Here is a 69,247-nt window from a genome sequence, read left to right as displayed (position 1 = left end):
AAATGTGAAACACTTCTCCGAGGAAGCTCGTTTTCAAAAGTGAGGAGTCCTCACGGTTGTTTTTCCATAGGCAGTGCTGTAACCGCTGCAGATAAAAGCATGTAATGCAGGTGTTCTTGCACTACAGCGATTAACGAAAACATCTTTTTTGCCCTTTGACGTTGACGTGAATTGATAGTGCCACTGTTGTAGCTGGAATTGGCCCCTTGCTGTGGCGAATGATGAAGGAAATTAAATGATTTTTCACAACATATGGCCCAAGAAAATAAAAAAAAATCACATTGAGAAGAGCTCAAAAGCTCGAAAACCTTCTGTTAATTTTTTAAATGTCACGTACCTTTCACAAAAAAAAAGAAGCCTGATGGTTTTACTAGAAAAACAGGAATTGCAATGACATATCTTTTAATATCACTGAGCGGCACTAGGGTGTCAGACGTGCAGACTTGTGTTTTTAGGTTTTAAAAAATTAGGGGCAGTAAAGAGACACACTAAATCAGTTTAGACATATAAAGCATTCTTTCAATACTGTTTTCTATAATTTTATGGTAAGAGGTTCACTACTTATGAAAAACTGAAGCTCAGCGTTATATTTCTTGAATTTGTGCTGAAACCCCAGCACTCCTACATCAGTGCTGTCATGGATTTCAAGTTATTTTCTTGTATTTGCCCCATTGTGGTACAATATTATGTATGTTCTTGAAGCTTACCAAGTTCAGCCTTTGGCAATTTCAGAAACAATCTTTAGTGATAAAAAAAATAACTAGATCTTAGCAGATGACATTAATGTCTATGACGTTACGGTGAGCAAGGGCGCGATTGGAGATCTTTTTTCGAAACGCATTCCGTTCAGTTACTGTGACGTGACGAAGTGGCAGTACGCAAAATTTTTTTAGAACGGGAGGGAGAGAGCAGTCAATCAGCAGGTGGTGAACCATTCTACAGCCGCAGCCGCCATTTGGATCCAATCCAATCCACCAGACATGCCATGCGAAGCCGATCTCGTAGCTCCTAGCAGACGACGTGCTCGTAATCGAAACGATTGACAGGAGCATGTTGTCATTTTGATGTCGCCAAAAACGACGAACCGCCTGGACGTTTGTCGTCCGGGGAGCTCACTACTGCTTGCCGATTGGCTGCTCTCTCCCTCCGCTTGTCACAAATTTTGCATACTGCCACTTTGTGATGTTGCAGCAACTGAACAGAATGCAAAACGAACAAAGATCTCCGATCGCACCCCTAGTTTAGGAACTTGAAGGCAATGTCACCATTCTCGTTTTTGTGTCTTTGCTGGCTTGCCAAGCCTCGACCCCTTCACAATAAAGGTTGCTTCTATTGGTATTATTATTCAAACAGTTCATTATTTTTCTTTTTACTGTCTCTTAAAATCTTGCTTTGAATTTCTGTACATGCACATCATTTTACAAAGCACTGTGCTTTGGTGAAGACTGATTGCTGGACCGAAGCATCCCAGGAGAGATCACACCTGTGAAGCCACTTGCTTGAGGTGGATTCACGAGATGAACCAAGTCACCGATCCAGTTCGCAAGCTGATCTTGATGTGTCTCTGCAGCACCGAAATGTGCCATGAAGGTCTTTCTTTCTTTGCAGCGTCATCTTCAGATGACAACACTCTTCCACACATGGCTATAGAGCATTGATGAGCTGTGTCGTGCTTTGTCTTGCAAGTTGAATCAACACAACAATATAGTCCATCGTGTTAGTCTGCATTTAACCCCATAATGGCTGACATGTCGAACCAATAGCAATGCCTTAATGATACCCGAGTATTAAAGCCTTAAAAAAAATGGAGTTCGTGCTGTTTCCCTTATGGGCAGTCCTTAGTTCGAGAAGTATAAGTGCTTCCTGGAGGCTGTGGCGCCATCTGTTGCATCCACCAGTGACTATGAAACTAGCTTAAGTGCTCAATTCATCAAAAACCCAAGCAACAGCTCCAAAATATACCACTAGATGAGGCAGGTTCTACAAAAGCCAAAAGAAATTATCTTGGCTGGGAACGAACCAAGCTCATCAAAAGACAGCTTGAGGGCTCCTATCTAAATAAATAGGAATGGAGAAGTCATTCTTCTTGGCAACCACTGCACCAAATTTGATAGGGTTTGTTGCATTGAAAAGAAGAAGGTAAAGTTTAGCGACTGCTGGAAGCAAATGTTTGAATTCAGCCGCTGATTTTTTAAAGATTGTTGAAAGTCTCAAAATTTCTAGGGATGAGCGAATATTCGAATACGACTTGAATATTGCACACTAACTATTTGTATTCGTATTTTAAAATTAACTATTTGATATTGTGACGGGGCGTCAAATAGACGAAAAAGGGATAGTATTTATCTACAGGGATTGTTGGCAGAGATGTCCAAGATGGCTGAACACGCGCAGCGTTTTTCGGCGATCGTCGTCTTCTTCCTTAATGCAAGGAGGCGGCCCGTAACATCTAACCGCCCCGGCGGGCTGAGCGCCGTCTCGGCGCAGACTAATTACACGAGGAGGTGACGGAAAAGTACGGCTTCAGTCGGGATACGTGCACGACGTCACGAGATGGTAGGGTAGATGGTGAAGAACTGTTCAGTGGGGCGATTTCATAATTCACGTCACTAAGTTGCCGTAAAACCTTGTAAGGTCCGGTGTAATGCGATAAAAGCTTTTCGGAGAGACCGACGCGACGAGAAGGAGTCCAGAGAAGCACAAGAGATCCCGGAGAAAAGCAGAGGTGCCGGTGGCTGCGGTCGTAGCGGTCCTTTTGGTATAATTGTGAGTCGGATAGTCGCTCATGAGCTATCTGACGTGCCAGATGGGCTCGCATGGCAGCATCGCGGGCATACTCCGTGGTATGTTGTAGAACAGCAGGTAGGAGCGTGTCAAAAGGCAATGCAGGGTGGTGGCCATACAGGAGGTAAAACGGCGAAAAAACCGGCGGTGTCGTGACGGGAGGAGTTGTACGCGAACGTGACGTATGGCAAAGCGCTGTCCCAGTCCCGATGATCGTCAGACACGTACATCGACAGCATATCGGTTAAGGTGCGGTTCAGCCTTTCGGTGAGCCCGTTGGTCTGCGGGTGGTACGCAGTAGTGAGCTTGTGCTCCACAGAACAGGAACGAAGGAGGTCATCGACAACTTTCGACAAGAAGTAGCGGCCTCGGTCTGTGAGCAGTTGCCGAGGGGCACCATGACGAAGGATGACGTCATGAAGGAGGAAATCGGCGACGTCAGTGGCGCAACTAGTCGGCAACGCTCGCGTGATGGCAAAACGCGTAGCGTAGTCGGTCGCAACTGCGATCCACTTGTTCCCTGAAGCAGACGAAGGAAATGGGCCGAGGAGGTCGAGACCGACGCGGTAGAATGGCTCCTGGGGTATGTGAATTGGATGCAGAAGGCCTGCAGGCAACCCTGAGGGCTGTTTACGTCGCTGACAAAGGTCACACGCAGCAACGTAGCGTCGAACAGATCGGTACAGACCAGGCCAGAAAAACCGGCGCCGCACTCGATCGTATGTGCGGGATACGCCAAGATGGCCAGCGGTCGAAGCATCGTGGAGTTCCTGGAGAACAGTAGCACGAAGATGCTTGGGGAGAACAAGCAGAAGCTCTGGGCCGTCGGGAGTGGTACTACGACAGTAAAGAATATTGTCGTGAAGCTCAAACAGACGAAGCGATGGGTCGGGCTGACGAGAATTGAGGCGGTCAATTATAGATCGTAACGTGTCGTCACTTTGCTGTTCAGCGCGTATGTTGGCCAGATCTGCAATAGCCATGACGAAGTCACTGGTATCACGTTCGGTGGTGTCGGGAGGATCGACAGGGTAGCGGGATAAACAGTCAGCATCTTGATGCATCCGGCCAGGTTTGTAGAGCACGTCAAAGGTGTATTCCTGTAGTCGTAACGCCCAGCGGCCAAGCCTTCCTGTAGGATCCTTTAGCGACGAGAGCCAGCAAAGGGCATGGTGGTCCGTGACAACGGAAAAAGTTCGGCCGTACAAATAAGGGCGAAATTTTGCCACAGCCCAGACCAAAGCCAGGCATTCGCGCTCAGTTATCGAATAATTCCGCTCCGACGACGAGAGAAGGCGGCTGGCGTAGGCAATGACACGGTCCTGGTCGTTCTGGCGTTGGGCGAGTACTGCGCCGAGACCATGGCGATATATATGGCGGCTTGCAGGGGCATGCGCACATAGTCGAGAGAGCAGAGACGTGCCGAAGGCGTGGTTGGGGCATCGGCTAGGTGAGGTAGTTCGAGCTGCAGGAGGCCAGTTGCACAGTCAATTAGGGCAGAATGAGTCGCGAGAAAGTCCAGACCAAGAATAACGTCGTACGGACAATGTTCAAGAACGACAAATAAAACAGTAGTTGGGTGACTGGTGATTGTGATGCGGGCGGTGTACATGCCAAGGATGGTAGGAGTTCCTCCATCGGCCACTCTTACAACGTGGGAAACAGCAGGTGTGACCACCTTCTTTAGGCGACGGCGAAGACCAGAGCTCATGACGAAAATATAAGCCCCGGTGTCGACAAGTGCAGAAATCGTCACGCCATCAACGTCAACGTCCAACACACAGCGTCGAGTCGGCAGAGTAACTAGAGGGTTTTCGGGCAGAGTCGTAGATGCAGCGTTACCTCCGGGCGCTGCATCGTTTAGTTTTCCGGAGTGAAGGAGCCACGGTTGCTCGGCGACGGGGCGCGGCGAGGTGGCGGGGAGCGGGAGGACGGACGACGGTACGGTTGCGAACGCGACTGGTGACCTCTAGGTGACAGCGAGCGGCTGGACCATGTCGTGGCAGCATCAGGATTGTAGGGGTGTGCTGCAGATAGTGGCTCAAAAGGGCTGCGATCAAGGCGGCGAGCATGGCCAAAGGATGGAGTACGTTGCGGGAACGACCAGCGGTTGTGACAGTAGCGAGCAACGTGCCCGACACGGCGGCAGTGAAAGCAGATAGGCCGATCGTCTTCAGTTCGCCAATCAGCAGGGTTTCGCGATCGTGGAGCGAACCGCGGATATCGAGGGAACGATGTCGGGGCCCCGGAAGCAGATGTAGGGCTGACAACGGCGCAAGCAGCGTGAACCCCGAGATTCGCGAGTTCGTTTCGCACGATGGCTTGGACTAGTGAAACCGCTGGTGTGCTAGAGTCGCCGGCGTTAGAGTTGGTAAAGAGGCTAGCGGGAGCCATTGCCTCGATTTCACGACGGATAATCCTCGTCAATTCGGCCGACGGCGGTGAAAGGTTAGATGGCGGCCGCTCTTCACACGAAGACGTTGCAGCGGTGTTGGGAAGCCGGGCGAATGGTCGTTCAAGACGGTGGCTCTTAGCCTGCTCGAAGCGCTGACACTCCTCGATCATGGCATCGACGGTAGCACAATTTCTGCACATGAGCAGATTGAATGCGTCGTCCACTATCCCTTTCAGGACGTGGCCAACCTTGTCAGACTCTGACATGTTACTGTCAGCTTTACGGCACAGCGCCAGCACATCCTGTATGTAAGACAAATACGATTCCGTGGACGTCTGGGCGCGAGTTGACAGCTGTTGCTTCGCAATGATTTTTCGACTGGAGGCGTTACCGAACAGGTCACGGAGCTTTTGTTTGAATGTATCCCAGCTTCCGAAGTCGGCCTCGTGATTGTCATACCACAACTTCGCCGTTCCACTAAGATAAAACACCACATTGGCCAGCATGACTGTCAGGTCCCAGTGGTTGGAATCGCTCACCCATTCGTATAGCGTGAGCCATTCCTCAACGTCGATACCATCGGTGCCGTTGAACATTCCAGGGTCTCGGGGTTGGACGACTACAATCGGTGTCCGCGGCGCAGAAGCAGATTCCGGTTGGTGTGCCATGGTGGTCGCACCGCAGCGCCGACCGCTTCGGAGCTCCGTCGTCTGGCGAGAATACCCAGCACCTCCCACCAATGTGTGACGGGGCGTCAAATAGACGAAAAAAGGATAGTATTTATCTACAGGGATTGTTGGCAGAGATGGCCAAGATGGCGGAACACGCGCAGCGTTTTTCGGCGATCGTCGTCTTCTTCCTTAATGCAAGGAGGCGGCCCGTAACAATATTTTCAAATATTGGAACTATCCAAATATTTTGCAACAAGTGACTGTCAAAGTCGGGCTACTGTTCTCCGTCTGCTTAACAAAGTATCGCAAGTTATCAGAAGTGAAACAATGACAAAAGCTTTTTGAATCAATATACAGAAAGAAATCGGTAATGCGAGCTTTGTTTTCGACATCACAGCAGAAGCCTACATGAAAACCTGAGGCTTTTGCTTGCAGTCTGTGATTTAGTGTTCCTTGCAGTCTAGTCATGTAGTTGTTTTATCTTCAACACTACAACCGAGGCCGTTTTCTTTGCAATGGGCCCTTTAGTATTTTTCTATGGCACACAAGTCCTTCAGTAGCTTTTTCTTCTCGTTTATTGCAACTTTTGATCTTTTTTCAAAACCATTTATCAGGCGTTTTTGGCAAGCAAGGCATACAGCAGCTATTCATTATCGGAAAGTTTGTTTGCAACCAGGCTCTAAAGACGTTGAGAGGCTATTCGTGCAGTTCTTTTAAAGATAATTAGTGATATTGCACTTAAAACTGATTCTAATTGTCCGTAATAGTTGGCTGTCTGTTTTTTGCTAGTCAGCATAAGTGTGGTACCTAATAATGCCAGAATAAATATTTCTGCTGCTTCTACAGTAGACCCTCATTGATACGATCCTATTACATACGATTTCCCCGCGCCAACGTTCGTGATCGAGAAGACAATAAATGACTCAATAGAGTTACGCTTATTTTTACGGGTTCATACCTTCCCAGAAAACACAATTTTTAGGCACCAACGATCCGTACATCGCCAAACTGCGATCGTATGGTACGTTTTCCGGCCACTAGATCCTGTGTGAACAAGAAAATGCGTGAGGCACATGCGATCGAGAATAGTACATACATAGTTTTCACATGACGTCACATCCGTCGTCTGAACTGACGGTCCGCCATTGCTGGGTACCTGCTTGTGTGCCGCTCTACGTTTGCCGTTTGCTTCCGATGCATACGCACCGCACGTTTATGGTCCTAGAAGCTGGGCGATGGCAAAATTTAGAAGCGCTGAATTTAGCCCTTCGTTCATGGACGGGTTTGTCCGGCGAACGTGGGCTCACCATAAAGCAAAGATCGAAATGTGTGACGGCATGGACTCGTGCAAACTGCACGTCAGTGCACATGCAGTTCCCAATTTTTTGTACTTATTTTCTTTTGTATGTAAAATTATTCGTGTACCACGCTGCTAAGCTCTTGCTTAAGATCGCAGTATTTATAAATAAATAAATAAATAAATAAATAAATAAATAAATAAATAAATAAATGCGACGTCAACCCCGGGGCGCTGGCAGCCACGACACCCGTGGATATGATTATAATTACCTGGCACATACTGCAACCTGCGTCAGTCTGCAAGAAATGAAGGCCTACAAATCACGGTGGCTTAACAATTATTCTGGGTGAGAAACATATTAGTGAAGCGCCTGCCGGCGGGTCTTGTCACCATCCTCAGTGAAATCAATGAAAGCAAGTGCCTGTGTGTGCGGCAGTAAAAACATTCTTGCCGCGTTGCTCCGAATCCACAGATGGCCCTGCTTGTCACACAAGTTCAACTATGCGTGCACAATGTTTCTGTTTGTTTGTGCGTGTGCGCGAAACAACACTGGTGGTGGCGGTGCTGTTTTTGTGTGCTGCTATATATCGAAATGCATATTTCGTTTCATGAAGCACGATCAGCCCCAAAAATGTAAGCATTTGGTGACATTTCTTACTTCAAGTGTGTTTGGGCATGCCTGCAGTGGCTGGACACGAGGCAGTTGATCTTAATTTTTTTGGCGAGCAGAAAATTTGCACATTGGTTGGCAGCCACGACACCCGTGGATATGATTATAATTACCTGGCACATACTGCAACCTGCGTCAGTCTGCAAGAAATGAAGGCCTACAAATCACGGTGGCTTAACAATTATTCTGGGTGAGAAACATATCAGTGAGGCGCCTGCCGGCGGGTCTTGTCACCATCCTCAGTGAAATCAATGAAAGCAAGTGCCTGTGTGTGCGGCAGTAAAAACATTCTTGCCGTGTTGCTCCGAATCCACAGATGGCCCTGCTTGTTACACAAGTTCAACTATGCGTGCACAATGTTTCTGTTTGTTTGTGCGTGTGCGTGAAACAACACTGGTGGTGGCGGTGCTGTTTTTGTGTGCTGCTATATATCGAAATGCATATTTCGTTTCATGAAGCACGAGCAGCCCCAAAAATGTAAGCATTTGGTGACATTTCTTACTTCAAGTGTGTTTGGGCATGCCTGCAGTGGCTGGACACGAGGCAGTTGATCTTAATTTTTTTGGCGAGCAGAAAATTTGCACATTGGTTGGCAGCCACGACACCCGTGGATATGATTATAATTACCTGGCACATACTGCAACCTGCGTCAGTCTGCAAGAAATGAAGGCCTACAAATCACGGTGGCTTAACAATTATTCTGGGTGAGAAACATATCAGTGAAGCGCCTGCCGGCGGGTCTTGTCACCATCCTCAGTGAAATCAATGAAAGCAAGTGCCTGTGTGTGCGGCAGTAAAAACATTCTTGCCGCGTTGCTCCGAATCCACAGATGGCCCTGCTTGTCACACAAGTTCAACTATGCGTGCATAATGTTTCTGTTTGTTTGTGCGTGTGCGTGAAACAACACTGGTGGTGGCGGTGCTGTTTTTGTGTGCTGCTATATATCGAAATGCATATTTCGTTTCATGAAGCACGAGCAGCCCCAAAAATGTAAGCATTTGGTAACATTCCTTACTTCAAGTGTGTTTGGGCATGCCTGCAGTGGCTGGACACGAGGCAGTTGATCTTAATTTTTTTGGCGAGCAGAAAATTTGCACATTGGTTTTGACTTGTTGTCAGGGCAGCGCAAGGGACGAAGAAAACGAGGCAACAAACACGATGCTCATGCCATGTAGGTCATTCGCTTTTTTTGTCCTTTTTCTTTTTTTTTGTGCTACCCCCAACACTGAATTCATTGCTCAAATCTGTGGAAATGATTCTGTTGGAATGATCCCGATTTATCCCGGTTTCCGGGCTAGCCGACAAGCATTCTCGCCAACCCGTCTCACATGAAAACGCCGGCGCGCACTCAGTTTCTTATTCCGGTACCAGCAAATCTTCACTGAGGTCGCCGCATTCACAGCTTTTGCCGTCAACCATATTGTGATAAGCATCTTCGTCTATCTGTTTCACAGCGCGAAGCGTATTGCACGCTTTTAATAGGCGATAACCTGAACGAGCCGCCAACTGCGATCGTATACGTCTTCCGGCCGCTATATCTCATGTAAACAAAAAAAAATGTCACAGTTTCGCCCTAAGGGCGAAGCAATGAATGCGATAGCAACACAGCAATGTCATACGAAGTAAGGTGAGCGGCTTTGGTAGCAACAACACGCAGAACTGTTGTCGACGCCATCGGCGTTTTGCCCGCGTTAGCTCAAAATGCGTGCGGCGTTGGTGACTGTTGCTGGAGCCTCTGATATAAATAGGCACTTGGTGCCGCAGCTAAACGTCACCTCCCTTCCCTCCCCCACGGCCTCTCGCGCGTCTGAAGAAGGCGCGTTTGCTCTACATATATGGTGATTGTAAAGGAGAAAAGAGACGCCTACTTCTGCAGCCCTTAAGCGAGCACGGCGCAGAACGCGCGTTTGTTCTCCGCCGCGCGTTCACTCCCCGTGAAAGACGTGCCCCTCGCGCCCTTTCACTCGCACATACAGCGTTCGGCGCGCGGCGACGATTTCATCTCCAAATGACGTCATACGGAACCTCACGGCGACGGCGACGCCGACGCCGACGGCAGAAATCTGCTTTTGAGTGTCCATATAATTGCTATCGCAATAAAAGGCACGAGGCACGCGATTGAGAACGGTAGCCGCCCACAGCATCAGCTTACATGCAATACTCGCCCGCCCATCTCGCGGTTCAACTATATGTGTCGATATTTACTATTCGTACCCGATTAGATTTCGAAAAAGTTTACAAAAAATTTGAGAAAACGAAACTATCAAGTTTACAGCTCTGTAACTCGACAATGAAAAACAATCTCGCAAATCTTAATGTTAACTGCATCTAATAGAATATCTAAAGCGGACAAAATTGATGTATTATACACCACCCTGAAATGCACCTCTGATATTTGAGTACGAGTTGTGCAAAACCTTTGCAAACATTGTAAAAAATTCATGTAACATAAATTAATACATCAAATTTGACAACTTTAGATGGTCTAAAGGACAAAATTTACAAAATGCATTGTCTTTTTTTGATGCAGAATTATGGATTTGTAAACTTCATGCTTCTGTTTTTGAAGCTTTACCAATCTTTGGCAATGTTTATAAAAACATACTGGGTAAAAATCAAAATTTTGAATCCTACAGTCACTCGAATTTAGCTATATTTAACATTTATCTGAACAGGCAGCATCAGAGTTTGCCCCGAGCTAAAGCTTGCTTACTTCATACAAGGAACACCCTTTTTAGTGTGCAAAACATTGAAGGAAAAGAAGACGATAGGACAGAGCGCATCACTGCACTAACGCTGATAGAGTTAAAGCATCAGTTAAAGCTTCCTCTTAAGCTGCCATGCTATAATATTCTGAATTCTGACCAAGAATGGCAAAATATATCTGCTACGGAATTCCTTGCAAAAATTGCAGACAATATCTTAAGCTACAGGTGTCAAACGATGGTTGACTGATGAAGGCCAGTGAAGTGAACGAGCAAAGCATCAATCCACAGAGACATTTAATCTCATACGTTTTTAATTAGTTACTGAACCTAACTTGCACAACAAATTCATGAACACAACCTTCTCACATTCACACTCTCGCATACCACTGACACACCCACTTGACACCAAGAGTCCACCATGCATTACCACATATATGTACAAAAGCACGCACGCACGCTGTCGCTAGAAAGCCTCTCGGCTGCACGGGTCTGTTCACGTCACAAGCAGTCCTAAAGTTGTCGCATGCCACCAGAGGGTTATTCCAGTGCCCTGTTGACCACAGCTTCTGATGTCTCTTTGGAAATCTGAAACATTTGTGAAAAAAAAATTAATTATGGCAGTACTCATCTCATGATGGCTGTCGACGGTAATGTGATTAGCATTCGAGCTATGTAGCAACACATCGTATATCTGAAGTCACGTTTATTTAATATCTGTAGTGGTCATTCTGAGACTTCCGTAGCTTTGGCAATACGCGACATACTCCGGTACCGTCCCACTTGATACATGCTTGCCAAGGTCGCCAATAAGCATGGTGGGATGACGACTGTACGACGCCGACACCGTGATGACGATGGAATCACGAAGAAGGAATGATGTCGATGGAACGACAAAGGCACAATGGCATGATGACAATGAAATGAGGATTCATAAATGTGTCAGTGGTGTAACGACGACAGTGTGATGACAACATGAGGACAATGGGATGACGACGATGGCACAACCACAACGGCATGATGATGACAATATGACAACGGGTGCATAATACCGACTGTCTGACGACAATCGCATGGTAATGGCGGCATAGTCATAATTGAACGATGACAGCTTGGTCACGATAGAATGGGAAAGAAGGATTGATGCTGGTGGAATGATGAAGACGGTATGATGACGATTGTGTGATGACGATGATGACATAACGAGTCGGATGATGAAGTTAGAATGACGATGGAGCGACCGCAACGGCATCACAACAACGCTATGATAACAAATGCATGACGACGATGACATGACAATGGTATGATAAAAATGGGATGACGACGGCATGACGAGAGTCGGCAGATGAAGCAGGAGTGATGACGATGGAATGACCATGATAACATCCCAATGGCAATGCGACAATGAATGCATGACGACTGTATGACAACGATGGCATGAACACGATGGCATGACAAATCTGAAATGATGATGATGCAACAACCACGATGGCATCACGACCATGAGCACATACCTAGTGGTTCAAGCTATTAGACAACTTGGGGCACAACAAGGCGTGACGTGACGATGACCGCATGATGAGAGTTGGATCGTGAAGTTGGAATGATGACGATGGAATAACCATGACGACATCACAACCAAGAGCACAAGCCTAGTGGCCGAAGCTATTAGACAACTTGGGCCAATTTACCGGCATAAGAGGCTAGTAGATAGATAGATAGGCTCAAAATGCCTAAAGTAGGCAAGGAATGGTAACTGTATTAAAAAAAGATTGACTTCAATGTAGCACAGTAGCACAGCAAAGTGCTGCATCAGCTACGGCACTGTGATTACAGCCGTGTCCGAGTTGCGACCAAGGTGTTGCCTTGGTGCCAGAGAGAAACAAACAAACCCAGCTGTAATGCAGAAACACAAAAATAATTCGGCAGAACCTATCTCACGATGACTGTCTACGGTAATGCGTTTAGCGTTGAATAAATACAGTCAAACCTTGAACTAACAAAGTTGTACTTGCAGCGAAAAAGTTCCTTATATCGAGAATTTTGTTATATCAAGGTTTCGTTAATTCAATAGAACTAAGATGGGGAAATAAAAATAGTTCGTTACATCGCGAATTTCATTAAATCGAGGTTCGTCATATTGAGGTTTGACTGTATAGTGACACAATGTATTGCCATCGTTGAAACGACTTATGTACAAGGTGTGTAGTGCAGTGGGACTCCTCTGTCTTGCTTTCATAAGAACACTTGGCGCCATCAGGCACCGCCGCTGCGAAGCCTGCGCATGTCCTCCAAAATGCATGGCATGCCAGTGCATTAAAATGCTGAGAATCACAACATGCCGCAACCCTTGGGATGGGGGTTTGATTTGGCTCAGCATTGGAGAAATTTAAAGGATATTTTTTTTGTTATTGTAGAGCGGTACATTCCTATTGGCACATACCTAGTTACCCAAGTTTGAGTCAAAGATCTTCGTCGAAGACCAGCACAGATTGAGCGGCACATACCCAATGCTCCAAGTCAGCACCAAAGAGCTACATTGAACAGTGGTACCTACTCAGTGCCGCATTTACAGTGACCTACGTTGGCGTCAAAGAGGTTCGTTGAAGAGCGGCACATATGTACACACTGCCACATACTCGGTGACCCATGTTGGTCCGACGGTTGGTTTCGAACCCTGTTCCCTCAGCACGGCAGTCCGATGTGCTACCCATTCGACCATGGATTACCCAGTCATTACCCATGGATTACCCTGGTAGGCAGGAAAACGGTTAGATGCAAACGTACATAGACAGATAGCCCCCGGAAGGTGCATGAAGTACCCTGAGAATGCTAATGCATTAAAAGCAAAACGCACTATTAAGACAAAAAATGAGCGCAGCTTGCACCAGTGGTGCAAAGCTGGAGCAAACAGCGGAGCTTGTGATCGACCTAGCTACAGCCAGGGTCGCCATCCCAACTACGCTGGATACTCAAACGCAGACTCTCACATTCTCTTTCTCGAAACTCGGGATCTTCGACTCGATGACGCCTCTTCTCGGCTGCAGTTTCGGCACGGTGTTCCGGATTGGCTCGCCACCGACGTGCAGATTCTCGCTTGGCCGCACGATGTGCTTCAAGACACGGCCTGGTGAAGCGTCTGGTTGACATGTCTAGGTAAAGCGAGGCACATGTGGTTGCTAGGCGACGCGAAGTGACGTCATGGCTAGACGGAGCAGGTGCGCGGTTGCAACAGCTCGGCGCGGCGATGCAGAGCGGCAGCGAAGTGAGGCGTAGCTGTGCCAAGTGGTTGATAGGCAACGCACGGTGACGTCATTGCCAGGCGCAGTTTCTGGTCTACGCAACACGGGCCAACTTCCGGCCTAAACAGCTCCATTCTTAAAAGACACATACAGGATGTCGACACACTAAATGATAAAAAAGAAACGAAGCACTGACTGCTCAGTACAATAAATCTTAAATTAAAAGTACTATATGATGACGTCACCATGACCAAACGTTCACCTATTTCAATTATACAGCTGTAACTTTATGACGGGAAAGGGTTGTGTGTGTGGACATAGGTTTTCGGGCACATGGAAGACATGTTAACGAACATGAAGATACTTTTTTTTAACGTGATTAGCATTCTTATGGTAATTCACTAATTTTCTGGGGCTGTCTGTCTATCTATGTATGTCCCTTCACGGCAGCACTGCTAGTTGGTGCAGCGTGTGCAGGAAGAAGTGCGAGAGAGGAGCCCGGCTACATACACATTTTGGCGTCAACAACAAGGTGTGTTGCTGCTTTGCTTCAATGCTAATCGAAATACCTAACATCGGCGTTGATTGCGAGATGGATTGTGCAGGATTTCTTTTTAGAGTAAAGATTACTTAGCCTTTTTTCACACATTAGAGACACTCTAACGGCTATCAACTGCGTAGGTGCACACTATCGTCAAAATGCCACACTCCCATAACTTGTGGAAAGCATGCCACAAGATACATAAGTCTTCGTATATGCATATTGTCACGGCTCACTGGAGACAAGAGTGGGAAGCGGTATTTAATCGAGACAATTAGAACAAGCACTCAGTTCAGGCTTCTTCTCTAGCACCTCGGTTGCACACTCGAGGTCGTTTTCTTCGTCGTCAATGTGGTTGGGCACGGATAGCGTCACGGCAATATTAAAACATAACTTGTCGCAGGTGGGAACTGAACCCACAACGTCTGCATATGCGTGCGTTGCGCTACCAATTGAGCTATGGTTATCAATCTGTCTGCTTCTTTCTGGGGTTTCACTGCTTCTTTCTGGGGTTTTACGTGCCAAAAGCAGTTCTGATTATGAGGCACGCCGTAGTGGAGGGCTCTGAATTAATTTTGACCACCTGGGGTTCTTAAACGTGCACTACAACGCAAGCATATGGGCGTTCTTGCATTTCGCCTCCATCAAAATAGGGCCGCTGCGGCCGGGATTCGATCCCGCGATCTCGTGCTCAGCAGCGCAACGCCTTAGCTGACTGAGCCACCGCGGCAGGTTCAATCTGTCTGCTATTTCGGTTATTTAGGAATGCTAAATCTAACCCTGTGAGTGTAATCCAGCACCCCTCAGACCGCCAGCTGGTGGTTGGAACATTATTTTCTTCCCGATGACGCCCCACAACACGTAAGCTAGCAGGTGGCTAAATCCCTCGCATGCTACCTAATGATGTGGATGCTGCCAGATTCCAGACCCTCGCTAAGACTGAAGGAGATAGAAGAAGGAAAACTGAGGTGCTCGAGAATTGCTAATCATGACTATAAAAAACAAACAGATGCTGAAGCCAAGGAAAGCAGAGGGAAAATTAGCAGTGGTTGAAATTTGAATGTAGAAAAAAAAGTTGTCGCAGTTTCACCTGAAAAGCGAAGCATCAATTGCGATGGCAAATTTGTAGAGAGCTATACGGAGTAATGATAGCAGCTTTATCAGCTGTATAAACTTGGACATGCAGCAGCACCGGCCACACGCAGAACTGTTGTCGACGTCGTCGGCGTTTTGCCCGCGTTCGCACAAAATGCGTGCGGCGTTGGTTACGGTTGCCAGAGCCTCTGATATAAATAGGCACTTGGTGCCGCAGCTAAACGTCGCCTCCCTTCCCTCCCCCTCCCCCCCATGGCCTTTCGCGCGTCGGAAGAAGGCGCGTTTGCTCTACATATAGGGTGATTGTAAAGGAGGAAAGAGACGCCTACTTCTGCAGCCCTTAAGGGAGCACGGCGCAGAACGCGCGTTTGTTCTCCGCCGTGGGTTCACTCCCCGTGAAAGCGCGCATCCCTCGCGCCCGTTCACTCGCACATACAGCGTTTGGCGGCGCGCGGCGACGATTTTATCTCCATTGACGTCATACGGAACCTCACGGCGACGGCAACGCCGACGCCGACGGCAGAAATCTGCTTTGGAGTGTCCATATAATTGATAAAAAATACAGAAATTGCCAATGAAAGTATGTTGTCACGGCTCACTGAAGACAAGAGCGGAGAGCGGTATTTAATCGAGACAATTAGAACAAGCGCTCAGTTCAGGCTTCTTCTTCCCTAGCACCTCGCTTGTACACTCGAGATCGTCGTCTTCGTCGTCAGCGTGGTTGGGCACAGATAGCATCGCGGCAATATAAAGACATTGCATCTCCAATGGTTGCTTTCGAACTCTGTTCAGCACAGAGCGTGGTGCTGTAACTGTTAAGGCATGGATGCACTCCTGAAAAAGCGGAATAAAACATCCTTGCATCCCTCAAACATCCTTGCATCCCTCATGCAAGACAGCACTTTGGGGTGCTTGGCACATCAGACACGTCGCATTCCAACAATTTACTTATCAAAAGTGAGCGTGTACTACTTCTAGCTGACGAAGGTGCAAGTTACGAAACATGCTCATCGCTGAAATTCGCTTTGCGTCTCATTTTACTCTGGCGTGTTTCGACAATGTCGAGCACGTTGTGTCTTGTGATTCAACTAGTTCTAATGCTGAATAAAACTTCGACCTGCTCTGTAAAATCTGCCATGGTGACTGAGGGGCCGTCACTGAAATCTGCAGCACATCTCTTGTCGTAATGCGACATTCTGCCCTGTTGGCTCATAAAAGCTTTGAGTATGTCGATTCACACAGTGAGTGGGATCTGAATTCTATGGAAGAGGACTGTGCTAGATGCATATAAACAAGGACATCGACAAAGTCTGCATGGCAGCTGTCAACACCTGCGAGTTCGTTGGCATGTAAGGCTGTATTTGCTGAAAGTTTTCGTGAAAGATGTTAAAGCTGCTGTTTCACAACAACCAATGCCTGTCATAGAGTCCGGGAGTCTCTGTTAACTACTTAGGATGGAGTTGACTGTCTGGTTCTGGAACAAGCGATCATTTTCGTGCACAGATATTGCGATGAATGCAGCATTGGGTGATGCAGCGCTGAGTTGGTAGTTGCAGTACAGCCATTTCTTATCGGGTCGTTGGCCCAAAATGAGGGATGCTCTGCTACATCGAGATGTGTTCCTGGTCCCACTCAACAGTGCAAGTGCTCTGGGCAAGGGGTTCAACTTCCACCACTGGAAATTGGTGGCGCATAACTCTGCCAACCACAGTCTTCCTACTCTTCCTTATCTTTTTTTTTTTCAACTGGCAAGAACTTACTTCTTTTTGTATTGTGCTCTCGTCACAAACACCCAGGATATGCTAAGCCTCAGGACCGCACTCACTATATCAATGGAGGGTCCTTAGTACAGTTAAACCTGGATATAACGAAATTGACAAATTCCCGTAAAACTTCGTTATAAAGAGGATTTCGTTATATGCAGGTTCGGCACGAAAATTTGAAAAAGAAACGCTTACCGTATTTACTCGATTCTAACTCGCCCTCAATTGTAACGCGCACCCGTTTTCTGTTTTCGTCGAAGCACTCATCCTTGTAATGTCACACCAGGTACCGGATGCGTGGACGCGTGTTGTTTCGCACAAGCGCGAGGCATCGGATACGAAAAGCGAGCGTCACGATGGCATCGTATAGTGTTACAGTAGAACCCCGCTGTTACGTTCCCGGGGGCTGCGTTTTCCCGGCTGTTACGTTGTTTTCGGCCGGTCCCGGCACAGCTTCCATAGAACCCAATGCATTGGTAACCCCGCTGTTGCATCGCAACTGTGGGACCATTCCCGCATCATACGTTGCGAACTGCCACCCCGCGTTGGCCGCAGCGGCCATTTTGACTTTTCATGTCGCTTGGCTTGGTGGCTTGACGATGGCATTGGCCGCCCAAAGTGCCAGGGGCGACAACTATGACGTATTTTCGGTTTCCGCCAGCAAAAGTATGGCCCTTGAGATCCGTATTTGCTATATAAAGATGTCTATGATGCGTTGTGGCCCTAAAATTGGTTTTGGCTCATAGATATCCTGTATGAAGTCCAAAGGCGATAACGCAGTCGCCGTATGTGCGAGTGAAAACGTGCGAGGGGAGCCGACGAAATCTCGCGCGCACAAGAAAAGCAGGGAGGAAGTGCGCCTTCTTCCGTTGCGCTCGAGGCACCAGCGAGGAAGCGAGGGGGGAGGGATAGCGGGGCGGCGTTGTACTGTACTCTGGCATCAACTGCTTACTGCGCGGCGGCGCGCGGCCGTATCGTGAAAGCGATCTGCATTGGGGCAGTGTCTAGCAGTGTAGGTGCGTCGGCGGCTCGTAGCTTTGTGCGTGCTGTGTGTTCTCAGCGCCCAGTTTGTTTTGAAGCGATAGACAACAGCACAAATGTCACTTCACTCGCTTCTCCAGTGGCGCTTCCATACGCCGCCATTGTTTGACAGCGCGTGTCCGCGCTCATCGAGTGTGATGTGTCACAGCGTGTACCAGCGTGTCGGCAACATCAACTGGAAAAGGAGAGAGTGCTGGCTTGGCGGGCTAGGCCAGCTGCAGCAAGCGGCAGGATCAGGTTTGAATGAAGGGAGGGGGAAAGGTCACGCCCGCGGCGGCAAGATCGCCGGGTCGAGGGATGCAGGCCCGCCTCGCACACGCACGCATGCACACGTGCGCTCGCTTCGCATTCCGTTGGGGCGGAGAAGGTGCTTCCGGTTGCTGCTCGCGCAAAAATGACAAAATTTGGGGCGACATCTCTAGGTTGTCGGAGGGGAAAATTCGTTATATCAAGGGGGTCTCCAGCTGCCACTTCGTTACGTAGAGGTCTCAAATACATGTGCTTCTATGGAGTAATGGCGGGGAATAAAAAAACTTCGTTATATCCAGGAATTCGTTATATGGAGGTTCGTTATAAGCAGGTTTAACTGTATTCCGTATAATGTCCAAGGGTGATAACGCAGTCGCCGCGCGCCGTATGCTGTATGTGCGAGTGAAAACGTGCGAGGGGAGCCGACGACCGCGTCTAAATCTCGCGTTCGCAAGAAAAGCAGGGAGGAAGCGTGCCTTACGTTGCGCTCGAGGCACCGGCGAGGGACCGAGGAGGGAGGGATAGCGGGGCGGCGTTGTGTACTGTACTCTGGCATCAACTGCGTACTGCGCGGCGGCGCGCAGTCGCGCGGGCCGTATCTTGAAAGCGATCTGAGTTGGGGCAGAGTCTAGCAGTGTAGGTGCGTCGGCGGCTCGTAGCTTTGTGCGTGCTGTGTGTTCTCTGCGCTCAGTTTGCGTTGAAGCGATAGACAACAGCACGAAGGTCACTTCACTCGCTTCTCCAGCGGCGCTTCGACACGCCGCCAGCGTTTGACAGCGTGTACCAGCGCGTCGGCAACATCAACTGGAAAAAGAGAGAGTGCCGGCTTGGCGGGCTAGGCCAGCTGCAGCAAGCGGCAGGATCAGGTTTGAATGAAGGGAGGGGGAAAGGTCACGCCCGCGGCGGCAAGATTGCTGGGTCGAGGGATGCAGGCCCGCCTCACACACGTGCGCTCGCTTCGCATTCTGTCGCGGCGAAGGTGCTTCCGGTTGCTTCTCGCGCAAAAATGACAAAATTTGGGGCGAAATCTCTAAGTTGTCTAAGGGGAAAATTCGTTATATCGAGGGGGTCTCCCGCTGCCATTTCGTTGTGTAGAGGTCTCAAATACATGTGCTTCTATGGAGTAACGGCGGGGAATAGAAAAACTTCGTTATATCCAGGAATTCGTTATATGGAGGTTCGTTATAAGGGTTTAACTGTAGTTGTCGGAAACAGTTCACTGGTTACTGATTCCTACTGTTTTATGTTGATGTACCCATTGCGAAGTTTCTGTAGGGGGAGCAGACCCCAAGTCAAGCCTCTACAAGGCTGCGCCCCTAAAATCCCTGAGATGTTGAATAAATTGATGGCTGGAGAAGTGTCGACTAAGAAGGCAGGAATGTACTGCTGAATGAGTGTTCGGTTTAATGAAGCCCCAGCAGACATGGACGATGTTTCTCCCAGTGGTGGACAGGGACGTCCACCACTGGGAGAAACGCTGCTGGCTGTGAGTCCGGCTGTGTGGCGAGATCGCGCCGCAGATGCCGTGCCACTTCGGGACTCCGACGGCTCCGACTCGAAAAAAGTGAGCAAGCGCGCTTGGCGGCCTTGGCAACGTGCTCTTCTTAACAAATACGGGGGTGCTTAGATTCACATGCAAACTTTTTTCTCACTTTTATCGCGAAGATAGAAAGGGGGGGGGGGGTGCTTAGAATCGCGAAAATAGGGTATGTGCCTTCTCCCCGAGAGAAAGAAATTTACGCTTCTTCGTTGGCATAGCCATTTCGACCGGACACACACACCACAGAAAACGGCAGCGATTGCGGTGATCCCCTGCAGTCTCGCGCAGGCGCGTGATGACCACATGTGGCTATGGATTGCAGTGGCTTAAATTGGTACTTCGGATTTGATTTCGTTTGTAAAAACCTCGTTCAAGCGGACATACGATTGTCACAGCTTTGGAAGGGCCTTTTAATTTGACTACTTGGCAGTTCCAATTTCAATACAGTCCCAGTTTCATTCTCGAAAAGTTCGTTGAAGCGGAAATACAGAATAAAATGCGTTCCTTAGGAAGGGACTTTTTTTGTATTAGTTTCTATGGGCAGCTGACGGGGAATTACAAAATCTTCGTTGTGGCGCAAATTTCGTTGTAGTGGCATTCGTTGTAGGGGGATTCGACTGTATTGTGTATGCTACTGACAGACGGGACAGCGAGGCTTGCCAAGCAGTTCTATGACACTGCTTTCCTCTTGCCGCTCTCAGTTTGGATACAAACTGGAAATAAACTGGACTGATTGATTGATAAAGACAGCTTTTCTGTGTTCACTGACCTACTGTCCGAAAACCTGGGCCCACACAACCCTTTCCCACCACAGTGGTCTTGAGGAAAGGAAACTATCACAATTTGGGCCCTGGGGTCATTCTGGTCCCTTCACTATGTCGCGTATGCACACACGTGTCTGTTGAAAGAAAGCACAGAGCTCCTCACCTTGCTCAACAGAGTAAGTACATCGGCCGTGACGGTAGCACTGAGCAGTGCTGCTCTCAGGGACATCAGCAGGAGAGCCGCCACGTCGGGCAGGATCTTGGTCGAGCCACCGATCACCTTGTCCCATATCCTGCAACAACCCCATCGTAGCAGTGTCACCGCAGTCACTCAATGTTCAATGTGGGGTCATTTGTTGGTTGGTTGATTGATTGACCCTCATACAGCCTTGTACTTTGCCAGCTTCTTCTGTGCATTTACCCATGTGTCTTTCCTATCCACGAAAAAAAAAGACCACTAGCTCATTTACTGGTTCATTGACTGATTAACGTAGGTGTTGACACGCATTTGACAGGCATGACAGCAGCAAAACGTTTGAGAAGCAAATCACGTGACATATGACACACGGACATACTGTAATGGCTCAAAAAAGATAAATTTCAAGGTCTTTTTTAACTTCATCAAACTCGAAGGAGTCATGTCACTTGGACATGGAAAGCCCAACTGCCACTGCGTTATCTGACACAAAGCACTTTCAGCGTTGCCATAGACAATGACAGTTCAGCGTCCGCAAAAGCAGTGATATTGAAAACTACTCCAAGCGAGCAGAAAGAACACGCTATAGCATAACGGTTTTGGAATGTTTACAAAATTACTATTCCGTTTTCAGTCATGCCACTACTATAGGATATAAGATTGGGCTGGTGTTCCTTCTTGTTCAACAGTATGGAACCAGACAAAGGACAGAAGAAGAAAAAAAAATTATAAGGTGTGCGGGGGACGACATAGCATTTGTCTATGTCTCCCTTCTATTGCGTTTTTTGTCAGGTATCACACTGGTTAACAAAATACTAGTATACTACATTCACACATATTTTTGCAGATATGGTTATGATTCGTTCAACACTCTAGCCACACTGAGGCTGTTAATCTTAGCGCTTATGTTATAGTAGCATGAACCCCACATTCTCAAGTCATGTGAGATGATAATGTTGACAAGGTGATGAATCCTTTGCAACTGTTTAGCTATCTCTTATACACTACCTGCAGTGTGCCAGTGCAAACACACTGCAAACTATAGATCGGTGACCTTACCGGTTAAAGGCCCCCTTTGAGACTTCGATAAATTTCTATGCTACTGCAAACACTCAACCAACCATCGACTTGATCGTTGTCAAAGCTGTTAAAGCTGCGCGTTTAGCAGCATCCACTTAGCCGCCGAAGCGCTAGACTATCAGTGAGTGCTGTAGAATTCACTGACATTTCCTGCTGCATCAGTCAGTCACAAATCCTGCTCTATATTTTCTTCTGTTTTAAATTTTTTATTGAAGTATGAACATTAAAGTGAGGGCGCTGCCCTTTCCATTTCTGGCTGCAAAAAATCAGGGATGCATTAGTACAAGTGAGAGTGTGTTATAATAAAGTAAATAAGGTACTTTTCTCTGTCTGCAGTGGTCTACGAGAGATGCTGTAGTGGAGATCTGTGGATTGGTTCCGATTACCTGGGAGTCTTGATGTGCACTCAAAGCATTATGTGAAAGTGTTTTTTTGCATTCTGCCCCAACTGTAATGCGGTTCCGTGAAATCGAACCCGTGGCGTTGTGCCGAGTAGCAGAAAGCTACAGCCATTAATTATTTACATGACTGCAACAGCAGCACATTGCACTTAGCCGATAATACCGTGTCTACATGCGGTACATCCCCCTTGATCCTCAACACAAATCGGAACCTGTTTCCAGCGATCTCTGTTCCTGCCAGTGAGTGGAGGAGAGCACCCACTGGCAGCTGTGTCACTTTCCCTCTCTCCCTCGGTGCAGTAAGCCAGCGTTCACACGAACTGCGAGAGTCGACTTACCCACCTCACTCTGCCCTCCTCCGGCGTGTTAATGCTATTCGCCTGTCTGGCAAATCACCGTCGTTTACATGGATGCGGTGAGCTTTAAATCCGATGCGATGAGCCACTTGTCGCATTTGTGTGAACACACAGCTGCTGAGCCACTGTGGCAAGTTCCTGTCCTTACCTGACCAAGGCGTCCTCGTCGAGAACTTCAGCGAAACATCGCTGGAACCATGTCTCCAGAGGCAGCACCGGGAATGCCTTGATCTTCAGCAGCTGCTTGAACAGCTCATGATCTTCCTTTTCCAATGTGTCTTCCACTTGCTTGCCCTGCAGGTACCACATACACACACAAAAAAAGCCAATATAGCTGTGCGTTGTGAAAATTGCAAAGCACAATGCTGTATGCCCACTAATACAGTTTCTGGAGGAATTGGGAAAATGGACATTTAATCAGTTCTGTGAAAATCAACATGGTGGAGGAAGCTTTGCAAAAGGCAAATGTTATCATCCACCAGACAAGCAGCATGATAGTACAAGCTATGTTATCTCCAACCAATGTTATATCTCCGATGGTAGAGCGACTGCCCCGGAAACGTGGGTATCGGGTTGAATCCCCAGACCAGGACAAATTTTTCTCGAACTGTGAAGCTTTCTTTTTGAGAAACCAGAATGGGTTTCCTTTGTAGGTTCGTACACTACTGTCAGGTGAATGACAATTTTTATTTTTGTCTACAGGTTACTAAACCTGATTATTGCACCCTTCACCCCAGCAAGAAGTTCTTTAGCGCATGTGGAAGGACTTGTTGTTGGGCTAGCTGGTGTTTGTTTAACGACATATCATAGTGTTTAAGCACAACCACAAAGAGGACACACAGACACGCGTCACAGGTGCTGTGGTTGTGGAAGTGGCTCGTTTCTTCTGGAATTTTATATTTTCTTATTTACTCCTGAAATTTCTCGTTCTTGACACAACATTTATGACCCGTCATTTTTTCTGTTAGCCAAACGAGCCCTCTAAATTCCTCACACTGAAGAAAATAAATGCATAAATGTAAGAGTGTCCCAAATAATTTACTACAGTTCTTGCTTCTACAAACCTGCATCATTTATGGCAAGCGATAATGGTAGCTTTCCTTTTAGTTTTATGATAAAAAATGCCTATTTTGTTAGCTTTTAATTATGCATGCACTTGTACTTCACACATAATATTCTGCACGAAGGCTGCTCTATGTCTGCCCTGTCTGAAACTGTTGAAACTTTTGCTGCAGTTGGCTATAAGATGACGGGTAGTGGTATGAATGAGGCCGAAGTCATTCACACAGTGGGTTTTATAAGCCATTGACAGAAATATGAACACCGCGTCGGCTCACCATGGCATCCGAGTCGACCGCAAGCTTCTTGAGGTGTTTCCAGAAGTTGCGGGTCAACCAGTAGGCTTCTTCCTCCTTGCCGCAGATCTTGGTGAAAACTGATGCGATGCTCCTGATGTGCTGGACTTCTTCGTCCGACATCTATCATGAGAAAACACGGAAAAGTGGCAGTTCATAACCTCCTCAAGAAGCAATCGTACAGTGGCTTGGGCTAGATGGTATTTATTTATAATAATGCAATAGCGTGAAAAAAACCCCAAAAGATAAAAGAATATGAAGAAACACACACGTGTGTCCATGTACATTTTGTGCGTCCTCATGAGCTCATTTTTTTCACACCATTGCAACTATCACACTGAAAAGCACTGAGCATGCATAATTTCTTGCAGGTACAGGAACCAAGTGGTTCATGGGGTTTAATCCCTTCCATGCAACGCATGAACTGGATTTGTCTGCACGTTTCTGGTAAAAACACCCAAGGACTAGCTCAGCTTGTCGAAGATACTTTTACTTTTTCTTGCACTGCTATGAGTGAGCTTTCATCTGTCTTTTGCCGTACTTCTGGTAGATTCCAGCACAGATTACATATGAGCAAGAGAGAGTTAATTACGATGAGGAACGTAAAAAGTGTGGAGTCAACTGGCGCCATTGGCTTCATTGCAGAAAAGAAAAGCTGACTTCAGCTGTAGACAGAATGAGTCCAAAAATGCAGTGTATGACTTAAGATGACCCATAGTTTCTCTATGTCACCCACTGCGGTATCCCATTGGCTATGGCATTGCTCCGCTGACCAGGGTCAGGGGTTCACCTGGTCAGGGGTTCGATTCTGGCCACAGCGGCCACATTCCAATGAGGGTATAATGCAAATATGCTTGTGCAGCGGGTGAACGCTAAGGAATCCCAGGTAGTCAGAATTATTCCAGAGCCCTCCCCACTATTGTGTGCCTCATAATCAGATTGAACCCGCCACGGTTGCTCAGTCAGCTAAGGCGTTGCGCTGCTGAGCACGAGATCGCGGGATCGAATCCCGGCCGCGGCTGCTGCAAGGCGAAATGCAAAAACACCCGTGTGCTTGCGTTGTAGTGCAGGTTAAAGAACCCCAGGTCGTCAAAATTAATCCGGAGCCCTCCACTACGGCGTGCCTCATAATCAGAATTGGTTTTGGCACGTAAAACCTCAGAAAGAAGAATGATCAGATCGAGGTTTTGGCACTATGGAGCCCCAGAATTTAATTTATTGAATTAGTTTCTCAATGCACTAGGCTTGTTGTCACAGAGCGAAACTGAAGATGAGAACGGCGCTTCTGATCACTTTCATGCAGTGAGGTACGAGCACGATGCAAACTGGGCCACACGGGGGAGGGGGGGGGGAGGCAGGCACGCCCCCCTCGCTTCCTGTTGTTGTCATCTACAGTTAAGATGTTTGATGTGGAAGACCAGGTGACCCGCTTTTCATACAGATAGTGCTGTAGAGCTTCACTTTTGCAATAAAGGTTCAGATTTCATATAAACGATGCTTAAAATATTGCCTGCATTGCTTTTCATAAAGGATCCCACAGTAAAAAATAATTGCCCATTTGTGGTCAGAGTTCGGGGTATAGCAGGCACGGAAGGGGTTGTTAGCACAGCCAGACTGAGGGCACAAGAGACACTGTGGTACAGGGCTCTGGATTAACTGTAAACATCTGGGGTGCTTTAATATGCACCTAAACATAAGTATACAAGTGTTTTTCGCATTGCGCCCCTATCAAATTGTTGCAGTTGTGAGGAAGAATATCGGCGAAACCGAAAAAGAGTGCTTGGCCATCGTATTGTTACGGGGAGAAAATATATGTATTTACAATATATACAGAGGGTTGTAGCTCTGTGGCCAGGGTGACACCATCTACCGAGCTCCGAGACACTTCAGCCTCTTCTTCCCCAACCAACGTCATTTTGTCCACAGCGGTACAAACTCGTACGTGACATGAACCCCCCGGCGGCAGAAGCATCGTCTCGATGCTTCTTAGGGTGTCGAATCAGCGTGCGAGTTATAGGGCTTTAGTCGCGAAACGTGCACAATATCAGTTCCTGGGGTGGTAGAAGACTTCGAATTCACAGGTGAGATCTCATATGCGAGGCTGGTGACTTGGCGAAGAACTCGGTATGGCCCGACGTATCGTGGCAGCAGTTTTTCGCAAAGGCCGACGCGACGGGATGGTACCCAAAGCAGAACAAGGGACCCAGGGCTGAAATGAGCGTCCCGACGATGACTGTCGTAACGGTGCTTCTGGATAGTCTGAGATGCCAGAAGACGGTCACGGGCAATACGACGTGCTGCGGCCGCGCGAACAATGGCGTCGTGAGCATAGAACGTGGTAGTGGTGGCGTCAGAAGGGAGCAGTGAGTCAAGAGGTAGGAGAGGGTGACGGCCATATAGTAGATAGAACGGGGAATAACCAGTAATATCGTGACGCGATGAATTGTATGCAAACGTCACGAAAGGTAAGGTGCAGTCCCAATCCCGGTGATCATCACTCACGTACATGGAGAGCATGTCCGTAAGTGTACGGTTGAGACGCTCGGTAAGTCCGTTTGTCTGTGGGTGGTAAGCCGTCGTGAACTTGTGGGACGTTGAGCAAGAACGAAGAAGGTCGTCGCCAACCTTAGAAAGAAAACAGGGGCCTCTATCGGTGAGTAGCTGACGTGGGGCACCATGATGTAGGATGACTTCATGGAGGAGAAAATCAGCCACATCAGTTGCGCAGCTTGTAGGGAGGGCCCGCGTTATGGCATAACGCGTGGTATAGTCCGTCGCAACAGCCACCCACTTGTTGCCCGAGGATGAGGTAGGAAATGGGCCAAGGAGATCCAGGCCGACGCGGAAAAATGGCTCACTGGGGATATCTATAGGCTGAAGGTGGCCAGCGGGAGACAATGGAGGCTTCTTGCGGCGTTGGCAAAGTTCGCAGGCAGCGACGTAGCTTCGAACAGAGCGATATAGCCCAGGCCAGAAAAATCGTCTGCGCACACGGTCATATGTACGGGAGACACCCAAATGACCAGCGGTAGGCGCATCGTGTAACTGCGAGAGAATTGTCGAGCGCAGATGCTGGGGAACGACGAGGAGCAGTTCAGCACCATGAGGATTCATATTGCGTCGATATAAGGTCCCGTCCTGGAGAACAAACATACGGAGAGAAGCGTCCTGTTGCTCCGAGGTAATGCGTTCGATGATGGATCGCGAACATGGGTCACGACGCTGCTCGTCGGCGATGCGTGAGAAGTCGGAGATCGACAAAACGCAGGTATCTGTATCAGTTTCGGTGCCATCCGGTGGGTCGACAGGGTGGCTGGAGAGGCAGTCGGCGTCCTTATGTAACCGCCCAGATTTGTAGGACACGGAAAACGTGTACTCTTGCAGGCGTAAAGCCCAGCGGCCAAGACGGCCTGTCGGGTCTCTGAGTGAGGATAGCCAACATAAGGCATGATGATCTGTCACGACGGTGAAATGTCGACCGAACAGGTAAGGGCGGAACTTTGCAATGGACCAAACAAGGGCCAAGCATTCACGTTCTGTTATCGAGTAGTTTCGCTCTGGTGCAGAAAGAAGACGGCTAGCATACGCGATCACGTGATTGGTGTCCCGCTGTCGTTGGGACAAGATAGCGCCAATGCCATGGCCGCTTGCATCAGTGCGAACTTCGGTGTAGGCATGCGGATCAAAATGACCCAACACGGGTGGATTGGTAAGGCGACTGATAAGCGTTGAAAATGCTTCAGCCTGGTCGGGTCCCCAACGAAAAGTGGTCTCCTTTTTCAGAAGGTCTGTGAGAGGACGAGCGATTTCGGCAAAGTTGTGGATAAATCGTCGAAAATAGGAACACAGCCCTAGAAAACTGCGGACATCGGTAGGAGAACGCGGAAGGGGAAACTCCCCAACGGCACGAACTTTGTCAGGATCAGGCTGGACGCCAGAAGCGTCAACCAAGTGACCAAGTACTCGTATTTGACGGCGGCTGAAATGGCATTTTGCAGAATTGAGTTGTAGACCGGCACGTCTAAAAACATCAAGGATAGCTGAGAGTCGGTAAAGGTGGCTCTCAAACGTCGGTGAAAAAACTATGACGTCATCAAGGTAGCAGAGGCATGTGGTCCATTTGAATCCGCGCAGAAGAGAGTCCATCATGCGCTCGAAGGTAGCAGGGGCATTACACAGTCCAAAAGGCATCACTTTAAATTGGTAGAGACCATCTGGGGTGACGAAGGCGGTCTTTTCGCGATCTCGTTCATCCACTCCGATTTGCCAGTAGCCGGAGCGCAAATCAATCGATGAAAAATAACTGGCACCGTGTAAGCAGTCCAGCGCGTCATCAATACGCGGAAGCGGATACACGTCCTTTTTCGTAATCTTATTCAGGTGACGGTAATCGATACAAAATCTCCAGGTATTGTCCTTCTTTTTAACCAAAACGACAGGTGACGCCCACGGACTGCAGGAAGGCTCGATAATATCTTTGGAGAGCATTTTGTCCACCTCCGTTTGGATCACCTGGCGTTCAGCTGCTGACACACAGTAAGGCCTCCGGTGTATAGGAGGAGCGTCACCAGTGAGGATGGGATGGGTGACGACACGGGTGCGACCTAGCGGGCGATTTCCAAAATCAAAGATGTCTTCATAGGACATCAGAATACGGTGAAGGGCGTCGGCGTAAGCAGGCCGTAGGTCAGTAGCTATCATGGGCGTAAACTTGTCGTTGCTTGAAGTAGAACGGTCGGAAGCTGCAGCAGTGTCGAATCGTGGTTCGGGCGTAAGAGCAGCTACTCCACACTCTTCCAAAGGGGACAGCAAAGCGAGAGATACACCCTCAGGAAGCACTTGCAGACACGAACCAAAGTTCAGAAGGGGAAGCCACGCTCGATTGTTAACAAGAGTGACAATTGAGCTGGGTAGTGCGATTTGGCGTGCCAGGAGAACGTCGCAAAGTGGGGACACCACGTAAGGACCATCTCGAAGTGGAGGAGAAGGCGACATGAGGACGTGGGTCGCAGCATCAGGTTGCAGGCGAACAAATTCAGCAGAACGAAGTCGGGACTTGTGGTCTTCGGTCGGGTCGGCAAAGTAATGGGGCAGTTCAAGGTGAAGGGTGCCGGTTGCACAGTCAATAAGTGCTGAATGAGCAGTCAGGAAGTCGATTCCAAGAATCACTTCATGGGGACACTCGGCCAGTACAGTGAACAGGACTAACACAGGACGACCGGCAATGGTAACACGGGCGGCGCACATTCCCATCACGGCTGTTGTACTGCCATTAGCCACTCGGACGGCAGGCGACTCGGCAGGTGTCAGGACTTTACGGAGTCGGCTACGAAGATCTGATCGCATAACCGACACCTGAGCGCCAGTATCGATGAGGGCTTGAACGGGTACATCATCAACAAAAATTTCAACAAGGTTCGGTCGAGCAGCAGGGGTTAGCAGAGGTTTTGCAGTCCGAGTCGTCAACGCAGCCTCACCTCCGGGGGCTGCATTGCTTAGTTTCCCGAGAAGCGGCCCGCGTAGGACGGGGACGAGGGGCGTCGAGGTGTAGGCGAGCGGGACTGACGGCGTTGCGGCGAGGGCGAGCGGCTAGTGGTGTTTCCCCGAGAGGGAAGGCCGGCATGGTATGGTTCAGAAAGGGGCGACAGAGACCGAGGGTCTCGGTTGAAGCGGCGATCAGCGTATGGTCGAGGCGAGGAGTACCAGCAGCTACTATGGCAGTGGCGGGAGATGTGACTGACCCGGGAGCAAGCAAAGCAAATCGGCCTGTCATCCGGTGTTCGCCACTCAGATGGGTTCCGATATCGACTTGGGAACGACTGGCGAGGTGCAGCAGAGGCAATGACAGGAGTGGTAGGGGTGGGACGTGGGCGGACGGCAGACTGGATGTCCATGTTGGCAATTTCTTGGCGGACAACAGCTTGAATGAGCGAGATGGTGATGGTGTCGTGCGTATGGGGACAGTGAGAACTTGGAGCCATAGCCTCAAGTTCGCGGCGGATGACCTGTGTCAAGCTTGGCGTGGCAGGCGGATGTGATGCTGGAGGGTCGTTGCAGGAGGAAGTGGCAGCCGTATTGGGAAGTCGGTCGAAGCGTTGTACGATGTGTTTGCTCTTCGCTTGCTCAAAATTCCGGCATTCCTTTATGATGGATTCAACCGTTGAGCAGTTCCTGCAAAGCAGGAGGTTGAACGCATCGTCTGTGATGCCCTTCAAGATGTGTCCAACCCTATCGGCCTCTAGCATGTCCGCATCCGCTTTACGGCAGAGAGCCAGAACGTCTTGAATATCCGCGACGTATGATTCGGTTGGTGTCTGGACACGAGACGCTAGCTCTTGCCTGGCCTCCATTTGACGTCCCACAGGCCTTCCGAAAAGATCGCGTAGCTTTTCCTTGCAGGAGTCCCAGCTTGTAATTTTGGTTTCATGCGTCTCGAACCATACCTTCGCGGTTCCTCCCAAGTAAAAGATCAGGTTGGCCAGCAAATGTGTGGCATTCCACTTGTTGTGCTTACCGACGCGCTCATACGACGGCAGCCAGTCTTCGACGTCGACCTTGCCAGTGCCAGTGAAGATTCCCGGGTGACGTAGCTGGGTTAGTACCACTTCCGCCGGTGTCTGAGCGGTGGAGGCAGCGTCAGCGTCGGAGGCAGCGTCAGTAGCCATAACAGCGGAACCGATGTGACGCCCGCTGCGAAGATCCAGGGCCGGCTTGTGGCGAGATTACCCAGCACTTCCACCAAAATGTTACGGGGAGAAAATATATGTATTTACAATATATACAGAGGGTTGTAGCTCTGTGGCCAGGGTGACACCATCTACCGAGCTCCGAGACACTTCAGCCTCTTCTTCCCCAACCAACGTCATTTTGTCCACAGCGGTACAAACTTGTACGTGACAGTATGGGCACTTCAAAAATTTCGCCCATATCTCTACGGTCGACCCTTTGACGTGGTGACGGATCATCACGCCTTTTGCTGGTTATCTAACCTCAAAGACCCGTCGGGTCACCTCGCTCAGTGGGCCCTCCGCCTCCAGGAATGCGATATCCATGTCGTCTATCGCTCTGGACGCAGACACTCTGACGCCGATGCTCTCTCGCGCTTCCCAGTTATTTCAGGTGCCAGTACTCCTACCGACAGTCATGATATCTCCCCACTTGACATCATGGAAATGGCCTCGGAGCAATGAAAAGACCTATGGATCGTCACGATATTCTATATTTTGTCCAACCCTCTGGAGGGCAGCAGGAAAGCGGATTTCGCCTTGGCAACTCCGCCGCTTCGGTGGCTCCGCTCGCCCTCCCTCGTAGCTCCCTCACTTTCGACTATCACCGTGCGCACCCGCTGCTGCTCCAGCCGGCCCGGCGCCAGCTCCCCGAAGTTTCGTTTTCTGCCATTATCGGGAAGCGGGCGTTTGCCGGCGTGGGCAGTTTCATTCGCCGGCCTGGGACAGCACCACTGCTTCAATCTGCGCCGTAGCCGCAGCGTGCAAGGTCAACACGTGACTAGAAAGTAGAGGAAGCATAAAGGAGAAAGAAAGGTTCACTTTCATTTTCTACACATGGCTACAGTAGCGTGGCTGAGACGTCGGCACGTACACGCATGTTCCAGCGCAACGCAGAATCGGCGACCTTGCCATTTGAGAGAGGGTGAAATTTCCGCCGCGTTTCTTTCTTTCTTTTTTGTTTCGTTCGCATGCAACATTGAGGCGTCTCTCCTAAGCTTTTACTCTATGGCGGTGCTGGAGCAATGCCGGTCGGAGGCGCCGCCGCTTGATTTGGTTCGAATTAATGAGATTCGACTGTAAATTGAATGCAAACGTTCTAGCCGCATTCCTTGACCGTCGCATACACGTGGCGGCTCGGTGCACATGTTTTGCATATGTGCGGGCCTTGAAAATTGTTGCTTTGGTTATAGTGTGGTACCGCTTATAGTGCGGATATTCGCAACTCCGGCGACTTACGTTATAAGCGGTCTACACTGTATGTGGCGTCAGACCATTCCAACTGGGATGCTGTACTTCCCTTCGTCACATACGCATATAACACTGCCTCTCAAGCCACTACCGGGTTCTCATCATTCTTTCTGCTTTACGGCCGCCAGCCCTCCAGCACCATTGATACGGTTCTCCCGTACCGGCCGGACCCTGCCGACTGCTCACGTGTTGCTACGGTCACTCAGCACGCCGAGAAATGCCGACAACTTGCCCGTTCGTTGATGTCTGCTCAACAGTGTCGCCAAAAACAGCGTCATAACCTCAAACCACCTCCTCACCCTTTCGCCATCGCCTCCCTCATGTGGCTTTGGGTCCCGCATATTGCTGCTCCTGGTCTTTCGTCGAAGCTCCTTCCCAAGTACCACGGGCCAAAACATCACCAGTTGCGCATACATCACCAGTTGCGCAAACATCACCAGTTAATTACGTGGTTGAACCCGTGTCGCCATCTTCCGATCTCCGTCGTCGCAGGCGAGAGACTTTACACATTGACCGGCTCAAGCCGTACTACGATCCACTGCACTCTCCCTAGGTCGCCAGGATCGCTAGTCTTCCATACCGGGGGGGTGACTGTGAGGAAAAAGATCAGCGCGCTGAACAGCCCCGTTGCCATCGTGTGGCTCGTACCCAGTTCGCTCTCTGGCTACGCCCTACCTGCTGGTGCTGCATTTCTCGCTGCCGCTCTACAACCAAATAAACCCCCTTTACACAGTGAATAAATTTTTTAATAGAAGGCCCCCCCCCCTTCCGTCCTTGAATATGGGACTTCCTCCTCCTAGGTGTGTGAACAGTATTGTATGTGTAATAAAATGATTCTGATTCTAATTGCAACCACAACCTTGTGTTCAGCAGCTGAACGCATTAGCTACCGAATCTCTGTGGCAGGTGAAACAACAATCATTTAATATGGCACGAAAGTTCTGCTTTTTATTGTGATAGCAATTATATGGACACTTCAAGCAAATTCTTACCATCGTTGTTGCCTAAAGGTTCCGTATATATTAGGTATATGCTTTATGCCACGTCATGCTATGTAACATGAGGTATATGTGGATTTTATTGCTACACCCTTTTATTACTAAAGTCGCTCATGCCTTGTCTTACATTCTTGACAAAATTATTCCTCAGAATTTTGAGAATTGCAGCCTACAAACAAATGTCATGAAACAAAACACCTACAGCCGCATGCCTTTTATCTTAAATCTTCTCAGACTTACATATTAAAATTGCGAAACAATAACAGAGCTCAAACCTGAAAATGACGTCATTTTATTGGTGCGGAAGAGCACCACCTCTGGGATCGGTCCAGCAAAGAGGTTTGAAACATACCCGATACGGAAAAGTGGTGGTGAAGTCGCTAAGAAAGACATTGGTTTTAATTAATCAACATAAATGAAATTGTCCCATGGCAGGATTAAAACAGAGGACCCCTAGCACAACAGCTCATTTTACTTAGTCCGCTCATGCTTACTTCAATTCATACTGCCAGTACAGCTACGAGTCTCACACTTCGTGTAATATTCTAACATGCTACTATTGCATTCATTGCTTTGCGCTTATGGCAAAACTGTGATATTTTGTGGTTCTTCGAAACTGGCTTAAATAATGGTGTGGGTTGTTAAGTTGATGCAACTTTACAGATAACAATGGTTTTGGACAGCTTAAAAGATGTACAGTGCTCAGCGATTGAAACGCGATACTCGGACAGCACGGCGGCCGGCGTTTTTTGGGTCACCGGCGGTAGCTGGGTGATTGCTGAGGGGGCCGAATGCAGTTACTATGCAGCAAAAAGTTTCTCGCTTTCATGTGACACAAAAATTCATCATCTCAGTGTCACCAGCGCTCACCGGTGGCGCAAAAAATGTGCCGGCCGCCATGCTGTCCGAGTATCGCATTTCAATTGCTGTGCACTCTACGCTTGCTCCCATTAAATTTCCTTTTGGGTCCCATTATCTTGGGAGTCAACCGCTAATGCCCCTTTTGAACCACCCCTACTGTTACGATGCCAATCGCGACATAGAGCAGAAAACGCAGCTTTGCAGTAACGACAGTAGCAATACACTTGCATTCAATGGTGGTGGTGATCTTGCTATGTGTCGGTCATGAGTGGCTCACCGAAATGTGAGGAGAATGTGTGACACCTCCTTAGGCATATCCATAATTCCCTTCCGGAAAAAGACTAACAGTTCAGCACACTAGTGAGGAAACCCTCCTTCTCATGCTGTCCAGAATTTGAGATCATCATCCAAGTACTTCAGTGCTACTCTTAGTGCTTTATGTATGTTACAAGTGTTGAGGAAACATCTATACAATCTCAGAAGCAACTAAGGTTGCGTCAGGTAGCTAGTTGTGTGGCACGGATAAGCGTACGGACACACCAAGAGCTGAAAGATCGTACAACAGCTACCACTGCAATAAATGGACATGCACTGTGCACGGCACTTATCTTTTATTAGAAATTAGTCTTGTGAAGCTGCGGTGCATTGAGATGCAACACTTAAACATGTACAAAGTATAATAGGTGTTTCATGCAACCAAACATTAAAAAAGAAAGTGGTACATCTTAGGAAAAGACACCAATGGCCTAGTCTTCTGGTGTTAGACTAAGTGCAATTAGTTATCTAATTGGCTAAGCTAAATTATTCAAATTTTCAGATATTTGTTTTAGTCAGCAAGTTTCATTGCAAAAATTGTCGAGCATGCTGAGGAGCACCCAAATGAGTTGTGTAAACAACATAATCCTTTATGTGGTTCTTTTTTTTACGGGCTCTAAAGAAAGCCAGTGCAATATGGGAAAAAAACACTGCGGCGCAGCCCATCTGACGATGACCGTTGACGGTGATGCGTTAGCATTGAATCAATATAGCGACACAGGGTATTGCCACTGTCGAAACGAGTCATGTATGAGGTCTGTACTGAAGCAGGACACCTCTTTCGCACTTGCGTTGCAGCAGTGTTGGCGTAAGCCTTAAGCACTTTCAGCCGTCTTAAGCATTACCTGCTGTTCGATGTCAAGGTGCAGCCTCCCTTCGCCCACAAGGTACATGAGGACGATTGTGTCGGCCTGCGGCGTGCCATTTCTAACGACCCTCATCACCTCCAGAGCACGCCTCAGGTCGTTGTACTGGTCCTCTTCATCTTTTTCAAAACTCGTGATGTTCTCCTCAAATGTGGGTAAAATTCCTGGAAAAGAAGTTGCAAAAGGTGAGCATAAATTGGGACTGCTTCTGCTGCTTGCTCACCAGCAAGGCTATCACAAGGCTATTATTGCACCACCTCCTAGTAGACACCCTGAAAGCAATGAAAACAAATGGAACTATCTCGTTCTTGACTGAACAACCGAGAGGTGCTATTGTGGTTAGTTGACTTGAAATTCCAGGACCCCTGGAAGAGTACTTCAAGGGTTGTTGTTAAAGAGGTGGTCGATCTAGCCCAAGCTCACCAGCAAGAAACAACAGCACCACCTCCTTGCTGTGACTCACGGACTCCCCACTTTATTTTCACCACAGTGGTTGGTTACTTTCGAAGGGCACTACCATCCAGCCACTTAGGTGGATGTGTTTAGTGCCCTCTTCAGTACTGACAGCTGTTTTCAGAGTCATACAAACTCTACCATGTGCTTCTTGCCCATAAAAGGATAACACTTGCAAAGTATCATGGTTGAGAGATACTTACAATGTATATTAATTTGATACTAAAGTGCCAGATATTACAAGAGCCAGACCTGACATCATCGAGATTGATGTGACATCACAACATGCACAGATCAAAATTTGCTGAGGTTCTGTAGAAGTAAAGCAAGGTATGATGAAGCCACTGATAAAAACAAATAAACAGAGCTGCCCTTGCACGTGACAGCTGCAGTGACAGCAGTCGTGATGTAGCCACCTTCTATGCACCGAAATTGGTTTGTAGAAACAAGTTTTATGGTCAATTATTTAGTACACTCTCGCGTTTGTAAATATACATTCTCAGTATAGAGGGGTTGGTCGTTAAATTAACACAAAATGAAAAGACAATTTGATGATATTATGTCTGTTCTCGTTTATTGCTTTATAAGAAATTCAGACTTTGGTAACTGGCACATTTTATTACAAGGCTATTATTGCCCCAGTTAGGCAGGCTACCACAGGTCAAAGATGTCGGCCTTTCCACCTTTCCGAAACCTTTTGATTACCCCTACAGTGCACCAACCTTGAATGATGTATACCAGTGAAGTTTTAACTCTCACCAGCACATCTGGTTTGATGCCATCACCAACTGTGCTGCCCTTTTTCTGGCATCAACTTGCGTCAGCTGGAGTTTCCTTCCCCTTAATTCCTTTCTTTATTTCAATAAACAACCATTTACTACTACTACTATGTTGACAGTCCCACCCAAAACTGCAGACGTGCCAAAGTAAAAATGTTAAATCTTAAAAGTTAAAACACATGGCTGTCATGCTGACACTACCTAACAGTGCCGGTGTGTGGGGCCAGGTGACAAACTCTCTCGAAGAAGTCACTACACAAGCGAACTATGGATAACACTTGCTTAGTCACTCTGTTGCATATATATAAGTAGTTATTTCTACATCTATCCTCTCTTCACTCCTCTAACCCACCCACCACCACTGCTGACCGCCTTTCAGGTGTCGGCAGGTTGCGCTAGACAGTCATAGTGTGGTCAGCAGTAATTTCCCCTTCCCTTAATTCCTTTCTTTATTTCAACAAACAACCATTTACTACTACTACTATGTTGACAGTCCCCCTGACAGCTTAACAGTGTGAAACAAAGGAAGCCGCAGCCGAAAAGGGGAACTGCATTGGTCAAGGTGTTTTGGACAAGTCAATATTTCAACAAGTCCCCTGATCGAGACGTCGGCTCCATGCTCAAAATTGTTTGCCCACTGCTGATCTCTGCGTCTGTATCTTCTCGTGTTTGTTTGTCTGTGTTCCTTTGTTTTGTGACAGTTCAAGTATGCGATAACGTAGGGCAAGGTCTACGACAGCTTTGACTAAAACTACCGATTCGTAAACTTTACTTTGAAAGGAGTAAGTAGATGTTCCCTCACAAATCTATAACCTACTACACCCAAAACTGCAGAGGTGCCCAAGTAAAAATGCTAGCGAGTAGCCTAAATGGTAGCGATCGAGTACCCCGTTACGCATATGATTGTTACGTATTGCTTAGCAATTTATGCATAGTTTCAAAACACGAGAAATTTATTTATGGAACGAGTCAAGATGATCAACGATGAAGTCATAAAGCATGCAGTTGAGGACATGGAAATAACTATTAATTAAAAATACAAATACCGTTCGTAAACGGCACAATCGGCGATCCGCACCTGGTTATCAAAGCAGTAAATATTTGCCACGGTTAACTTTAGAGTACGACACGCCATCCACCGGAACCAGACGCTAAAAGGCGAACAGATGTGCTTCTGCAGCGCCGTAGAGGCGTTCGCCGATGACTTGTTTATTCAACAACCGCGGGCTATTTGCAACACTTGGGAGCTTGTCCACTGAAGCAATCGACGGTGTAATGCAGTACGGAAACGAATTTAAGCGAACTCGGCATAAGCGAACATGCCAGAAGGACCGAGAGAATGGGAAAACTGACACCACGGCATGCGACATGCGAGCAGACGACAAAGCAAGATGGATTCCGCGTCGTCTTTTTTTTCTCTCTTGTGCGAGGGCTCACCTAGCAACACTTTCCAGACGGTCAGCCGATGAACCGAGGGCAGACAAAACTTGCGACAGAAATTGGAAAGCTTCTTCAGGTCTATGGGCTTCTCGCTGAGCAATATTTCGAGCGATCTGTTCTCGTTTATTCCACGGAATCCGACTTTGTCATAGTAGTGGGCTCGAAAGTTCATCTCAGCTGCTGCCATGACACCAGCTGGATGAGCGAGTCACGACCATAGCGCCGTTTTCTAGAGAGCGGCCATAAAATGTGACACTTGCGTGACATTTAAGCATGGGCAAGAGCAAGGTTAAGGTTATTTTGTAGGTACGCTAGCACAAAAGTTCAGTGCAAAGAACAGTTACATTTAGTGTCTCAGATTGCACAAATGAGTTTTTATAGCAAAAGCAAGCCTCAAAACGAAACCGAAATCATGTGTGATGTTTTACACATGGCGGACCTCACGGATTTTTGTCTCTTTCACTGCACCAGGCGCTGACTGTACTCATGCTTCTGGTGTTCTTTCTGCACAAAAGCATGGGCAATGGTTTTCGTTCGTTATTCAGACGAAAGAACTTTCTTTCTTTCATACATTTTCGCTTTGGCGTCTGCATTACTAAAAAGCGTGGCCTTTGATATTCGTTACTTTGAGGGTGTCTTCGCTGAGGGGTGTGAGTGCGCCAGGGAGGTTGTAGTGTGCCATAGTGAAGTTTTGGCTCCAGTAAACCTGAAAAGCAAACGTCTCGATTCGATTGCGCTAATCACTTATGAAAGTGATGTGGCAACCTAACAAAAACATCAGTAACAACAAACGGATCTCAGATGCTATGCTTTTGCGTATTTCAAGCACGGAAAACAGGAGCTTCGATATCGTTTTTTTTTTCTTTTTTCTTTTTTTATTTTTTTTACTCTGAGCCAGTTTTACGTGGTTTTGCTGGTTCCTTTGGCGCCCGCAGTACGGCAAAAGTGGCAAAAGCATGACATTCCAGAACGCTTTTATGACTACGAAGGTGCTGTCCATGTCCATGTGCGATGTGGTGAAACCTTGTAGAGAACTAAATGGGTTGTCCAAAAGCCGAAGAACAACGTATTTCCGGCTCCCGAAATCGATAGAGGCGTAAACTCGAATGCTCATGGGACGCGTCGTCTGCTCGGCGCTTCCGGTTCAACCACTGACGGTTCTGGCGCACGATTCTCCGTTCGCGCTTGCTCTCTGTGAATTTTCATCACAAGGTATCGCCCACGCTGCAAATATCTAGAGTCTGTGAAGGTCGCATCGATGACTGAGCATTATATTTGAGCATAGGCAGTCATTTAAAATAATTTTTTCTAGGTGAATCGACCGAATTCACATGAATCAGGTATGTGTGCTGTCGCAGTCGCGGGGTTATCGTGAATGACGAGTCGCACTTTCTTGTTCTCAAGTGAATTCTGCTCGTGCCAACGACAGAACTCACTACAGCTTCGCTGGCTTCCATCTGCACTAAGAGGGTCATGATTGAAGACTGTGGCGTTGAAGAGATGGCGGCGACTGAAGGAGAAGTCGCGTCGTGACTCGATCAGCGAGCTGGGCGCGGCGGTCGAGGGTCAAGTCCTCTGTAGCGGCCAAGACAAGGCGGGTGGACTGTGGTAAGCACTGCAGGAAGAGCTCCCTCAACAGAGCACTGTTCGAGGCGACGTTGCTTGTGCCCAGGAGCTGTCGCATGCTGTTGAGCAGCTGGGAAGGGCGCGCCCTTCCCAGCTGCTCAACAGCATGCGACAGCTTCTGGTTGCACCCAACTGGTTCCAATTGGACATCATCGGAGGCCCAAGTTCCAATTGGGCATCATGAGAAGTCCAGTTGGTTCCAATTGGGCATCATGAGAAGTCCAGTTGGTTCCAATTGGACATCACTGGAGCTTGGTATGCCAGTTGGTCCCAACTGGACCCAATTGGAAGTCACTTAGTAATCTCACGTACGAAACAGCAGAATAGTTGATAATAATAATATCACAATTATATTGTTCGTTTTCAAGTAAAAGATCTTTGTATATTGGTGTGATAAATGGAGAAAAGCATTTAGCTTTCTGTCAAGTTAAAAATCTATCTTGAAATTTTACGAATTTCTCATGAACCACTGGCACCACTTGGTCAACCAAATTTTGCTCACATATATAGCACCTGACATGCATCTCCCATCAGTAGCGCACCCAGGATCTCTGCCAGGGTGCGCTGGCCTAACAGTTTGCCAATACCATCTAAACAGCACTAATTTCGATTTCTGCACGGGAAATTGTCAAAAAAATGCGCTTTTTGCGAGTGTGCAGACGATTGCGCGTCTTACATCTTAGTTGCAGTACTGAAATGCGTAAGAAAAGAAAAGGGGTTAAACAAAAGGGGGGGTTAAGTCGGCCTCAGGGGGGGGGGGGGGTTCCAACCCCCGAATCCCCCCCCCCCCCCCCCCCCCGTCGGTGCGCCACTGTCTCCCATAGTAAGTGGTCAGTGTTGGTATATTTCAATGAAGATGATTGCCGTAGTGTGTTCATGCATGAGTATGCTTCTCGAAAGGAGTTTCAAGTATATCCGTGTCATCATCAAGGTTAAGGCCTATCTAGGCATTTGTTTTCTTTCCCTTCATTTTTATTGTTGGTCACAGCGAGCCCAGGTCAGAGACCAATTGGGTCCAATTGTGTTAAAAAAACCAATTGGTCCAATTGGACCTGTTGGGTTTTCCCAATGGGTGTCCCAAAACACAATTGGAAATATCCAATTGGTTCGAATTGGAAATTTCCAACTGGTTTGAGGAACTTTTTTTTGACTGGGCGGCGATCTCCAAGGTCCTCGCAGGTGAGCAGGTGCTGGAGGCGCGCGCTCTCATACGCCGTGGTGCGTCTTAAAATACTCTGCTTCAGTTGCTGGTACGAGGCATCACTCAAAGGTGCAGCGATAACGTCCGCCACTTCTTGAGCCACCTCAGGAGACAGGTTGCAAAGTAAGTGGCGAAACCGCGAAGTCTCCGAGGTGATGTGTTGCAGATCGAAGATGGCTTCGACCTGGGCGAACCAAACCTGCGGGTTCTGGCGCCAGAACGTGGGCAGGCGGAGCTGTGGAGCTGCGACGTCCCGTGGGCGCGAGGTAGCGTCAGGCGGAAGGTTACCTGAGGGCGAGAGGTTGCTGGGGTCGGTCATCTGTTAGGCAGGAGGCACCACTGTCGAGAACCGAGCTAGGGGTCGCAGCGGAGCGCCAGAACAAGAGGACCAGCTCAGCAGGCTTTCAGAACGGACTAGCGCGTGCCGTGCTTGCGCCGCTGGCACGCGCCGCCCAACTTTATTTTTTCTCGTCAGTTGCAGCCGGCCCCAACGTACCGGCCGAGAGCGCCGACCTTAGCGTCCCCGCTTAGCAGCGTCAGTTGGCGCTACATAATCATGCCGAACCAAATCATCCCGAACCACCCAGACCACATAGCCCCTCCACGTGACGCAAGGCGTTAGGGAACAAAAATTGAATTTCTCAAAGTAAAATGCGCCAGAAAAAAACACCGCATATCCACGAAGTGAATGATGATGAGCGGGCGAAGCACCGGCCGGGGGATAATTCGGGCGAAACGCCGGAAGCGTTCTCCGGAAGCCGGAGCGTGGCGGACGTATACTATATATATATATACTGTACATGTGTACAGTGAGTGAGTGAAATAACTTTTTTATTAGAGGTCCGGCGAGGACGCGAACTCGTCGCGCACCCGGCTAGTCCCACGTCGGGACCGGCAGGTCTAGCCCACCGGCCCGGTCGCGGGCACGCCGGACAGCCAGGATTTGCTTGTATAGAGCGGGGCAACGCAGAAGCGAGTCCCACTCATCCTTGCTGAACTTGGGGTATCTCGACCCGCACTCCCAGAGCATGCGTGCCAGATTGGAGGTCTGCCCGCAGGACGGGCAGGGATCGTCGCGATATACGTCAGGGTAAACTTCGTGCAGAACGGCCAGACACGGATATGTGCCGGTCTATAAAAGTCTAAGCGAAACAGCTTGCGCCCTATTCAATTTGGGGTGAGGGGGTGGAAAGACCCTTCTAGATATGTAGAAAAATTTTAACACGAAAGTGTTTTATGCCGGGGTCCACCAAGACTTCACTGACGTATTTCCGTCACGGAAATACGTCATAGAACATAATACAAAGAAAGAAACCAGAAGAAAAAGTTCCACAAACATGCAAAATTTGGAAATCGAACCCACGACCTCTCGGTCCGCGACGATAGATCGCCGAGCGTTTAACCCATTGCGCCACAAACGCATTTGCAGAGAGCTACACAGACGCGCCTTATATATCTAACCAACGCCTCCTCTAGAAAGATGCCTGCGGCGTCGCTCGCTTACCCATTGTAGCCGTCGCGCCTTGAGTTGCGGTGGGTTGTCGAGAGATGGCGCCAGCATCTACCCTATCTCCGCAGGGGGTTGGGGTGGTGCGGTGTCACGGCGGTAGCGGCGTCGGCGGCCGTGCGGTGGTGTGCGCATGCGCGCATGTGTGTTGCAAGCGATCACCGCTACGATCACTAGCTTCTACCTCAAGTGGAAAGGAGGAAAATGGGAAAGGTAAGGGCAGCAGGTTTTTGGCGCACGCGGCAGGCATCTTTCTAGAGGAGGCGTTGATCTAACACTCCTCCGTGTACCCGCGCTCTTGCTCGGGGCGGTGCCGCCGCCTACGAGCAGAAAAGAGAAGTACTGCATTATGACACTAACGCGCACCGACAGTGAACGCTTCGGTGGTCTCAGCACTACGACGCCTCGATGCCAGCATTCGAAGGGACGCTGGCATCAAGAAGCACTACCAACGCCACCGTACTCAGCACAGCGGAGCGTGGCCTCCGCAATTAGCTCTGAAAATGTTTCTGAAGTTGATCGCGGAGGCTGCAATTACGATGCGCTGTACGCGCTGATTTGACTCGGTGACGATTCAGTTACGTGCTTTGTCTTGCGCATTGTATTAGTGTGTCAGTTACGTGCTTCGTCTTTCGCGTTGTGCTAGCGTGTGCAGCGTAGTGCAGCTTCCATATGCACGACGGTTGCTCATGGTCATCGACGTTGGTAGTCGTGATGGAGGAGACGTGCCACCAGGCGTCAGCGTGGGTGCATCAACGCCTAAGGGCGCTTTAGCCACAAAACACCAATAGACATTATATATCAATGTGCAATAAACATTACACTACTTCTGTGAAGACACGTTTCACTTTCGTGTTCTATACCGATTCCTATATAAGAGGGATCAACCAGATTTTTGTAATCTCGTTGTGAGTAGCGGGAGCATCCCTGTGGCCGTAGGGGGGAGGGGTGTCACTCTCCTTACAGAGGAAGCGCGGTCGGTGAGGTCGCGCGCAGCCTCGTGAGCAGACCCATTGAGGTTCGGGGGAGCAACCTCGACCGACCCTACGTGAGCGGGAAACCAGTGAATCGAATGATGCGTGAGAGCATCCGGATTGGAGGCGCTAAGAAGACGAGCAGCTTGCTCGGCGATGCGACCCCTCTGAAAAGCCCTAACTGCCGTTTTGGAATCGCTGTAGATCTCAGACCCACGACCGTCTAGCAGGGCGAGGGCGATGGCGGCTTGCTCGTCGACTTCGGGGTCTGAAGTGCGAATTGAAGCGCTACTATAAAGCTTGTCGCTGGAGTCGACCACGACAACGGCAAAGGTCTTTCGATCGCTGTACTCCGCGGCGTCGAAGAAGCGTGCTCTGATGCCTTTTTGCTTGATCTGTTTGAGAATTGCTACTGCTCTCGCCTTGCGTCTGCCCTCGTTGTGGACGGGATGGACGTTTCGAGGCACGGAGGCCACTTCGCACTTGTCTCGAATGCACCTAGGGATCAGGGTACTGACCCTCGAAGATACCGCAGGAGGGTAACCCAGCTCTTCGAGGATGCGTTTACCTGCCGCTGTGGTGGTCAGGCGAGCGAGTTGCGCGCGTTCTTGGGCTTCGGCAATCTCCTCGGCGGTGTTGTGTACCCCCTGCTTGAGGAGATCTTCGGCATGGGTCCTAATGGGTAGCCCGAGAGCCCTTTTGACTACTTTGCGGATGAGAGCATTGAGCTTGTCTCGCTCCGCTCTGAGCCAGTTGTGCGTAGAAATCGTGTACGTGAAGTGGCATAATACGAAGGCGTTGATCAGGCTGAGAAGACTGGCTTCCTTCATGCCTCTGTGTCTGTTTGTGATTCTGCGAACGAGGCGGAAAGCGTTGTCAGTCTTTGCGATGATCTTGCGGAGAGCCGTTCCGTTCCCGCCGTTGAATTCGACAAACATGCCCAGGACCCGAATGACGTCGACCCTGGGTGTCACCCCTTCGTAACAAGTGCGAAGACTGATGCTGCTTTCGGCGACTGGCTTCCAATGTTTGGGTCTTCCTCCCTTCTCTTTTCTGTAAAGCAGAAGCTCCGACTTGACGGGGGAGCACCGAAGTCCGGTGGGGCGGAGATACTCCTCGATCACGTCGATCGCCACCTGCATGGCTTCTTCGACTCTGCCCTCGCAACCCCCGGCACTCCAGATGGTAAGGTCGTCGGCGTAGATGGTGTGCTTGACGTCCTCGACGCATGCCAACCTCTTGGAAAGACCAATCATACAGATGTTAAATAGTGTGGGGGAGATTACGGCGCCCAGAGGAGTGCCCCGTCCTCCGAGGGGCACATCTTCGGAGCGGAAGTGCCTAATGCGAAGCTTGGCCTTCCTGTCTGTTAGAAAAGAGCTGACGTAGCTGTGGAACCTGGAACCGAGACCTAGGTACGAAATGGTCTAGACGATAAAGACGTGGGGCAAGTTGTCGAAAGCCTTCTCGAGGTCCAGACCGAGCAGAGCCTTGACGTCTCTGGAACGGCCGTCCACGATCTGATGCTTGATTAGTTTCATTGCATCCTGCGTCGAGAGTCCGGCGCGGAAGCCGATCATGTTGTACGTGTAAACGCCGTTGTCTTCGAGGTACCCGTTCAGCCTGTTGAGGAAGACGCGCTCCATGACCTTGCCGACGCAGGAGGTTAGAGAAATCTGCCTGAGGTTCTCGATGTTCGGAGCCTTGCCGGGCTTGGGAATGAGCACCGTGCAGGACGACTTCCATTCTGCAGGAACCACGCCGCTATTACAGGACTCGTTGATCTTGTCGGTGAGAAAGACGATCGACGGGTCGTCGAGGTTTCTCAACATTCTGTTGGTGACTCCGTCCGGACCCGGCGCAGACTTGCGGTTGAGCGCGAAGATGGCCTGTGTGACCTCGGCAACGGAGAAGTCTTTGTCCAGCTCGGGGCGAGGAGGGCCTCGGTAGTCAGGGAGTTGGGTCGCCGGATCGCCGTCGCGCCGGACAGGCAGGCACTTCTGAATGAGTTTGGAGACGAGTACATCGACCGTGTGAGACCTGGTGGCTTTGTGAAGGGCGCGGGCCAACGTATGCTTCTGATTTGACTTGGAGCCGCTATTCGTCGAGAAGGTGCTTCAGCATACCCCAGGACTTACCATTGCGCATCTGTCCGTCAATGTATTCGCAGAGATCGTCCCACTGCTGCTGGCATAGCGCTTTGCAGTGGTCATCGATGACCTTGTTGAGCTCCGAGATCTTTTTTCGGAGTCTTCGATTGAGCCTTTGACCCTTCCATCGACGGAGCAGAACGTTTTTGGCCTCGATCAAATGGGCGAGTCTGCTGTCCGTTCGCTCGACGTCGAGATCAGTTTCCACTTTCTTCGTGGCCGCGGAAGCGTCGTTGTGTATGCATTCAAAACATTCTTCGAGGCTGGTGGGTGCCCTGGCTCTCCCGGGTTCTTCCCGAATCTTGCGAAAATGGTCCCAATCGACGAACGTGAATTCCTTGACCCTACTCCGAGCCATCTTGAAGTGGGTCTCGAGAATGTAGTGGTCGCTGCCAAACTCCATGGCGGTGTTCTCCCAGCCCACATCCTCGACGTTCTTGACGAAGGCGAGGTCGGGTGTCGTGTCCCGGGAGACGAAGTTGCCGATGCGCGTGGGAAAAGCTTTGTCCGTGACCAGAGTGAGGTCCATCTCGTTGGCGTCTTGCCACAGGTGGCGCGCCTTGGTAGTGTCATAAACGTAACCCAGAGGCCGTACGGGGCGTTGAAGTCGCCGACGACGACCAAGGGTCGTGGGCCGGCCAGGTCGGTCGCTTTCTTGAGGATGGTCTTGAACTGTTGGCGTGAGTCCCTGGGGTTGCTATAGATATTGAGGACGAATACACTGTTTCTGCGCTGATTCCGCTGCGGCGCGTCGAGCAGGATCTCAACCATGACATATTCGATTCTACTGCTCCGCAGCTTGAGGTATATACAGCCCTTATATAGCCCTTGTCCACCGCAGCGCCCCTAGCTACGGACGAGAGAGAGAGAGCGCGTCGGGAACGTGGTCGGGAACGAGAGAGAAAGAGAGCACAGCTGCGCCTCTAGCGGGAGCGGCGAGTACTAGCGTGGCTACGACGGCGCGACAAGGGACAAGGCTCGACCCTAAAGAGCTTCGCCCCTAAGATCGTAAAGTACGACCTAACAACAACCTACAGGCGTGATTGTGTCGGAATGTAATTTGAATATACGAGAAAAAAGCCTGATAAGCAGCCAGAGATATTTGAATGCTATCGAGTTCCACTCTTAAAGGCGAAGCTTAAGCGTCCTCCAATTATGATGGTGTTGCGCTGTACTTTGGTTCTAAGCTATATTTAAGGAAATGTTGAAAACCTAGCCTTTGTAAATTTTGGACACGCGCGCGCCTCGGGGCAACAGTAAACAATTAACAAAACAATAATAAAAAAGGTCCAAGGCCCTTCACATTTTGATATAAGATGGCTTAAATTGCTCTTATAAAATGTCTTCCCGGCAATGCAATTGTGGTTCAATGTGAAACCAACTTTAAGTCATAGGTCGGCAGTTTGGGAGAATACTCACTCCCACTCACTCAGCATAATTTTTTCCAGGCCCCGCACTCACTCACGTTTACACTCACCTCCACTCACACTCAGAGCACTCACTCGCACTCGCACTCACTTCCACTCACACTCACTGGCGCTCACTCGCACTCGCACTCAGCTGCACTCACACTCAATGGCACTCACTCGCACTGGCACTCACTTCCACTCACATTCGCTGGCACTCACTCGCCCTCACCTCCGCTTACACTCACACTCACTGGCACTCACTCGCACTCACCCCTTTGAAATGAGTGTGAGTGTGAGTGAGTGCACTCATGAGTCACTGTGCCGATCTATAGCGTTCACAATTCGTGTATATTCATAACGAAGCTTCCAATTTAGAACCTGTTGCATCGGGAGAGCGCCAAGGCAGTGTTTTGGACCCAGTTTTATTTTTAATATACATAAAAGATTTGCCTTCCCGATTACATGGTAACATCCGTCTATTCGCTGACCATTGTATTTCGTACCGCGAAATTAATCACAGTGATAATCACCTTATACAAAATTCTGCCGTTTCTTGGTGTCAGGAGCGGCAGATGACTCTAAATGCCCAAAAATCTGTAACGCTAACTGTAAGAAAGAAACAGATATGCGAGTTTACTTATATTAATAATGACACACCTATCACTTGTGCATTTCAGCGTAAATATTTAGGTGTCACTTTAACATACGCTCTCCGATGGGAAAGCCATCTTAACAAAATAACCTCAAGTGAAAATCAATGTACATGCTGAGCACTAAAGCGACTCTTCTTTCTGAGAAGACACCTTCGTCTTGCACCCCCAGATAAAATTTGCTGGCCTACAAAATGCTTGTTCGAACAGTGCTGGAGCACGCCAATATTGTTTGGTTTCCGTACACAAAATAACTCATTGCAAGAATGGAATGGGTGCAGAGGAAGGCAATAAGGTTATGTTTTAATAAATACAAATTAACGAATTCATTGACTAAATTATTAAAGACAGCTGGTTTATTAACACTGCAAAGTAGAGAAAAACTAGCACGACTAAAGTTTTCGTTTCATTTTATTCATGGTGACATAACCATTGACGTCAGCCCCAAACTCTCTCTGTCAATCTCTCTGTCATTGGCATTAGACGTGTGCATGCTTGCCGCCCATGCTCGCTAAGCTCCCTTTCGGTCGGATTGAGCCAAGAGAGCGGGAAATAGAGGGAGAGACTGACTGTCCGTATACTTAGTCAACCACTTAACGCCGAAACAAAATCAAAAGGGAGAACAAAGCGGTATCTATCATTGCATCTTCGCTTTTTCTCCATGTATGCGAACGTGTGTATCTGTTACTCTGTGGTAACTTGGCTAGCCCCTCTTTCCCTCTGCCTGTTTATATAAGGAGCCTGTACGTGTACGTTTAAGAGGGAAGCAGGAATAAAATGAGGAGCCATTCCACCCTCTGAAGGCGGATGACCAGCGAAGGTGTAGCAAATCACAGGGTATTAAGCGTCTTCACTCAGTGGAAGTCATGGCAAAATTTTTGTCATGATTTAGTTATGTCTGCCATCAGCACTCCAGCCCATACATATTCCTGGCGTATTAAAGAAAATGTCGCAGTTTCGCCCGAAAGGCGAAGCTTCGATTGCGATAGCAAATTAGTAGAGAGCTATACGAAGCAAGGATAGTAGTTTATTGGGCCGTATAAGCTTCTAAACATTCGCCTACTAACTAAACAGACAAGCGCGGTGTCACACGCGCACAGGTAAAGATGAACGCATCTCGCTCGATGACCGCGGAATCTCGCTGTCACAACCCTGGAGTAAGGAGGCGCAGCTATAGGCGCGAGCGAATTGACTTTTGTGCCGCCTCTCGCTTCATAGTGAACTAAACATCGAAAACGCAGCGCATACGAAGTTACCGGCTCTAGTTGAACGTTGTTCACGTCGCAAATCGCTTTGAAGAGGAGGCCCGCGCGGGCGCACACTTTTTTCACGTCGCAGATCGCTTTCGAGATACGACACCCACACGGCCGCCGCCAGAGCAAGACGACCCTTCCCCCGTGCTTGACGAGCGACAGAAGTAACAGAAGCAGTGCGCCTCCGCGCCGCCTTTTCCCTTGCGCGCGCGAGATCGAGCAGCAAGTGTCGGCTGACCCTCGCAAGCGTGCACCCGCACGCACAGCGTACCGCCGGCACGCGGCGACGATTTTACCGTGTTTGGACTTAATGCGGAACCTCACAACGACGTCCACGACCACGGCAGAAGTTCGCTTGGAGTGTCCATATAATTGCTATCGCAGTATAATATATTTGCTCATTTCATATTACATTGTCTCACTCATGCATGAACCTTGGATTATTACGACCTTAGTGAGTGGTTTCTATCTTGGCGTGCACAATCTGCTAGTGCGATAAGTCATCACCGCGAGTGAGGTTGTACAAACAACGTGCCTCCATTTTTCCGCAAGCAAGGTGAACCGATATCACGTCTGCTTATCGTTCAAGCACTCACCACGTTCACACTCACTTCCACTCACAACCACTCACTCATGTTCACACTCACCTGCACTCACACTCACGTTCACACTCACCTCGACACACCCCGAAGCACTCACCCCGTTCACACTCACAGCACTCAGTCACGTTCACACTCAGCTCAACTCACACAGCACTCAGTCACGTTCACACTCATCCCCACTCACACTCACAGGCACTCACCACGTTCACACTCACTTCCACTCACACTCATTGGCTCTCACCTCCACTCACACTCACAGGCACTCACCTCCACTCACTCACACTCACTGGCACTCACACTCACCTCCACTCACACTCACCGGCACTCACTCGCACTCACACTCACTGGCACTCACTCTCACTCGCACTCATTTCCACTCACACTCACTGGCACTCACTCTCACTCGCACTCCCACTCCCACTCACTGGAACTCACGCGCACTCGCACTCACTTCCACTCGCACTCACTGGCACTCACTCGCACTCGCACTCACCTCCACTCACACTCACATCCACTCACTCGCACTCGCACTCACCTGCACTCACACTCACTGGCACTCACTCGCACTCGCACTCACCTCCACTCACACTCACAGGCACTCACAATTGCTCACTCACAATTGCTATCGCAGTATAATATATTTGCTCATTTCATATTACATTGTCTCACTCATGCATGAACCTTGGATTATTACGACCTTAGTGAGTGGTTTCTATCTTGGCGTGCACAATCTGCTCGCGCGATGAGTCATCACCGCGAGTGAGCTTATACACACAACGTGCCTCCATTTTTCCGCAAGCAAGGTGAACCGATATCACCTCTGCTTATCGTTCAAGCACTCACCACGTTCACACTCACTTCCACTCACTCATGTTCACATTCACCTGTACTCACACTCACGTTCACACTCACCTCTATACATCCAGAAGCACTCACCGCTATACACCCAGAAGCACTCATCACGTTCACACTCACAGCACTCAGTCACGTTCACACTCAGCTCCCCTCACACAGCACTCACTTACGTTCACACTCATCTCCACTCACACTCACAGGCACTCACCACGTTCACACTCACTTCCACTCACACTTATTGGCTCTCACCTCCACTCACACTCACTGGCACTCATCTCCGCTCACGCTCACTGGCACTCACTCACACTCACTGGAACTCACGTGACTCCACCCACTCACACTCACCGGCACTCACTCGCACTCACCGGCACTCACTTCCACTCACACTCACGCGCACTCGCACTCACTTCCACTCGCACTCACTGGCGCTCACTCGCACTCGCCTGCACTCACACTCACTGGCACTCACTCGCACTCACACTCACCTCCACTCCCACTCACAGGCACTCACCTGCACTCACACTCACTGGCACTCACTCACACTCGCACTCACCTGCACTCACACTCACTGGCACTCACTCGCACTCACCGGCACTCACTCACACTCACTGGCACTCACTCACACTCACGTTCACTCGCACTCACCGGCACTCACTTCCACTCACACTCACTTCCACTCGCACTCACTGGCGCTCACTCGCACTCGCCTGCACTCACACTCACTGGCACTCACTCGCACTCACACTCACCTCCACTCACACTCACAGGCACTCACCTGCACTCACACTCACTGGCACTCACTCACACTCGCACTCACCTGCACTCACACTCACTGGCACTCACTTCCACTCACACTCACTTCCACTCGCACTCACTTCCACTCGCACTCACTGGCGCTCACTCGCACTCGCCTGCACTCACACTCACTGGCACTCACTCGCACTCACACTCACCTCCACTCACACTCACAGGCACTCACCTGCACTCACACTCACTGGCACTCACTCACACTCGCACTCACCTGCACTCACACTCACCGGCACTCACTCGCACTCACCGGCACTCACTCACACTCACTGGCACTCACTCACACTCACGTTCACTCGCACTCACCGGCACTCACTTCCACTCACACTCACGCGCACTCGCACTCACTTCCACTCGCACTCACTGGCGCTCACTCGCACTCGCCTGCACTCACACTCACTGGCACTCACTCGCACTCACACTCACCTCCACTCACACTCACAGGCACTCACCTGCACTCACACTCACTGGCACTCACTCACACTCGCACTCACCTGCACTCACACTCACTGGCACTCACTCGCACTCGCACTCACCTGCACTCACACTCACTGGCACTCACTCTCACTCGCACTCGCACTCACTTCCACTCACACTCACTAGCACTCACTCGCACTCGCACTCACGCCTTTGAATTGAGTGCGAGTCAGTGTGAGTGAGTGCACTCACGAGTGAGTGCGCCGACCTATGCTTTAAGGGGATCAGTGTAAGCTTGGTCTTTGTAAGCTGACTTTCCCACGTTGTGAGTTGCAGGGAAGCCTACTCATAAAGAAAAAAAATGATCGCCATATCCACGAAGTGAATGATGGTGAGTGGGCGAAGCTCCGGAGGTAATCTGGTAAACTGTGAATCCTCCGTAGATTTTGCCCACTCGATCATCATACAAAGATGTGTCACAGAAACACGGGGGTGAAGAGTGATTATATATACAGTATATACACAATGTTTTGTTTTCACATATTGATACAGTATATACACAATGTTTCATTATTTACACATGGGGTAGATGATGATTTTGTTCAAGAGCTCTCCGGACCACAACGAGGGGGTTCCCCTGATTCTGTTTTAGTCATATATGATGTTGAGCTCAGGAGAACGTTTCCCTTTGAGTATAAAGGCATTGTGGTCCGTCAAGTACAAAGCCAAGGGATCGTGAATTGGATGTAGTCTAAAGTTCGAGAAGGCGATGTCTATACAAGTTCCCCTGATGGTGGTGGGACGTTTGTATTCATATGAAATACACCAGAGATCGTAGCGGGACATCATGTGTTGGACTAGCCAGTCGTCGTTCATGATGTCCACGTTAAAGTCTCCGGTGAGCATGAAGGGGCTGTTGTGTATGGCGGTCCTTCGGGACACAGGAGGCCGGCGCCGACTCACACGCGCAATCCTGGCGCCCCTTTCTCTCGGCCGAGAATTGTCACCTGGGACTGAGGCATTAGCAGTTGGTCTCCGGGCTACCTCATGCGTGGCTAAACGGCAGCGTCGCCCCTTGGTGCGGTCCCGTGAATTACCAGCGCCGCCCGAACCACGACGAGGTCCGGCGTCGATTGCGACGCGCCAAACTGGCGCCCTTTCGAGACAGCCAGCGCCCTCCCTGATTCCGCGAACTGACCGCTATGGAGAGGCGAATCTTGAAAGGGGCCAGTGTCTGGCAATCCCGGGGGAACGACCTCAACGTTCGGTTCCCAAGGTGTCAACCGCTGCCTGTGTTCGGGGGCGACCTAACAAGATTGGAGGCGGAGCCCGGCGGGAAACGACGACACATCACGTGCGGGGTATGGCCACCTGATCCAAGATGCTGATTGGCTAAAAGAACTACAGTGTATTCCCTCGTCGAGTGAAAGAGGGAAACGAAAGGGATAAAAGAGAGGAGGTTTGACCATGTAGAGAGACGCTTGACGATGTAGAGAACGCTCGGAGATGTAAACGCTACTACATGCTAATATGTTAGCACGTAGACGGCTCCAATATCATGGAGCTCTTCTTGTAAAATACCACCATGTACAGTGTATATAAAACAGTTTTCTAACCTCCCTGGATATCTCCTCCTCTTGGCACCTGGCACGGCACCATACATGGAACCCTTGATGGCCCCTCGGACCGTCGTCTTTCGCAACAGGGCCGTGTTTGTATTCAGTTTGATATTGCAGCACCGCCTTCTCGATGTACGTGTCGATGTTTCCCTTGGACAGGTTAGGTGCCAGGTACATAGTCATGACGACCATCCCCTTGGAGAGCTTCACGGCTGCGCGGGCCCTCGCCTCCTCTGGATCGGTGGTGGCTTGTGCTTGCTGCCGGTGCTGACGCCTCGCTTCGGCCTCACCGGCCCTCAGCTCCGGGTTCGCTTGTCGACGAGCCCGCGCCGCTTCCGCTTCGCGCGTTCTCACCGCAGGGTCTTGACGGCGAGCGCGCGCTGCAGCCGCTTTGCGAGCCCTCCGCTTCGCCGCCACCTTGTCTTCTTCGGTGTTCATAGTAGCAGGGTAGCAGCATCGAATCGCATTGAGTGTCGACCGGCGTAGGGTGCCTCGATGCCACGCTTCTCCGTACAGGGTGGTGACACGTCCGGCTGCGCCGCCATGTTGTGTCGGAACACGCGAAGGCGCGCTATGACGGACAGCGGCCGGGAATTTAGGTTCTGCGTTCACTGGCAGTGTAAAAATTTCTCATTCTCGCCGTTTGTACGATTACGTGTATTGCAATATTTCCATCTCACCGTAAAAACAGAGGTGGAACGCTTACAGCAAAGCAATACTAGAATAAATTTCGAGTCCAGCAGATAACTAGTCGTTTTTGCCGCGCTTTCGCGTACGCTGAGAAATTTGTTTCAAGCACAACGTTGACGCATATGGTGTGGACTAAAGCTCTTAGAAGTTGTCCTTCAAAAAGACTAACGCAACGTTTGACTGTAAAGCTTTAGCTGCGTCATGCCGTGCAAAGATATAGGACAAAACAAGGCGAATAAATATGGCAGCGTTATATCTGAAGGTATTACATTATTCATCGAGATACAAATCGTGAGTGTGAGAGGTAAGAATGATAAAGAACACGTGGTCGGAAACAGTCTCACATTAGCAGAGTCAGACTATGCGAGTGTCAAAAAGCAAGGTCGAGGTGGCGGCTTCGATCACTGCCGTGGCTGCCGAATTTCAAACGGGGCAAAATGCAAGAACGCTCGTGTACCTAGATTCAGGTGCAGGTTAAAGAAGGGTGGTCAAAATTATTTCGAAGTCTTTCCCTACACATAATAATCAGATCGTGGTTTGGCTCGCAAAACCACATAATTTATTCTTTTTAATAAGTGAAAAGCAATAGCACTATAAACATAGTGCCCAAATATTTTGCCGAAATGCACATTTGCCATAGTTCAGTTATGCAACGACCCACAATGAGCACAGCAATTTGAGAAAGAGAAACATAGTGGCACATCTCACTAAAAGAAAGGAAATGTTTATTGCCAAAATATACGGGCTGATCATTCTAAAGTTTTACGGAATTTTCAAAATTCGCCTGCTGCAGATAACACAATTCTAGTCATTGAGATGGATTACTCAGATAGGCGGACATTGCTTGCACGAGAAATCAAAACACATATTCAAATAATTAAAAAAAACACTAAATAATTTCTTATTACTTTACGGCACATATAGCAAATTATGAATGTCATAGCTGGTAAGTTTGCAAGGCGTATCCACTTGGAATGCATTTACAGAATGACACCAGATTGGAGATATGGGCCAACAAACTCGCCGTGAAAATGCACTGTTGTTCCACTTACTTGTTTAAGAAAATGCTATTTCATGCGTTGAAGCACAAGAATAACCGCAACGCCCACGTATTTCGTACCACACTTTGGAAAATATCTTGGAACTGGTGTCATCCCGGAGATGCCTTTCAAATTTCGTTTCATTCTCACCGGCCACAATTGGTAAATTGCAATATATACCGTAAATCAACTAACTGTGAAGTTAATTAGCGAATGTTTCATTTTTTGATACGTGTTTTGATTTCTCATATTATTATAGTCCACCTATTCGGATAATTCAGCTGAAAGACAACAAATATGCTATCGGCCTCAGCTGATTTTTAAAAATTCCGGAAAACTTAAAAATGCTGTCACTTGAGTAAAATCAGAGGAAGAAAACAAGAAAACCCAAATGTAGTTCAAGGTTGCTCACCAACACGTTCAGGCTGCCCGAAGCCACAGGAGGCCATGCACACAAACTCGAGAGCACTGACAAAGTAAAGCTCAAGCTAACACAAACATCAAAACAGATCAGTTCAAGTTTACAGCTGCGGTGGTTTTACTTCCATATTATATCTCCCTCGTTACATCTGGCTGGTACAATCAGTGTAAGTTTAAATGCTGAGCCGCGACAAGACAAAACTTCCTAAGAACATTTTCCTGACATTTGGATGTTCAGTGAATATCTCAACTCTGTTGCGTCCTACTGCTACAGTGGATGGGATTGTTCGAAATGACACATTGAGAATGAGCAGGCGTCTCATCACCTTGATTGAATGGTTTAGACGGCAAACGCACAGTGCACAAGAAAATTTCCTGAAGACCGTTTCACACGAAGACAAATTTAACATCGTGGCTTAATGACAAAGTTCTTGTCGACTCTGTGTTGCGTTCCAGGTTGCGGAGAAATATCAGACATGGGTGTCGTTTTCCCGTGGAGCTGGTGCTCAGAGGTGCGCAACAAACGGGCATGACGGAGTATTTATAGCGATAAAATTGTCAAGCACCTTTAATCTCACGTCGCGAGCCCGAAAACTCAGTTTAGTCAACACGTGCGCAGCATCGTTAGAATAACAAACACCAGGCAACACGACCGCACTGCACTGAAAGCACGCACATGTACGGCCGCTTCAACAGCTCCGACACAATATTGCGGAGGTGCGGCGCGAGCCTGGTCAAAAGGTGTCACCACCCTGTACGGCGGGAGGCGGCGATGACATCCAGGCACCCTAGACCGGCGAAAGAGAAAGCGCCATCTACTGGGCGCCATTCAAATCAAACGAGAGCACAACCACTGTAGCACAGCTGCGCCTCTAGCGGGAGCGGCGAGTACTAGCGTGGCTACAACAGCGCGACGGGGGACAAGTCTCGACCGTAAGGAGCTTCGCCCCTATAATGTGATGCGAACGGAGCCCGATAACGCTCTCGCGTTCCACTCTTAAATGCGAAGCTTAAGCGTACGCCAATTTTGTTTTTGAAGCGAAAGCCTCAATATGCTAACTCGGGCAGCCGTCAGCGACTTAACAGTTTTCACCTTGAGAGCTAGAGGTCAAACCACAAGAGAGCGTTAAGGTGCGTTTAGAGTCCGACGTTATATCGGCACGCGAGCAAGCGTCATCAGACGCCGGGCGCGTCGGAGCGCATTGGCCGCGCGTCCGGTTACGTTGGTGGTGCCAGTACGTCGAACCATCGGTCGAACTATAGCCGCTGTTGTTCTCGCCAACGTGACATAACGTGTGCGCGCGTTCACGCTACGTCGGACTATATTTAGGCCTTTACGAAGCCGTGAAAGGAGACATTGCCGCCATTGCCCGAGTAGAGTTGGGCCCGGCTGCGATTTTCAACCAAGTCTCACTACTTTACTGAACACCGCAGTGTCTTCATAGGCTTAAAAACAATGAATAAACACTGTATTCATTGCAAACATGTCTGTATATCATTGCGAAACCACACCTCGGCCACAGCTCGACAATGGACCTAGCCAGGGCAGTGAAGGTTTCGCTATCAACCAGGGTTAACCAAAGCTAAACCAAACCAATTTTAATGCGATAGCAATTATATAGACACTCCAAAGCAGATTTCTGTCGTCGCCGTCGCCGTGAGGTTCCGTATGACGTCAACGGCGATGAAATCGTCGCCGCGCTCCGGAAGCTGTATGTGCGAGTGAAAGGGCGCGATGATGATGATGATGATAAGTGGTTCTTGAGGGAAAGGGAAAGGTTGGCGCTATCTTCTGCAGCCCTTGAGGGAGCACGGCTCAGCGCGAGGGAAGCGCGTATTCACGGGGAGCGAACGCACGTCGGAGAGCAAACGCGCGTTCTGCGCCGTAGGTAAGTGGTTCTTGAGGGAAAGGGAAAGGTTGGCGCTATCTTCTGCAGCCCTTGAGGGAGCACGGCTCAGCGCCAATGCGCCGTGCTCCCTGAAGGGCTGCAGGATTAAGCGTCTCTTTCCTCCTTTCCATATATAGAGAGCAAACGCAACTTTTTCCGTCGCGCGAAAGGGAGTGGGGGGACGGGAGGGAGGGAGGGGAGGCGACGTTTAGCTGCGGCACCAAATACGTATTTATATAAAAACGCCGCGCGCGTTCGGTGCAAACGCGAGCAAAACGCCGACGGCGTCGACAACAGTTCTGCGCGTTGCTGGTGCTGCTGCATGTCCAACTTTATACAGCTTATAAAACTACTATTCTTACTCCGTATAGCTCTCTACTAATTTGCTATCGCAATTGGTGCTTCGCCTTTCGGGTGAAACTGCGACAACAATTTTTAGGGGCGAACTCCTTAGGGTGTGGTTCGTTTCCTCCTCTGTAGTAGTAGTAGTAGTAGTAGTAGTAGTAGTAGTAGTAGTAGTAGTAGTAGTAGTAGTAGTAGTATGTAGCCACCTCTAGTTTATGAATTGCTCAATAGATGGCGTTGTGTGTCCGTAGCCACCTGTAGTTTTATGAAGTGTTCACTAGATGGCGTTCCGGTTCCACTTCCGGTTCCGGTTCCACTTTGCGCGCGTTCGGTGCGAACGCGGGCAAAACGCCGGCGGCGTCGACAACAGTTCTGCGCGTTGCTGGTGCTGCTGCATGTCCAAGTTTATACAGCTGATAAAACTACCTTGAGTCGACCCCATGGCTGCTTCGCATACTACTCAGGGTTCCCCTACGGGAAGATGGTGTAATTTTGTCTCTCGTTCCCGACGCGCACTCTCTTTATCTCTCGTCCGTAGCTGTGCCCGAATGATCCCCCGGTGCTTCGCCCACTCATCATCATTCACTTCGTGGATATGCTGTGTTTTTTTTATTATGGCTTTATTAACAGGCGTTACTGTAACTGGCCTGTACGAGCTCGTCTTATCCCTAACTTCTTTGCCTCTGTAGATCAGGTTCATCTTGCTTTCGCGCCATCTAACGGGAAATTTCTTTGTTCTAATCACTTGTTCTATGGAATTAGTCAGCAGTGCCTTGCTCTTTGGACCGAGGTTTTTGATTAGCTGTATTGGGATTTCATCGGGTTCTGCTGCCGTGTTATTAGGGACATTTTCTGTTGCTTTTTTCCAATAAAAGCTTTCTATACTAAATTTTGATCTCGCAGGCTTTTCTGTTGTTGCAGGATCTGTTGTCTGAACTACTTTTCTCTCGTCCCGAAGTTATCCCTAATAACGTCTGTGATGTACCGCAATGCACTGTCTGCTTCGTAGATGTTACCGTCTTCATCACTTATAGACGTTTGCGAGATTTTAGTTGGAGGTCCGAGTGCTTTTATATGGTTCCAGAATATTTTTGGGGAGCTTCTGTCTCTTTTGCGAATATTATGCATCCAACACTCGCTTGCGCATTTAATTTTATATTGTGGACCGAATAAAGTTGTTTCACTCACTCACTCGCTTGCACGAGCTCACTCGCCCGCCTTTTTTTTTCTCGATATTTGTTCCATCTAAGGAGCACCTCTTCTTCGTGTAATTCCAACTTTTAAAGGCGAAGCATTTCTTGGCGAACATTTGCTACTTTGACAGTGTGTGTGTGTGTGTGTGTGTGTGTGTGTGTGTGTGTGTGTGTGTGTGTCGTCCGTCCGTCCGTCCGTCCGTCCGTCCGTCCGTCCGTCCGTCCGTCCGTCCGTCCGTCCGTCCGTCCGTCCGTCCGTCCGTCCGCCCGCCCACCCGCCCGCCCGCCCGCCCGCCCGTCCGCCCGCCCGCCCGTCCGTCCGTCCGTCCGTCCGTCCGTCCGTCCGTCCGTCCGTCCGTCCGTCCGTCCGTCCGTCCGTCCGTCCGTCTGTCTGTCTGTCTGTCTGTCTGTCTGTCTGTCTGTCTGTCTGTCTGTCTGTCTGTCTGTCTGTCTGTCTGTATGTCTGTCTGTCTGTCTGTCTGTCTGTCTGTCTGTCTGTCTGTCTGTCTGTCTGTCTGTCTGTCTGTCTGTCTGTCTGTTGTGGTCTGTGTGTGTGTGTCCGTCTGTCCGTCCGTCCGTCTGTCCGTCTGTCCGTCTGTCTGTCTGTCTGTCTGTCTGTCTGTCTGTCTGTCTGTCTGTCTGTTGTGGTCTGTGTGTTTGTGTCCGTCCGTCCGTCCGTCCGTCCGTCCGTCCGTCCGTCGTCCGTCTGTCTGTCTGTCTGTCTGTCTGTCTGTCTGTCTGTCTGTCTGTCTGTCTGTCTGTCTGTCTGTCTGTCTGTCTGTCTGTCTGTCTGTCTGTCTGTCTGTCTGTCTGTCTGTCTGTCCGTCTGTCTGTCTGTCTGTCTGTCTGTCTGTCTGTCTGTCTGTCTGTCTGTCTGTCTGTCTGTCTGTCTGTCTGTCTGTCTGTCTGTCTGTCTGTCTGTCTGTCTGTCTGTCTGTCTGTCTATCTATCTATCTATCTATCTATCTATCTATCTATCTATCTATCTATCTATCTATCTATCTATCTATCTATCTATCTATCTATCTATCTATCTATCTATCTATCTATTCTAGCCGCCTACGTCTTTGCGCTTTCATGGTCGTTTCGTTAAGTTGGTAGGTACCAAAATTGGCATAGTATGACAGAAGTGTATGACGAACAGAAATGATAGGTCATGACAATGACACAGCGAAAAAGAATAACACTCAAAAACCACAGAAATGGGTTCTGACATGGGTACTAAGTCTGACGTGTCTACATCACCCTTAGCAAAACGGAACAGCATACGCTCGACTTGCTCACACGAAAGACATTGAAACAATTACCTATGAGCGCATCCACATACAATTAAGTTGCTGCGTATGGGGATATATAACATCGTGGAGGAACTCATTGAGGGCCACTTGTCAAATCAAGAGCAAGGCAAGCTCACAGATAAACCAGCCGCAAAGTTCTGACCAAACTCAAGTGTGTTCCGCGAGACCAGCCTCAACCGCATGCGATCCCAGCCGCAGCCGCATGCGATCCCGGAATCGTGGCCTCAGCACTTAAATGTGCACCCGATCCCTCGCAAAACGTCGGCGAACGACGTTTTGCGCTTGATAACGCTGACGGAGGCGTGCTTCCAACTAGAAAAACATCAGAGCCCTTTCACTACTGTGAAGATGGAAGCCAGCGAAGCTGTGACTGTGGTAGGTCTGCTGCAGTGAATTATGCTATAGTGAATTTATATGTTATCATTATTGCCTATATTGAGCGTCTTCGGCATATTTGTCAAAGAGCAAGGACACCGGCGTCTTGTTTTCACCCGGCGCGATGGCCAAGTAGTGCGTCTGCTGCGCCAAGTCGCCGAACGACGTTGCATATGCGCTAATTATTTGTGATGGTTCGGTGGAATCGTAACATACATTGTGGCGGAAAGTCAAGCCCACGTTCCGCTTACTAGCCGCGTCGCCTGCTCCGCTTTCACCAAAGAAAGCGGCGCGGAGTGATACATACTTGGCCGAGTGGTGCATACCACCTGAACGCGTTCTTCTCTCATTGGCTCACGCGCCCTGTTTCTTTCGCTGCATTCCAAATAGATCGTGAGACGGCGAAAGAAATCATCCCGTCAAAGCTTCCTCGCCAGCTGATGCATTTGCGACATGGAGGCGACGACAACCAGCCCCAAGGGGCTGCGCCCGAAAAGACGTCTCTTGTTATTCCTGGTGATGTACAGCCTGGTCATCGCTATGACTGTTATGTGGTCGATCGGACATGTCGGAAACCGGGTGCCATCTCCCCTAGTGACCAGCAGCCGTGAGTACCAAAGCGGAGCATTTCTTGAATTGCAGGGAAACTTGGCCTTAGGGTGAATCTTCGTATTGCAGCTTACTTATGCAAATGCGATTTTTGTTCTGTATAAGGCGAACTCGGGGGGGGGGGGGGAGGAGGGGGGGCGTGCGTAAAATTCTCAATTCCATCGATAAGATGCCCAGATTTTTCTCGTTTGTCAGTGTAAATGTGTACGCATATATAAGTAAATGTATTTAAATAGACGCATGTTTCTGTGTGTGATGTGTGTGCGTGTTTGAAGACCACATAATTTATTGTTGTCTTGGATAACCTGGTTGGACGTCACCGCCCGTATCGTCATTGATGCTCCTTGCCTTGGCGTTCGTCTGTCTAGCAGTATGTCCTTGAGCCTGATGGATATCTTGTGAAATAATAGATGGCGCTTATTTTTATTCGTTACGGGGTGAGCGTCATTTAAGACATGAGGTGCTCATCAAGTTGCGATTTAGTGAAATGTATACACTGTAGCATAGGCGGGTCTGGATCCAAGTTTACCTTCATAGCGCTACCCTTTTGAGCATCTTGCTGCTGAAGCTGTAACTTAACCCCGTATTCATAAATGCATCTTAACCTAAAGCCCACGCTTGACTTGAAAGTTGATTGAAATGACGCCTGTCGTGAACTCGCAGTAGGAAACGCAATGAGCGTCCTGGGCACCTGAGTGCTTAAGGCACGCTCTTCATCTGAATCGTTCTCTTTGCGTCGGCGTTTCGCGACCCTAACCGCGTCCTAGCAACTCTGAGTTGCTCGAGCGTCCCGGCCAGGTTTTTCCACAGCCTCTTTTTCCTTCTGACGTGGCTTGACGATGACATGACGACAGCCATGACCTGACGACTACGATGACGCGGCGAAGAAGTTCACGACGACAACGATAATGTCGTAACGACTACAAAGACATGATGATCGCGTAGAGATCGAAGTCTGCGAAGACGCCATCGTCGTAGGCATGATGATTACTACGCTAGGGTGCCTACTATTCCTCTTTTGTAGCGAGAGCCACATTGGCCGTATTCTCGCCGTTTCGCTGTGGTCGGTGGCCGCACCGCGACCTGAGCCGTTGCCTAGCAGCCGCCGCAGCTGGCCGCGCCGCTCGCCGCGCCATCTGGCATGACGTCAGAGGAGGAGCCGGGGAAACCGCGAGCTGAGCCAAAGTAAAGGAGGCATTGGCTGAGCCGTTGCCTAACAAGCGCCGGCGTTGCATCGGCGTTGCCGGCGTTGCATCGTATATATAGAAGGGGCGGTTCGGTGGGATTCGTCGGCAGATATGGAAAGTGAGTCGGAGAGACTGAAAGAAGCCAGGCTTCGTCGTCGGAACGAATCCAAGAGGAGGCAACGAGCCGAGAAGACGGAGGAAGAACGAGCCGCACGTCTCGAGAAGCGTCGTAAGTACGAAGCGGCCAGGCTAGTGCATTCAGATGAGGATGGTTCGTCGTCTAGTTCGGTATCTCATGCCAGGGCCGCGGATAAACGACGGAATGAAACCAGGGGCGGTATTCTGTAAGAGTCTACCTAGTGGACTGTCCATTTCGGCGACCGTTGATTCGCTGCTGCTTGGCGTGCAGGAAAGTGCCAGCCAGTCTCCTTCCTGCACGTCAAGCTGCAGCGAATCAACGGTCGCCGAAATGGACAGTCCACTAGGTAGACTCTTACAGAATACCGCCCCAGGAGGAGGCAACGAGCCGCGGGCACAGAAGAAGAACGTGCTCGGCGTATCGAACAGAGACGGCAGAGTGATGCAGCTCGGAGAGCGCCGCGCCGAGCCGCCGATACAACGCAGTTGGAGGACGTGAAGGCTCGCCGTGTGACGGACCATGTGATTCGACTGGCTCAAAGTTCAAGTGCGACGCGCATGTTCCAAACGGACTTTACAGACAATCCGTTTGGATTTGCGTGTGACGTTTGTGAAAGACTTAGCCATGACCGTACCTCTCGCTGCGCACACTCAGGCATAACTGAGTTAAGCCACAGCCAATTCTTATTCTCTTATGCGGCACCAGCCGTGTATTCCCAACTTGTGAATCGGGGCCACATATGCACATAAACACTTGAAACCCTCCAAAAATCTGTAAAACGTGACCGCATTAAAAGAGAATTCCTCACAGTGATTGACCAAGACGCTCAAGGTCTTAATATGTAAAATCCGGTAAGATATAGAGGGAACTTAGCGGCTCCGGGTCCTACGGAGACTGAATATTGCCTAAGTGAGATCGAGGTTAGCCCACTTTCATGTGGCATAATCTTGAATACCGACAAGTTGGGCTGCTTTATTGCGTCGTGGAGATTTTGAACGGATGATAAGTGATCCGTCGCACTTGGCACTTGGCCGAAGTCAGATACGTTTTGTAGCATATAGCAGATGAATACGTGCAAACCAGTGGCAAGAACTATCGCTGTAACATACCCAGGCAGTAGTGTCTCGAAATCTATAACAATGAGGTTCCACTTCAAGTAAATTTATTCGCGATTACATTTTGATGCACAGTGCACCCGCTGGCTTTTCTCGAGCTGCTTTTGTTGTATATGTGACTGTCATCTTGCTAGCACCGTGGCAGTCCTCCAAGCTGTGTCATTCTTTGTCAATCATGATCTTGGTCACGTTGAAGGAACGCGCCGGGCTGTTCGGCTGCGACTGAGTTCCAGCTGAGCGGCGTTTGAACAGCGTCTAAGCTGCGTCTGCGCGGCGTATAAAATGCGCCAGAGTGTACGGGCAGGTGATGTTCGTGTTTTACACAGCTTAGTCGTAACCGGTCGTAATTAGTTGCTCCACTGCGCCAGCTTCTGCATTATGGTCAAATGTTCCACCTTTTTACAACGACCAATGGAATAGACGAAGGAAGCTTCAAGTCTTCTTTCCTGTCCTATAAGGAAAACAATTATGCAGATCCCACGCACTGTGGGAATCGATATATGCGAAGCCTTCTGTGGTGTTTGCTTTGATTAGCGATAATGAGCGGTGACGTCGACGGCGAATGTGTAATTTCTTCAGCGTTTAGTCCATTACGAGAGTGGTGAGTTGAAGGTGAACGTTACCGTGCGTGCACCACTGCTGTTTGTTTGCGTACTATACACGGCACACACAGGGAGACGTGTTTGCCTGAGGCGTTCTTGTGTGCCATTGTTCATAACCTATGAGAGGGTTGAGCATTGTCATTGCCTCACATGGCAGATCGCATCGTGGCAGAAGTGTTGGCAGAATTATGTGGTTGTATGTGCCAAAAGCACAATCGGGCTTAGGTCTCTGAATTAATTTTGGCACCGTCGTGTTCTTTGACGTGCACCTAAATCTAAATGCACTAGCGTTTTTGTATTTCGCTTCCGCCGGAATGCGGTGTTGGGACTAATGTTGATGTCGGTTACATTACACCACCACTGTCATTAGTCATTGGGTTTCGCATTGTCTGCTGGATCCATCCCACAGCTTTCAACCACGAGTTTTGCGACTGGTGTCCGAGCGGTCATTACGAGTTTACTTGGCTGGTGATGTGCCAGGTGCCGAGCGATCAAGAGGTTCGGGGGCACGTCCAAGAGAAAGGAACAATAGTTTATTTACAGCATTTACATTTTGAGAGTTTCTATGTAAGAGCACGAATGACCACACCTCACAGCACTGAAGGTTCGCCTTTTAAGAAGTTCAGTTTTCCCCCTTTCTCTCGTAGAGAGAATTCACTGTTCTTCTCGTCCAATCACAACCATCAAACTGTTCGCAAAATCCCGCCTCTGACGTTGCACCGTTCCGCCGCATTACGCCTCCAAGCTTGAGCAATCGCCCCCGCCTACGGGCAACCGCTTGGCGACTTGGGAACCTCTGGTCGACGGCGTTCCCACGGAAGTTCTCGTCATTGGCCCCTTGCAAGATTTATGGAGTTTTCCATGACAATCAGTTTGACAGAGAGATGGGCCTTCGCGCTAAATATCGTTTCCACGAAGGGTGGCGTTGTCGTCCTCTCGAAGTGAGCTCTTTTGTTTGACTGTCACAGTCCAAACCGCCACAGAAAATAGTGACGATATCGTTTAACGATGCACGAGACCGATGACTTAGAATTCGTCTCGCCCATCAGCTCTGAGCTATCCGATAGCCGAGGATACGAAACATAATGGCTTGTCTCCGGTGACGCTGATCTAGCTTCCTGACCTTGCAAGGACGAAGGGGCATGAATGGCATTTCATCGCTGCAGGTCTGTCGGTGCAGCATTCTTTGTAGAAAACAGTCGCCGGGCACAACTGTGCTAAATGCCAATCGTAACAGCGGCTGCCCCGGACGGGATCACACCCGCGGCATCGAGAAATGTCACAGCCGCAAAGCAACCGCGATGGTCATCGCCGTGTTGATTTGACGTGCGACCGCTTCCGTAGTGTCGCTTAGACCCTACGGTGATATAATGCGGCTTTGCGTCTGCACGCCCTGCGTCAGTTGTCCACTCATGAAATTCGCATGGTGCTTATTTTTTTTTTCAGAAATAGCAGAAACGTACAGTAGCGTACCTTCAGTTTGCTCGCGTCCGCTGTCGTATCAATAGTAGTAAGTTTCCTTGCCTTTTCCCGTTGCCTTTTCCCTGTCCCGCCCTTTCCCCCTGTATGGGAACGGTGACCGAAGAGTGGAAAGGCTCGTTCACTCGTTTTGCGACAGCCTCGGTTCTACCTATTCTCTGCCTCCTCTCTACCAATCTATCTACCTCTCCTCAGGACTTGCACTTTAGTAGAAGGGTAAGCGCTGCAGTCTCTGCACTGCTCTTGCGGGGAGCCACGGATAATTGCAGCTGTCAGTGTGACGATTACAGGTTGTTGTGACACACGCCCAGGGAGCTCCAGAGGGAATTGTGCACATGCGAAGCGATGGAAAGGTCCAATTTCTCGCCTCATATTTCCTCTTCTCTGCCGGGCTCCTTCCATGTATATACACGCTCTGAACCGCTCCCCGATGCGGCGTGCAAGACAGCAGCAGCAGTTGCCAACGAAGCCAACGAAGCGAAGATGCTTCGAAGGTGCTGCAGCAACGTAACGCTCCCAAACAGTCAGAAGTCTCTGAGCAATACCGATATTGTCGTCGGAAGTAGGAGCTAAGTGAACGCATCGAACAATTCATTGTCGAGCTAATGAAACTTGCGTCGACATACTCCTTGGGAAGCTTTATCGAAAAGGTCCTGAGGGACCTTCTCGCCTGCAGACGGACGCGATTCGCTGGCTTCTTCCACTACCACTACCAGACCAACTACGTCACAGGAAGCTTCCCTTTGAGAATTTCCCTAAGGCCCCGCATGACACGTTCATCCGGCACCGTGCGCACAAATAAACTCGTCAACTAAAACTCACTTTGTGGTCATTCGCGCGACACACCTGATGCAAACGGAGCCGCAGCGTCTAGCGCGTTCCTTCAGTGTTCCTGTGACTGTGACCGACAAAAGCGAGACGCACCATGACAGACACGCCACAGCTGTGACCCGATGAGAGGCACTTATACAAGAAGGTTGAAGAGTTCTTCATACACGTACTCCCCACATCGGCCAGGCAGAAGCGGTGTGGCTGGATCCGCTGAAGGTTGTGGATCATTGTGCGCCATGTTGCGAAGTCGGAGGGTCCGAGCGGCCACGAAGGTTCCATGGATGGTGCCGTGCCAGGTGCCAGGAGAAGGAGAGGTCCAGAGAAATCAGAAAAGGGTTTTATATACAAATGTACATGTTTTACACGAAGGGCTTCATGATTCTTGGAGCCGTCTACATGCTAACGTATTCGCATGTCCTAGCGTTTACATCTCTGAGCTTCCACACAACACTCAATTAAGCCCCCCTTTTATCAGTTTACCCCTTTCCCTCGTGGAGTGATTTCACTGTGGTTCTTTTCGGCCATTCACAGTCGTCGACCGTTCGCAAAATTCATCATATGGCGCCGCTCCGCTGGTTTCCGCCTCAAATGTTGCTCGATCGCTCCCGCATGAGACAACGGGTGGCACCTTGGGAACCAAACGTCGACGCTTTTCTCACGGAAATGCTTGACGTTGGCACCTTGGAAGAATTAGTGACCTCTCCGTGACGGTCAGCTTGTCAATCCGGAGACTGGACTTCGCGAAAGCCACCGCCGAGCCTCGTCGTAGTCCGGGCGGGTGCCGGTGCTTCACAGAAACACACCAGGAGCGACGTTGCCGTTTTAGCGATGCACGAGGCCGGTTGGTCATTGCAGCCTGGGGTCTAATTGCTAGTCCACCAGTCCCACGTGACGGTGACGCTGCCCGGCCTCGAGAAACGACGAAGCGTGAACAGCTGCACGCCTGTCGGTGAGGCATCCTTTGTCCCGAAGGACCACCAGGCACAACAGTCACCAGATGAAAAAAAAAAAAATACATTCTGCTATTTTACGTGCCAAAACACGATCTGATTAAGATACATGCTGTATAGTGGGGGGCTCCGGTATAATTAAGATAACCTGGAGGTTTTTTACCATGCGCCCAATTAAAGCATGGTACACGGGCGTTTCTGCATTTCGCCCACATCGAAATGCGGCCGCAGAAGCCTGGATTCGATCCCGCGACCTCGTGATTAGCAGCGCAACACCATAGCCACTAAGCAAGCACGACGGGTCACCAGATAGGAGTTGCATCCTGTTGCATCCTGTTGTGTGACCAAGTCAGTCATAAGTCGACGCCATTGGGTCTTAATCAGTGATGGTGTTTCGGTACACAAATTACAAAGTTCATACTTTGCAGTCTAAAAACTAAATCACTACGCTTGAGAGTTCTAATCTAAAATAGCGAGCTGTTAAGTGTTGGCCTTGAATTTAATGCTTGTGATTGTAGTAAGAGCAATACTTGAATTGCAGAGGAGATGGATGGGTGACAGTGCACTGTTTATGTTCATGATTGGTACACTACCCTGGGCGTCGTCAGCGCATGTCCTCGAAAGGACAGAAGCGCAAGCAGTCACGGTTGCTTTTGCACTTGAGAACAATTGTGATGGTTAAGGTGGCGGTCCCACTCCGGCGGCACGCGCTCGGCATTTTAGTCATTGTTTTCGGACGCACTGTGCTTCCTGCGCTCATTGGACAAATGTGAACTTTATTTCGTTGGAAAGCTTACTTTGTGCGCTTTCCAGTGATACCTAGTATTATTGCCTAGCCTGAAGCGTCACCTAACGGCAGTCAAAACAGTGGGAGCAAAAAACGGCGTTTTTGCTGTACTAGTCTCCGCTGTACTGCCATTCCGACTAAACTGTTCAACATAACAAAATGAAATTTGCTGTGTCTTTAAATGAAATGTCATACAAGGTTTCTATGAAGAGAAATTGCGTGTAAAGCAATTAGAAATTTATATAGGCGCCAATAAAAATGGGCAAAACTACAAAAGTTTATGAATGAATATCTTTTTTCCTTTTAAATTCAGGACAACAATATTTAGTGGTTTTCTAGGCTACAGTGTAATTATCATATATGCAAAGTTGTTTTGTGTTCTAATGAACAGTTTGTGAGGTATTATTACTTACATTTGGCAATTTATGACTATACTTGGTCACGCATTACCGGTGACGGGACAAAACTATTCCAGCTGAAACTCTGAAATTTTCAATAATCAAGCAGCAAGCCCTTATCTCAATTTCTATGAAGAGAAAATTGGCTTATGTTAATTAGGGAATCTACAGGGGAGTAGTGAATTTAGCTAATTTATCTGCTTACCAGGTCCGTGAAAATTGACATTCTTTTTCATGTAAACGCTAATTCAGAACAAGTGTTGCACATTACTATAACCATACAGTGGCATGTAATTACTAGCACTCACGAGTTTTACTAAGCAGTGCTTGAAACAGAAGATTTTAAATAAATAATAAATCTCACAGGCGATTTTCGGTGGTGGTGCCATCTGTGCAAAAAAATATCAAGCTGTTTCACGTCAGTTCCAACGTTTGTCAAATGTGGCGCCACTAAACATTACAAAGCGGGCAAAACGCGGAGGGAATTCTTTCTCCAGGTTTGAGTGTTTGGCTCAGTCTAGTCACGGCGCCTCCCCCACTTCCTTCAAGCACACGTGTCTGCAACCACGCCTTCAATGTAGTCGTACACGAGTTCACTAACTTGTGGCTGCGGGGAGAAACATAAAGAAAGAAAGAAAGCGCCGTGCACGGTAGATCATGAGTGCATGCCAAATCGCTAGCAGGTTAGGCCATTGTGCCAAGGAGAATTGCAAATTGCCCTCGCCCCCTCTATTTTGCAGGCTCGTAGGACGATATCGGGAAACTTGCTTTCCCCACGTGGCGAGGTGCGACGTGTGTGGCAGGGTACTGTGTTTGACTATTGTACGCGACGCCGGTGGAACGATAGGATTAGCAGCAAACCATGAGCGAGCCTTACAGACTGCAGCGAAAAGTGCTGATGGGTGCGGGACCTGCTGCATTCCAAGCCGCGTGCTACTAAACAAATGTCATGTGTTCCGACGCCCAGTGAAGTTTTGAAACACGTGATTTCCA

General features: G+C 49.2%; 1 protein-coding gene across 1 annotated transcript; it reads right to left on the bottom strand.

The window, feature by feature from the left end:
• Nucleotides 1-10,818: 10,818 nt before the first annotated feature.
• On the bottom strand, nt 10,819-38,051 carry LOC119432946 (TBC1 domain family member 7). The gene is made up of 6 exons (XM_037700091.2): nt 37,835-38,051; nt 35,145-35,329; nt 24,132-24,272; nt 22,943-23,088; nt 20,925-21,054; nt 10,819-11,114 (listed from the first exon to the last, which is right to left on the bottom strand). The coding sequence occupies exons 1-6, from the start codon at nt 38,022-38,024 to the stop codon at nt 11,067-11,069; spliced, it is 840 nt and encodes a 279-aa protein (XP_037556019.1). The 5' UTR covers nt 38,025-38,051; the 3' UTR covers nt 10,819-11,066.
• Nucleotides 38,052-69,247: the final 31,196 nt, after the last annotated feature.

This window comes from Dermacentor silvarum, chromosome 11 (assembly GCF_013339745.2).
Source record: "Dermacentor silvarum isolate Dsil-2018 chromosome 11, BIME_Dsil_1.4, whole genome shotgun sequence".
NCBI classification, from domain to species: Eukaryota; Metazoa; Arthropoda; class Arachnida; order Ixodida; family Ixodidae; genus Dermacentor; species Dermacentor silvarum.
Note: the sequence above shows the minus strand (reverse complement) of the source record. Positions and strands in the feature narration are given on the sequence as shown.

Bases quoted from the DNA above. Each gene is read 5' to 3' on its own strand.
- LOC119432946 (XM_037700091.2), bottom strand. From the start codon at position 38,024: ATGGCAGCAGCTGAGATGAACTTTCGAGCCCACTACTATGACAAAGTC. The intron at 35,330-37,834 runs GTGAGCCCTCGC...CTTCTTTTCCAG, and splicing joins CGTCTGGAAAGTGTTGCTAG to GAATTTTACCCACATTTGAG. The intron at 24,273-35,144 runs GTAATGCTTAAG...TTCTCATGATAG, and splicing joins ACCTTGACATCGAACAGCAG to ATGTCGGACGAAGAAGTCCA.